General features: G+C 48.5%; 1 protein-coding gene across 3 annotated transcripts; it reads left to right on the forward strand.

Moving 5' to 3' along the window:
* Nucleotides 1-4704: 4704 nt before the first annotated feature.
* On the forward strand, nt 4705-60347 carry FBXO34 (F-box protein 34). 3 transcript variants are annotated; one of them, XM_081860908.1, is made up of 4 exons: nt 4705-4896; nt 37044-37122; nt 56019-56228; nt 57549-60347. In XM_081860908.1, exons 3-4 carry the CDS (start codon nt 56149-56151, stop codon nt 59638-59640), a joined length of 2172 nt encoding a protein of 723 aa, XP_081717034.1. In that variant the 5' UTR covers nt 4705-4896; nt 37044-37122; nt 56019-56148; the 3' UTR covers nt 59641-60347. The 3 variants fall into 3 exon arrangements, with proteins under 3 accessions (XP_081717034.1, XP_081717035.1, XP_081717036.1); XM_081860909.1 differs by lacking the exon at nt 4705-4896 and adding an exon at nt 5421-5558; XM_081860910.1 differs by lacking the exons at nt 4705-4896; nt 37044-37122 and adding an exon at nt 42564-42811.
* The last annotated feature ends 5782 nt before the right edge of the window (nt 60348-66129 follow it).

Here is a 66129-nt window from a genome sequence, read left to right on the forward strand (position 1 = left end):
ACAGCACCACCCGCATCCGTACTCATACACCTTTAGGAGCCAGGTAAAAACATTTCTTTTCAACCAGGCCTTGGGCTGATTAATATTCAGTGGTCTGTTAAATTTGTTAGGGGAAGGGTTATTTTTATTTTTAAAAACAAAAACAAAAACCTTTTTTTAAAATTACTTCTATCATGCATTTTTATCTTGTGAACCATCCTGAGATCTTTGAATGGAGGCATATCAATTTTTTAAATAATAATAACATACATTTTTATACCACCCTTCATCCAAGGATCACAGGGCAGTTTACAATATAGCAACACAGAAGCGCATAGCGTAGTAACAAATAAAGACAGTCACACACATACTGAGTTTAAAAAGCCATAGATTGTTTAATTAGCCAAAGGTTTGGGAGAGGAAGAACACTTTTCCTGGCGCCTAAAGATATGTAATGAAGGGGCCAGGCAAGTCTCCTTGAAGAGAGAATCCCGCAAGCAGGAGAATTCCACAAACTTCCCTGTGGACCTCTTGTGGATAAAGCCTTGAGGTATTGTACCCCTAAAGGGATGTGGGTGGCGCTGTGGGTTAAACCACAGAGCCTAGGACTTGCCAATCAGGTCGGCGGTTTGAATCCCCATGACGGGGTGAGCTCCCGTTGCTCGGTCCCTGCTCCTGCAAACCTAGCAGTTCGAAAGCACATCAAAGTGCAAGTAGATAAATAGGTACCGCTCCAGTGGGAAGGTAAACGGCATTTCCGTGCGCTGCTCTGGTTCGCCAGAAGCGGCTTAGTCATGCTGGCCACGTGACCCGGAAGCTGTACGCCGGCTCCCTCAGCCAGTAAAGTGAGATGAGCGCCGCAACCCCAGTCGGCCACGACTGGACCTAATGGTCAGGGGTCCCTTTACCCTTTTTATTGTACCCCTGAGCTGTTTAAGGCTTTGTAAGTCAAAACCAGCACTTTGAATTGGGCTCGAAAACTAACTGGCAGCCAGTGCAGTCAGGTCAGAATTGGTGTAATATGCTCAAACTGTCTGGCACATCCACTGCCTCGCCTGCAGATATAAAGGAGAAGGGCTGTGTATTAGCCATGACAATGGAACAATATACCATGATACCAGCTACTGGGGAAGACTGCAGCTCTCATGTCCTGCTTTCAGACCCTCTGAGTGTCCCTATTTCCCAGGGACGTCCCTGATTTAGAGAAGCTGTCCCGGTTTCTGATTTGATCCCAAAATGTCCCACTTTTCCTTAGGATGCCCCATTTTCATTGGAAAAATGTTGGAGGGTATGGAGTTATCTGCCCCCCCCCCGCAAGCCGTCTGAAGGCACTCCTGTAGAGGGAAGTTTTTTTTAATGTTTTATTGTGCTTTTACATATGCTGGAAGCTGCCCAAAGTGGCTGGGGCAACTCAGTAAGATGTGTGGGGTATAAATAATAAAATTATCATTATGGAATGGGACGTCCCTATTTTCATCAGAGAAATGTTGGAGGGCATGTGCTTTTCTGGGTGGCCACTGTTGACAACAGAGTGTGGGATGAGACATACAGTGGTGCCTCGCAAGACGAAATTAATTCGTTCCGCGAGTCTCTTCGTCTTGCAGTTTTTTTGTCTTGCGAAGCACGGCTATTAGCGGCTTAGCGGATTAGCACTATTAGCAGCTTAGCGGCTATTAGCGGCTTAGAAAAAGGGGGGGGGGAGGAAAAAAACTTGCAAGACGTTTCGTCTTGCGAAGCAAGCCCATAGGGAAATTCGTCTTGCAAAGCACCTCAAAAGACGGAAAACTCTTTCTTTCGTCTAGCGAGTTTTTCGTCTTGCGAGGCATTCGTCTTGCGGGGCACCACTGTATTTTGGGTCCCACTCAGTCTCCTTAAGGTTTCCAAATGGGACCACATGACTTGGGAGCAGCTGCAAAGGCATCTAAGCCAGGGGGAAGCAACATTTTTCAGCCGTGGGCCGGTCCACCGTCCCTCTGACCATGTGGTGGGCCGGACTATATTTTGAAGAGAGAGAAATGAACAAATTCCTCTGCCCCACAAATAACCCAGAGATGCATTTTAAATAAAAGCACACATTCTACTCATGTAAAAACACGCTGATTGCCAGACCGTCCGCGGACCGGATTTACAAGGCGATTGGGCCGGATCCAGCCCCGGGCCTTAGTTTGCCTACCCATGTGCAAAAGCATCTAAGCACCTTTCCACCCCTCGAGGAAAATGTCTCCACTGACATGCAGCTCTTACCCTATCTTGAGGAAAAAATGGGGAGCCGTGCACAGTGTCTGCGGGCAATTGTTTTCATGGTTAAAGCAAACAGCACAGTGATAAGGTGGTATACGCCCATGAAAAGGCCTGATAAGTGCAATAATTAAATAATCCACTGCCCACACACCAGAGCTGCAGAGTAATTAGGCTGATCCCCTAATTACTCTGACAGAATCAGACTTCTTCCTTGGACCGTGATAAGATAGGGCTGTAATTTTATCTCTCGTTTTCTTCATGCCTGGGAAAGGCTGTAATGCCGAGAGGCTAAGTGTCTCGGGGAAAGTTATACAATATGCAGACCATCCTTTAGCAGAAGATTGTCAAAGCTTTGCATTGTGGGGGTGGCTGGTATCAGGCTGCCTGTCAGATTAGCACCACATGTTAAAAACAAAAAGCCCACCAAACCAAATAAACTTTAAAAATCTGGCACCAGGCTCACGTTAAGGTTAGCACTTTCCTGGGGGGGGGGGAGAGAGAAAAGTTGGTATTAAACTACAGTGGTACCTCGGGTTAAGTACTTAATTCGTTCCAGAGATCCGTACTTAACCTGAAACTGTTCTTAACCTGAAGCACCACTTTAGCTAATGGGGCCTCCTGCTGCCGTCGCACCGCCAGAGCACAATTTCTGTTCTCATCCTGAAGCAAAGTTCTTAACCTGAAGCACTATTTCTGGGTTAGCAGAGTCTGTAACCTGAAGCGTATGTAACCCGAGTTACCACTGTAAGGTTACCATTTTTTTTTCCAATGAATCTAGGGGCACTTTTCAACTTCAGTAGGAATGATTTTATCAGGGGATTGATTTGTAAATCTGGGGGCTGTCCCCAGGAAATGGGAATGTCTGGAAACCTTATATTAAACTGGGTTTAAGAGTTAGTACCAAGGGACACGGGTGGTGCTGTGGGTGAAACCACAGAGCCTAGGACTTGCAGATCGGAAGGTCAGCGGTTCGAATCCCTGCGACGGGGAGCTCCCGTTGCTTGGTCCCTGCTCCTGCCAACCTAGCAGTTTGAAAGCACGTCAAAGTGCAAGTAGATAAACAGGCACCGCTCCGGTGGGAAGGTAAACTCTGTGCGCTGCTCTGGTTCGCCAGAAGCGGCTTAGTCCTGCTGGCCACCTGACCCGGAAGCTGTACGCCGGTTTCCTCGGCCAGTAAAGCGAGATGAGTGCCGCAACCCCAGTTGGCCACGACTGGACCTAATGGTCAGGGGTCCCTTTACCTTTAACCTGAAAAAACCCCAATCTGAAGCATCTGTAACCTGAGGTATGACTGTATAGAAATGTAAATAATAATAATAATAATAATAATAATAATAATAAAGCCAGCCCTGCAACCTGGCACTACTAAAGCGGCTGCCCTCTTACGTTTGAGGCTTTGACACATAGATTTTTGTGCTTTTATACTACAAAACACTCTGTGATCCTCGGAGGGAAATACAGTGGACGCTTGGGTTGCGAACGTGATCCATGCGGGATGCACGTTCGCAACCCGCAGCTGCGCGTCTGTGCAGCTGCGGGTTGCGATATGGCACTTCTCTGCATGCGCTAAGAGCAATTTAGTGCATGCGCTACTGCTGAAACCCAGAAGTAACCTGTTCCGGTATTTCCGGGTTTCGGTGGTCCATAACCCCCCCCCCAAAAAAAACACAACTTGAAGCGTCTGTAACCAGAGGTATGACTGTATAGAAATGTCTATGTATTTCAGTGTTTTGCTGGAAGCCGCCCAGAGTGGCTGGGGAAACCCAGCCAGATGGGTGGGGTATAAATAATAAATAATAATAATAATAATAAATAAATAAATAAATAAATAAATACACAAATAATAATAATAATAATAATAATAATAATAATAATAATAAAGCCAGCCCCGCAACCTGGCACTACTAAAGCGGCCACCCTCTTCCTTTTTGTATATTTTTGTGTTTTCCCACTGCAGACCGCCCTGTGATCCTCGGAGGAAGGGCGGCATAGGAAATGAACTAATAATAATAATAATAATAACAACAACAACAACCATAACTAATAATCAAAACAAAATAAAGAAATTCCTTCCAGTAGCACCTTAAAGAAGTTAGTCTTTAAGGTGCTACTGGAAGGAATTTCTTTATTTTGTTTTGACAATGGCAGACCAACACGGCTACCTATCTATAACTATAACTAATAATAATAATTAATAAGCTAATAAGCGTGGCGCTGGGCCCCAGGGCCTTGCCCGCGCCGGGGATGTATGGGTGTCCCGGGGGCTGAGCTTGGCCCTGGGCCCCAAATCCCCTCAGCCCCGCGGCTGCGGCGGAGGCCTGCCCGCCTGTCCCTCCCTGAGGCGGCGGCGGGGAGCCGGCGAGGCCCGCGGGTCGGAGCGGGCGCCTGGTCGGCCCAGCCCTGCCTGCCTGCCTGCCGCCGCCGCCGCCTCCCCCGGCGGGCGGCGCTCCACTCGGCGCCGCTGCTCCGCCCCGGGCCTTGGATTGGCGGGAGGCCGCGGCTCCTCCCAGCGCGGGCCGGGGGCCGAGCGAGGGAAGCGGGACGGAGGAGACGTCGGCGAAGGTAGCGCCGGAGGAGGAGGAGGAGGAGGAAGGAGGAGGAGAAGCGCCGCCGCCGCCGCCGCCGCCAGCAGAAGGAGCAGGAGCGTCGGAGGCCCCCGAGCCGCCCCCTCGCCAGGTGAGGCGAGGCCGCTGGCGGGAGGGCCCGCGCCGGGGGCTCGCCTAGAACCCGCCGCGGGCCTCGGGAACCACAGCGGGGGGCTTCCTTCACCCCCTCACCGAAACCACCCCCGAGGGCGCCCTTGGGAGCCCCACACCCCCAATTCGCGCTTTTCAGCGCAGTAATAGGACCTGCCCCCTATATGAAGGGTGGATTGTAGGGGAATTATCCTTCCCTTTTTTTGGGGGGGGGGGTGATATTTGAGGCGGGGTCGTTGGGGTTTCAGCCTCATTTCAGAAGAGGAATCCCTGCCCCCTGCACATATTTTGGGGGGCCTGTGGGGTGGAAGTCAAGGCGCGGACTCGAGGTGTCTCCATCCTTCTTTTTGGGTGGGGGTCTGGACCTCCTTCTCTTTAGCTTTGGGGGGGGTGGGGGCTTCTCCGTATTCAGGGCTTAAAGAGGGGGCCCTGCAGGATTTGGGCTGCCTTTGCATTTTAGGGTTGTTGTTTTTTTGTGGGGAGGCTTCTTGTCCCCATTCCCCCCACCCCCTGCTTGAGTGTAGGAGGACCCCTATATTTAGGATTTTGTCGTGCTTGGGGAATATGGAGTTGGAGTCCCTGCTGCTTCCAGGCTTTGGGATGATGGAGAGATTTTCTGCTTCCAGGAGGCAGGGATTTGGGGTGAGGGCTTCTTTCTCCCCACTCATCTTCTTTCCCTCCCACCCCCTTTCCCCCTACTCTTTGGGATTTGATTCTGTGCCTTTTGAAGGCTGCCCCTAAGCCAAACGGTTCCCTTAAATTGGAGAGAGGCGGCTTGACCCTGCTGCTCGAATTGCAAAGACTTCCTTGTTCCATCACCAGGGACCTCGGAGGAGCTTCACATCTCGGCCCCTTTTTGGTTTAGGGGATTAGGAAACTGGAGCAATTGCCAGCCCAGGTCCCAAAGGCTCCTTGTGACACGATGAATTTGCAACACAGAAGGATCGTGCAGCGTCCCACACCTGGGAGCAAGCCCTGTTGAATTCAGCAGGATTTACTTCTGAGTAGACAAGATTGTGGTTATTTTGCGGTTGCATTTGTTAATCCCTTTTCTTACAAAGGTAGCTGTTTTGCATTGAAGCCAGTTAAAAGGCAATAAAAACCTAAAACAGGCAATTTGGTGCAGTTAGCAAAAGGAAAAAAGTCAGGGCTACAAGTCATGCTTGGTATTGTGCTGTCCGTTAATTTAAATGGGACTTTATTTGTTTCTGTCTGTGTCTATATAGTTAACTGGACAAGGTTCCAAAGATTTCACTGAGCTAGCATATATGTTGCCCTTCAGTTTGCTCACTTATTTTTGTAATTTTAAACTTGTTTTAAACTGGATTTAATAATGTGTTTTAATTGTTGCTTCCCGCCCTGGGATCTTGGTGTGAAGGGCAGGCAATAAATTGTAATGGTAATAGTAAGGGAAACCCTGTATGCCTGCGTACACAATTTTTCTCTTACCTGCACAGGTAATTGGCTTGTGTGACGTGTCATGTGCTTCTTTCCAAAGGGAAGGTTTGAGAAGGGACTGTGGACTCTCAGTGCTGGAGTCCTCAGTTTTTACTCCTTGGCTGTAAAAATATAAGGTATGTTCGGGCAGCTCTGTTTGGTTTGAGCTATGAGGAATCCATGATGGGCATGACTGTTGCCTTTGAGTTGGTGGCGTGGTATTCCTGTGGTAGAATAAGTGACTTTTCACCAGTGCACACTTGTGGATATGAAGAATGAGTCCCATAGTGTTAATGCATGTGTTTTGGGGTGCTCCCAGAGAATAAAAATGAATGGTGTTTTTGCTAATGCTATGCAAATACTAGCATTCTTCTAAGCTAGTTATGCAATATGTGATCTTGTAAAATGTACTGACTACTGTATCTTAGAAGAGCTAGTTCTTTGGAAAAAACCTACATCTTCCCACTGCTACCCTTTTAACAGAGGTTCCCATGGCAGCTTCTGCCAGAGGAATTTCAGCCATTCATCCCTTTCCCTTTAAAGAACACCTGCCATTGCTATTTATGCTGCTGGGGGAAAGCAATTACCCCATAACTAGGGTTCCTGCCAGCCAGCTTAATTTAGGAGAGCATTACTTACTTGCCCATGCTCCTTTTTCCACAAGGGCTCTCACACCAATGTAGCTGCTACTCCACGGAGGGAACAGATGAAAAAGAAGGTGATGCTGATAATAGGGTTGCCATATCTTGAAGAACAAAAAAGAGGACAGCCCGAGCCGGTGAAAGAGGGGCACTGGTGTATGGGGCCGCCGCTGCGCCAGTGTGCCTCTTTTCCCAACTTGGGCTTGGGCTGGCAGCGGCTGCAGTGTGCAGAGCCGCCTGAGCCTGAGCCAACCCCCAAATAAATAAATACCCCCCCAAATCACAGACATTTCCTTTAAAATGTAAAAATCCTCCCTGGATGGGCCTGTTGGTCCCCCCAAAAGAGGACATGTCTGGTATTTCCCAGACATATGACAACCCTAGCTGATAAGGAATTTGCTAATGGTGCCTCATTCCCTTGAAATCTGTATGGGGTCCGGCTGTAGAGGAGATCTGTCAGTTTCGCCTTTTGCTGCTGCATTAGAGCCAAGCTGTGCAGGCCTCATATTTTATCTTTAAAAATCTTAAGTTGGCAAGCTTTGTTCCCTTCCTGTCTGCTGTCCTGCTACAGTTTTCAGGTAAAATGGTGCAAAGTTGAGAGACCCCTTGGGAACTCCATAGTAGGTATAGTACATGGGTGAGGTTGCACACTGTCCCTGAATGACTCCAGCTACAAAAGCTGAGGCTGCTGAACAGGCTCTTGAGCTGTGGTGTTGTTTGCGGGGTTTTTTAGTTGGGTGGTGTTGCTGCTGCTGTTGGGTTTTTGTGATTTATGTGGAAATTCTTCAGTTTGCTTGTTTATATTTTGAAGTTTTATTTGTTGCTTATGACTACTTCTGCTATGTTGCAGTTATGTATTTTTTTTTCATGTTATAAGCCGCCTGGAGCATGATTCGAATTGTGGAAAGGCGGCAGACAAATAAATATTTATGCCTGTATGTATCCAGTGTTTGAAATTAGTGAGCTACATTTTGCACCTGGCTTCTGATCACTTGCGACCAAGTGAAGATGTTGGGGCACCAGGATGGCGCATGACGTCTCCACCACCTGGAGGTGCGTGCCTGAGGATCACAGGGTCCTGCCTGTTTTCACACACTAATACCCCATCCTGTAGAATTCTGTCAGTTATATTTTATCTGCACAACAAAATTAATTTCTGGAACCAAAATGCTTTTTCTATACAGCCTGAGAAGGACTAGTCTCCATTAAGAAGATGAAGTTGGAATATAGTCCACTATATATGTGGACTGTCCCTGGATCAAGGGACTTTTCTTCTTTAAGTTATCAAATCTCTTAACCTAGCTCAGGGTTGCCATCTGAACTAGCCAGATGTTTAACTGATAATCAATCACAGTCAGTTCATCATTTGAAAAATAAGACATTAGAGCCATCTTGCTCCCAAATGGCAAACTAAACTAGACATTCTGTTTTGGCGCCTGTAACCTTGGTTTCAGGAGCCATTTGGCTCCTAGATTATATATTATAACATCAAATGTATTATAAGCCATATATCTGAAGCAAGGGAGGCCAGAGTGCTACCTTGGACCACACTTGAAAATCATATAATTATGGCAAAAGCTCCAAAGATAATGACTGGGAGAAATTGAGACTGAACCTTTCTCCCTAACATGCTAGATAACTTGCATAGCTGAGTGCTGAAATATATTCCATTCCCACCTGCGGCAGCCTGAAGTGGATCAATCCAGGAGAAGCTTTACTATTTGATTTTACTGAGAGTATAAACTGGTTCTTGCCAGTTTCTGTGTCCACAGTACCAAATTGCCCATCTAGAGTTGCCTGATGTTAGGAATGAAATCCATGCCATACAAACTGGCAGTACAGTGTCTTAGTGGAAGCTGTGTTTTTCTAGGTGGGCCCTGCAAATGCAGTCTTATTAAAATGCAGTGGACATTTTTTAAAATAAAAAGTGATGCGTATCTTTTCATCCCTGTTTTCGTGCTTGTATGATCAGTTCTGTTCCCTTCCCTTTCTTGGTCTCATTGCTGTGTGGCACTTACATAAAGAGCGTATTGTGGAACTGGATTGGACAGAGTGTCGTCAGATGCACAGTGACACTTCAGGATTCACTGACGGCGCTCTGCAATGGGCTCAACACAGCGTGCACCGAGTGAGCTGGCACCAGGCTTTAAATACTCGGCACATTAGTGTCTCTTTAAAAATTCCTTTTCTTGAAGCCTCGGCATTGCGCTCATACTAATTGCATGGTTTTGGGTAGGTTAAATATGCTTATGCCATTTTTAAACAAAGGGCATAATGACAGTAGCTAGCGATTCTTGCTTTGGTGTTTGAGGCTGAAAGAATGTCTACGATGTGCGTTTTGAGCCGCGGTTCCGAATATGTTATTAGGATGCCAGCCTGAATCTTTTATTAACAGACGGAAGAATGTGACCCCAGGTTGCTGTGGTGGTGTGTGCGCGCGCGCGAGCGAGCGAGCGTCTGTGCGTAAGGATTTATTAAAATTTTTAAGTACAGCCTTTCTCAAGTGGTTCTACCAATTAATAAGCCAACATGTTCCCATGAATAGAGTGATGGGAATTCACAGCGGATGCAAACTTGAGAGCCATGTCAAAATGTGTTGCATCTTTTTTTCTATAGGAGGCACTTGCTCTTTATTTCCACCCTGCCTTGCTTCTCCACCCTCCCACCCAAATGTTCTTCTTTTAACAAATGGACCAAATGGACTTCAGGACCCTTCCCCAGACGATGCCTCTCACCAGCTCTGCTCCCCATCCTCCAAAGTGCCTTCACCTGGCTGGAATGTGTCCTTTACCTGTGATAATTACAGCATATTTCCTGGATGGAGAATTGTGTGTAGGTGTCGGGAACCTCTGACAAAAGCCAGAAGCCTTTGACTTCTGTGTCGCTGGAATACAGTGGACTGTACAAAAATAAGGCTTGCATCTGTTTCTCTGCCTACTTTTGCCTCTGGTCCCACCCATGATTTGCATGCGGCCCCTGGAAGATTGGCCATGGCGGAATGTGGTCCTTGGGCTGAAAAGTTTCCCTGTCACAGCTTTGACCCATCACATGGTGGTTTGCGAGGTGGGCCCCTTCCTGCCTGCCTCCTAGTGAGCAGTCCTTCATTAAATACATTTTCATTCCCTCCTGTATACCCTGATAGGGGAATAATAGAGCTGCTCCCCACATGTCTGGTCAAAGAGCTTGGCTTTCCTACAAGCTGGAAAGGAAAACCGCTGTGTCTCTACAAGGAGAGCAGATGCAGACACACACACACTCCATTATGTAGGTGTTGGTTGATTGAGAACACAACTATTCAATGCATCCTCTGTCTTGAGAGCTCTGAGCTTTTGCTGTTGCTTTTGACCGAATAAATGTTCCTGGTGTTGTTGTTGTTTTCTGGATGGCTGGGGTGATGGGCACTTCAGGGATCCTATTTCAAACCTCAGCTTGGCTATAAGCATGCTTGTTGGTCTTATGAAATGTCTCAAAGATGGAAGTAATAATGGCTCAAGCCAATAAGACAGTGTTAGAAACTCAATTATACAAACTAGGTGCCAAATGGCTCCTTAAAACAGGGTGGTGGTTGTTGTTGTTTAGTCGTTTAGTCGTGTCTGCCTCTTCGTGACCCCCTGGACCAGAGCACGGCAGGCACTCCTGTCTTCCACTGCCTCCCGCAGTTTGGTCAAACTCATGCTGGTAGCTTTGAGAACACTATCCAACCATCTCGTCCTCTGTCGTCCCCTTCTTTCCCAACATCAGGGTCTTTTCCAGGGAGTCTTCTCTTCTCATGAGGTGGCCAAAGTCTTGGAGCCTCAGCTTCACGATCTGTCCTTCCGGTGAGCACTCAGGGCCTCAGCTTCAGGATCTGCCTCAGACATGCACCTCTAGATGGTGGAGACACCAGGCGCCATCCTGGTGCCCCGGCACTGATAGCCAGGTGGAAAATGCTCCTCGTGCCTGATGAATTTTGAACGCTGCAATAAGGATACTGTAAAGTTGTAATAAAAGACTGGTGCAAAGCGCCTTAAAAGCTAAAAGCACATTTGAACTTTAGGGGCAGGGGCTGCCGGTAGTTTGGTGCTTAACTGAGCTCCGTAATGAATGAATGGTCTGGAGTGCATCGTTAGCCAAACCTGCATTTCCCATCTCTCTTTTCCAGGGTTTGTTATGCTTACAGGATTATGTGTGACTGTGCAATGTTTTTTCTTTACGGAAGAGGGGAAAGCATGGTGTGGCTTACTTATACATAGAGATGAACTGTATTTATTGTGAATTAGGTTGGCTAGACATTTGAACTCATCAAATCAAGAGTAGCTGTGCCTCTAACTGCCTGAATCTGTTTGGAAACCAGCCGCGTGGCCTGGAGGGGATCTTGTAGGCAAGGACACAGAGAAGCCCAATACTGTGGCTGCCTTTCCTGTTGCTCCTGCACCACAGATCCCTACTAAATGAGACTTAAGATAAGCGGGGAGAAGGTTTGGTCAGGCCCTGAGCTCCTTAGCTGCAGAGATGGAGACTACACCACCAGGTGCCTTCAGAGCATCTGATAGCAGCTTGCAAGCTAATGATGGGGGATAATAAAAACCCCTCTTCAGATGCTAATCCGAAGTGCTGGTCCCAAGGCTGACATAAACTGGGAGTGGAACATCTGGCATAATTTGTGAGCACTGCCTTCTTAAGAGAGTAGGCAATACACTGCAGCCTTTCTCTTACGGTTTATAGCTTCCTCAAGTCTACCATTGACTCTTCTCTCCCCAGTCATAACATGTAAATGCACTTGTTCCGATCATAAACGTCGCTTCCCCTCTGGACTTTCGCTTGTGATGAGTTTGGCCTTTGAAACCATAGCTGGCAAGTTCTCTGCTGTGCATTTCCTCTTTAATAAATGGATAATCTTTTGCTTCGGGGACTGGGTGTGTTTGGATACTGAGTGCAAAGGAGGGAAGGAGTGCCCTGACAGCTAGGGAGTGAAAGAGTCTCATTCACTAGCTGTGCTGGCACTGCATCTAGCTTGTGCCTGCTGTTGCATGGCACTGCCTATCAGCGGCTTTTATTGGGTTTTCAGTAAACGCATGGCAGCAGCTGAAATAAAAACTTGTGTGATGAACAGTCATTAAACAATCAACGCCACTCCCTTACGCTCACCCTGTTTCTTCCTAGTCTTGTGTGAGTCGCTCCCTTCTAGAAAATATGTATTAAAAAAACCTGGGCTCAGATCTCTTTGCACACTTTTCATAGGATATGGGCCGTTGTTTTTGTTGGCATCCGTCTGACTTGATAGACAATGGAGTGCTCCTCCAGGGCTGAAGTCAAACCGCTGCGTTCGCAGTACTGAAGTGACCCCCGGGGTGCAAGCCTGGCCAGTGGGCATGGAGGTCCTGGGCTGCCCAGAGAAAAGACCCCCCTCTTGGACTCCCAAGGAAAGCAGAGCAATATATTTGGCTGGAAGAGTCTTCTGTCTAAAACCCTGTCACATGGAAGATGGAATAAGCTTGTTTTTTCCTGCTCCAAAGGGTAGGGCTCGAAGCAATGGCTTCAAGTTACAAGAAAGGAGATTCTGACTAAACCTCAAGAATAACTTTCTAATAAGAGCTGTACAGCAGTGGAACAGACTCCCCCAGAATGTGGTGGACTCTCCTTCCTTGGAGGTTTCCAAGCAGAGTTTGGATGGCCACCTGTCATTGATGCTTCAGTTGAAGTTCCTGCATTGCGGGGGGTTGGCCAAGATGAGGGTCAGGTTGGGGTCCCAACTCTACAATTCCATGATCTTGGTGGGCTGCTGCCATGAGTGTAGACAATGCTGATCTTTGATGGACCAATGGCCTTGATCTCCATGTAAGGTAGCTTCCTATGTTCCTGTATCTGTTGCAATAGGACTTCACACATTTATAGAACAAGATAGTGGGTCATCATGAGAACCTACTGATCTAGACACTGTCTGTTTCCATTGTCAGGAGGGCTGGAGCTTGGGAGAGACCTGCTGTTTCAGCATTGAAGCGGTTCAGACTGATAGCTGCTGATCCTTGCCATATCCACACTGGCTTCTGAATGTTGCATGTAGGATACCCCGTTAGCTGGGGGAAATCTTTTGTAGGAAAAAGATTGGCCAAGTTTCTCCAGCTGTGCCAGTCTGCAGGTGGCTAAAGAAAAATCTGGTGTCTCGTAAAAATCTGATGGTTGACCTACAACTCACACTTAGGGGCTTAGAATTTTGTGTGGTGGAAGAGTAGATAGTGTATTTGACCCTGAAGGCATAGAGGGCACACAGGGGTAGCTGCAGATCATTTCCTGAAGTGAGGAGGGTAGGAGGGTAGTAAACTGCCTTACCCCCGAGTCACACCATTGATCCATCCAGCCCCGTATTGTCTACATTGAGTTGGGGCAGCTCTCCATCCCTATCTGAAGATGCCAAGGACTGAAACTTGGAAAGTTGTGCTGTATCACTGAATTACAGTCCTTGAAAAGAAGGGGAATTTCATGCCTATTTGCCTTTTTTGTGTTTTAAAACAGCTCTACTGCCCTCCTGCCAGTTTCTGGATACAATTCAGAGTGCTGTTTTTAACTTTCAGGCACCCGTTATGGCTATGGCTCGGGGCACAGGTATCTAAAGGACTGCCCACTTCCATACAAACCAGCACAGGTATTTGGGGGGTTCCCATTGGTGGCTGTTCTCTGGGTGTCTCCAACACCGGAGGGGCAGCGGGTGGCAAGTGTGTTGCATGACACCCTGTCAGAGGGCAGCACCCAACTACAGCATATCCTCTCCACAGAGAACAGGTGCAGGGTTAAGTTTTAGGTGCTTGGGTGAGGACTTCACTAGCCTGTGCTTTTAATGAATGGTGGTTGTGATCTCGTCTGCTGAGAACTTTTCTGCATGTTGTTATTTTTGCTGCTTGATGGCTGCTTTTCTAGCACACCATTTTGATCTGACTCTTTTGAACTTGAAAAACTGTGTTGTTTCTGTTCCACAACTTTGAAATGGACTGGAAAAATCTCAAAATGTCATGTTTGTGCCTAGGATCCTGAAGCATTTCTCTAGCTGACGTAGACCTAGTGGTTGTGTGTAGTTTAGTCTTAAAACCTCATGGTGCTATTTTCTTGTTTGGTGTATGTGCACAAAGGAAGGGTAATAATAATAATAATAATAATTTATTATTTATACCCCGCCCATCTGGCTGGGCCTCCCCAGCCACTCTGGGCGGCTTCCATAGAAACCAAAAATACACTAAAATATCACACGTTAAAAACTTCACTGAACAGGGCTGCCTTAAGATGTCTTCTGAATGTCAGGTAGTTGTTTATCGCTTTGACATCTCGTGGGAGGACGTTCCACAGGGCGGGCGCCACTACCGAGAAGGCCATCTGCCTGGTTCCCTGTAGCTTTGCTTCTCGCAATGAGGGAACCGCCAGAAGGCCCTCGGCGCTGGACCTCAGCGTCCGGGCAGAACGATGGGGGTGGAGACGCTCCTTCAGGTATACTGGACCGAGGCCGTTTAGGGCTTTAAAGGTCAGTACCAACACTTTGAATTGTGCTCGGAAACATACTGGGAGCCAATGTAGGTCTTTCAAGACCGGTTTTATATGGTCTCGGCGGCCGCCCCCAGTCACCAGTCTAGCTGCCGCATTCTGAATTAGTTGTAGTTTCCGAGTCACCATCAAAGGTAGCCCCACGTAGAGCGCATTGCAGTAGTCCAAGTGGGAGATAACCAGAGCATGCACCACTCTGGCGAGACAGTCCGCAGGCAGATAGGGTCTCAGCCTACGTACCAGATGGAGCTGGTAAACAGCTGCCCTGGACACAGATTTGACCTGTGCCTCCATGGACAGCTGTGAGTCCAAAATGACTCCCAGGCTGCGCACCTGGTCCTTCAGGGGCACAGTTACCCCATTCAGGACCAGGGAATCCTCCACACCTGCCCGCCTCCTGTCCCCCCAAAACAGTACTTCTGTCTTGTCAGGATTCAACCTCAATCTGTTAGCCGCCATCCATCCTCCAACCGCCTCCAGACACTCACACAGGACCTTCACCGGTTTTGATTTAAAAGAGAAGTAGAGCTGGGTATCATCCGCATACTGATGAACACCCAGCCCAAACCTCCTGATGATCTCTCCCAGCGGCTGCATGTAAATGTTGAAAAGCATGGGGGAGAGGACAGAACCCCGAGGCACCCCACAAGTGAGAGCCCAGGGGTCTGAACACTCATCCCCCACCACCACTTTCTGAACATGGCCCAGGAGGAAGGAGCGGAACCACTGTATGACAGTGCCCCCAGCTCCCAGTCCCTCAAGACGGTCCAGAAGGATGTTATGGTCGGTGGTATCAAACGCCGCTGAGAGATCCAGCAGAACTAGGAAACAGCTCTCACCTTTGTCCCTAGCCCGCCGGAGATCATCAACCAGTGCGACCAAGGCAGTTTCAGTCCCATGATGAGGCCTGAATCCCGACTGGAAGGGATCCAAATGGTCCGCTTCTTCCAGGCGTGCCTGGAGTTGTTCAGCAACCACTCGCTCAATCACCTTGCCCAAGAATGGAAGATTTGAGACTGGGCGATTTGAGACTGGGCCGCATCTAAAGATGGTTTTTTAAGAAGCGGTTTAATAACCGCCCCTTTCAGCGGGTCTGGGAAGGCTCCCTCACGGAGGGAAGCATTCACCACCCCACGAAGCCCATCGCCCAGTCCTTCCTGGCTAGTTTTTATAAGCCAGGATGGGCAAGGATCCAGGAGACAGGTGGTTGGCTTCACTCGTCCAAGCAGCCTGTCCAAATCCTCGGAGGTAACAGATTGGAATTGATCCCATGCAACTTGACTAGACAGGTCTCTAGCACTCTCCCACCCCGGCCCTGCTCCCACGGTGGAGTCTACTTCTTCCCGAATCTGAGCGATTTTATCTGCAAAAAACTTTGCAAAATCATTGCAGGAGTACATGTGGCCCGTACTGGGCCCCGATGTTGCAGGTGGTTCCGCTAAATTGTGAACCGCCTGAAAAAGTCTCCTGCTGCTTTTTTCTGCAGATGCAATATAGGTGGTGAAGAAATTCTTCTTCGCCATTGCTATCGCCACTTGGTAGGCTCGACGTTGAGCTCTAACCTGTGTCCGGTCAGATTCGGAATGAGTTATCCGCCACCGGCGCTCTAGCCGTCTCAACGATTGTTTCATTGCCCTCAGATCCGTGGAAAACCATGGGGCTGTCCGGGCTCCATGCAATCGGAGAGGGCACTTCGGAGCCAAACAGTCAATAGCCCTGGTTAACTCCACATTCCAGCGGGCCACCAGGGAATCAGCTGAAAGGCCATCAACATGGGATAAAGCATCCCCTACCACTCTCTGGAAACCATTTGGATCCATTAAGTGGCGGGGGCGGACCATCCGAATCGGTCCCACCTCCCTGCAGAGGGGAAGGGTCACAGAGAAGTCCAGTTGCACCAGGAAGTGATCTGACCATGGCACTTCTTTCGTTTTGCTTTTACTTAGTGTCAGATCACCAACATCCATAGAGGTAAACACCAGGTCCAAGGCATGTCCGCGGCTATGGGTTGGGCCAGACTTATTCAGGGACAGCCCCATGGAGGCCATGCTTTCCACAAAGTCCCGAGCGGCCCCTTGTAAGGTCGTGTCAGCATGGATGTTAAAATCCCCTAGGACGACCAAACTAGGAGAACATTCGCCACGACTTGAAGCAGCTCAGACAGGGAATCCTTGGTGCAGCGGGGAGGTCGGTACACCAAAAGGAATCCTGTACTGCCCCTATTGCCCAACTTCCAGAACATGCACTCGGAAAACTGGGTCTTCCCAATAGGACGCCTGGTGCAAACTAATGACTTCCTAAAAATCACTGCAACCCCCCTCCCCGCCCACATAACCTGGGTTGCTGTGCGTAAGAGAAACTTGGTGGACAAGCAGCGGCAAGGACAGGCCCATCTGCTTCATCCAACCAAGTCTCTGTTACACATGCCAGGTCAAATCCTCCATCCATGATCAAGTCATGGATGGCAGTGGTCTTACGAATCATTGACCTGGCATTGCACAGCAGCACCTTCAGGTCATGTGGGTATCCCTTGCTGATTCTAGTATCCATACGGTCAGGACCAGACCCGGAGGCAGGGTAGCCTGGGAGCCTGCATAGATGTAGCTTTTTGCCATCAAAATGCTATGTGTCTTTTGACCTTCTGATATATATATATTTAAACATAAGCTAGGGAGACATGGTTGATGATTCCCCCTCCCTGTTTCTTATTGGAGCTTAGTGGCCCATGAAAATACAAATATGCTTTCAGTTTAGAGAAATGCACAATTGCAAACAATAAGTGACTTTTTCAAAATGCCCTCCAGCAGCGGCAGTTTCTCCTTGCGCACAAAGCAGTCCTGTTTACAACTTGGGAGAGTTATGTTAAGTGGTTTTTCCAGCAGATATTTTGAATCCTTTGAAGCTGCCTCCTAGCCATACAAGCCTAGAACATAGGTGCGAAAACCACAGGGGTACCATTTGCTGCTCAAAAGACCTGTTCTTTCCTTCAGGGCAGTTTATTTTGCTAGTTGTTTTCCAGAAAACCCACATTATGCCCCCCCCTCCCTTGTGAGCAGTTTGTGGGTTCAAAGGTCACAGTAACTTAAACATGTGTGCTTTTCTGTGCATTTGGCTGTCTAGAGGACCGTAGGAACTGAGCTGCGTGTTTGGGCTGAATTAACTGTGTCTGTTGCGTTTCTTGTATTGCATTATTTTCCAAAAAGAAAATAAAAATGTGTTAACGCAACCTGATTCCTATTTGGAATTTTCCCAACCTTGTGTCCAAAGCCATGGGTTGTACACAACGGAGTTGTCTATTTAGTGCAAGGACTCCCCGCCCCCTTCTCTCCCCCGCCATGTCCCCTTTTCCAGCCCAGATCTGCTCCAGAGGGTTGGTGGAAGATCCAGAACAGACTGGGGCAGAGAGATGACATGTCCTTGGCTTCTTTCGTTATAGATCCACAGACTTTCAGAGGTGATACGGCACTCAATAGCAGTTGGTAGGAGTCACAAGTGGGGAGAGGGGCTGTTGTGCTCGGCTCCTTTGCTCAGGTTTCCCATTGAGGCATCTGGTTGACCACTCTGAAAGCAGGATGGCGGACTAGATGAGCTATTCCCTTTACCCAGAAGCCAGGCGCTTTTGATGTTCTTAATGGGTGGATTTCTGCCCTTCGCTGCCGCTCCCTACATAGGAATCTACCTTGTGCCGAGTCAGACGATTGGTCCGTCTAGATCAGTCTTATCTACACCAATGTTTCTCAAACTTGGGTCCTCAGCTGTTGCGGGACTACAACTCCCATCGCCCCTGGCTAGCAGGACTAGTGGTCAAGGTCAGGGATGATGGGAGTTGTAGTCCAATAACTGCTGGGAACCTGAGGAACACTGGTCTACACTGATTAGCAGTGGTTCTCCAGGGGTTCAGAGCAGGAGACTTTCCCAGTCCTACCTGGCATTCAACCAGGGACCTGTTGCATACGAAATCAGATCCACAAGTAGCCCCAGGACTCTCCAGACTGCAGTTTGGAAACCACTGGTCTGGCGGGATACTTAGTTTTGTCTTATCTCCCCTTCTTTCCTTGCCTTTCTTTGTCTCCACAGCCAGGATTTTACCCTAGCAGTCTTCATGCTTTGGTAATGCTGATTTTTCTGGGTGTGTGTGTGTGTGTGTTTGCTTCTATCTGCTTGTAGTTCTCACTAAGTTTGTGATTTTGAGCAGTAAGGTCAAATGACACTCTGCTGCAGGAGAAGGTCTTGCTGATTAGAACCAGCTAACTTGTGGGGAAAGTGAGCATAATGTTGCTGAGGTCATGAGGGTTTTCAAAACAGCAGAATGCGGTGAGTGTAACAGCTGCAAAAAGCGACGTGTTTAGATGATGCCTGGAGTTGGGCTCTTGCCAGTTTTTAAAAGATAATTGGTTGTAATTCGTCAAGCAGTGCACTGGTTTTGCGGTGCTTGGATGCAAACCTGCGTCTGTCCTGATGGGAGCCAGAGAGGACACTCGTGATTCAGAATTCAACAGATGACAGGGTTGGCTCATTCACATGCTTCGTTCATGTGCGCCTGTGGCTTGTTTCAGCCCTTTTACCGAATAAAGGGAGACTGATGAATGACCACGTAAGCTGCTGTTGTGATTGCTCATGCATTCCAGCGGAGTCCACACACCGCTTCTCTTGGTATTAGATCAGAAGGGCTGCATTGCTATGTCAAAGCAGTGTCAACCTTTCCTGGCACCTTGTCTGCTACCATGACCAGCCAGCGGCCTCCAGAAGCTTACTAGCAGAACTTGAAAAAGATGGTCACCCTTTATATCAGCCTTCCTCAACCCTGGCACCTTCCAGATGTTTGGGGCTGTGATTCCCATCAGCTATGTTGGCTGGGGTTGATGGGTAGCGTAAATCCAAAATGGGTGGCACAGGACCTGTAAATTGTACCTCTGCATAGCCAGACCTCCAGTGAGTGACAGGCGCAACAACGCTCATTCATAAGCAGTCCCTGCTTTTGTTTGTTTATTACATTTGTATACCGCCCTATACAAACAGGGCAGTTCACAACACAAAGTTACAGCAGCACAAAATACAGTGGTGCCCCGCAAGACGAATGCCTCGCAAGACGGAAAACCCGCTAGACGAAAGGGTTTTCCGTTCTGAAGGTGCTTCGCAAAACGAATTTCCTATGGGCTTGCTTCGCAAGATGAAAATGTCTTGTGAGTTCCTGCGGGTTTTTTCCCCTCCCCCCCTTTCTAAGCCGCTAAGCCGCTTATCAGCTGATCCGCTAAGCCGCTTATCAGCTGATCCGCTAAGCCCCTAAGCCACTAATAGCGCTAATCTGCTAATCCGTCAATGGGCTTGCTTTGCAAGACGAAAAAACCGCAAGACGAAGAGACTCACGGAACGGATTCTTTTCGTCTTGCGAGGCACCACTGTACTTAATAGAAATAATTACAACAATTAACAATACTAACGTATATAAACTTCAGAAGATGCTCAGGTTGCGAACGTGATCCGTGCGGGAGGCACGTTCGCAACCTGCAGCGTCGCGTCTGTGCACGTGTGGGTCGTGATTTGGTGCTTCTACGCATGCGCAAAGCGCCATAACCCAGAAGTAACCCGTTCTGGTACTTCCGGGTTCGGCATGGTACGCAACCCGAAAACGCGTGACCTGAAGCGTCTGTAACCCGAGGTATGACTAATAAAAAATATGCTCCCCAACAAAAGCCTCTAAAACAATCCCCCAGCCCACTGATACCAATACAAAAATCCAAATTAGCACATAACATTTAACAACAACCCCACCCTCCAGATAAAACAACACCCACCCAAGTCAAAACCCCACCCCTGGTTAAAATAACCTAGCAGTTTCCTGCCGGTCTGCTCATTTGCCCTCCACCAGTGCCTGCCTTACTCTAGTAGTAAAAACGGGGGTGGGGAAGCTACACAAAAAAAGCAGAGTTTCTCTATAACCCCCCAACCTCCCCCCTTTTTGTAGCTGAAGCTCTGTTTGAGCTTTATCCTGCCCATCTTTTCCATTCCGAAGGCGGGCAGTCTGCCTCGGTTACCCTTAAGGAAGAGTTTAGGCTTAACTTGCAGCAATGATGGCGGTGAAATCAAAAGCCATGCATGCCGAACAGCCTTGTAGTTGCTCCGCTGCTTTTAGTGCATAGGGAAGTCCCTTGCCCGTTATAAGGGCCTGCGCCTTGCTCTGACATGCGATCCCTTAAGGTGCTGCCCATCTTGGCATATACTGAAAGAATGTCGGAAATGGCACATGTATTCCAATGGAGTCTTGCATTTGCAGCTCCCATTATTTCGTCTGGCCGTTGTCTCCGGTGGGTCGTCCTTGTCCTTCATTTTAGTCCATCCCATAAGTTCTTGCCTATTGCTTCTCAGAACCTTCGTTTCTGGCGATGGGCGGGGCCAGAGGCCAAAGTGGGTGGAGCAATGTATGTAGATTTTACCTTTGCTTTGCAGGCTACTTTTTGCACACACTTGCATGTGCCTGTACCCTTCCCCCAAGCAAGGAGTATTATTGGAGTTCAGCTCGAAAGAGGGTGCAAAGCAGTGCCAGGTAGGGGTTTGGTTTAGGGAAAGGGGGTGTGGCTTGGAGAGTCCCGGGGGCCAGATAGAGGAAGACAGAAGGGCAGTCTTTGGCTTATGAAAAGAGGCAACTGAAATTCAGCAAGTTCAGATCTCTCATATGTTTGAAGCTGCGTTGGGTTTAGCCACACTTTCAAGTCTCAGGAGAAAATAAGGATAAGGTTAATCAAATACAGATATTTATTTGCTTTTTTAAGTTCTTGAAGTTCTTGGTGGTGGCAAGTCCTACCTTTCCAGTCTACCTCTTTCTTTCAGAGACGTATGGAGGCCAAGAAAAATAAACTGGTACTTGCTCATTAGCTTTGACGTGAGGCACAAATAAGCTTGACAGCTTCGGAACAACTGATGCTATCAATAGTGGGGATTGTCGTCACTCTTGTGGTTTGTGGTGATCTCTTTATTATGATTTTGGAGATAATAAGGGCTTATTCATACATGGTAAGGTATGAAGGGTTTTCTCTTCGTACTGAAATTAACGCCCTTGAATTCTTTTGATAGTCAGGCACACCTTGTTTTGGACCATTCTGGCTCAAACACAGAGAGAGCACTGTGGTGTCGTGGTTGGAGTGTTAGACTAGGACCTGGGAGAGCAAGGTCAAATCCCTGCCCAGGAATTAAGCTCACTGGGTGAGTCTCTCAGCCGAACCCACCTCACAAGGTTGCTCTATGAGCATAAAATGGGGAGAGGGAGAAGCATGTATGCTCCCTTCAGCTCCTGTTTATAGGTCTGGAAACTCTGTATTTTGGAGATGATAACCTTGATATTTCTATATTCAGCAATCTAGTCCCTTCTCTGTGTTTTTGACTGCTATTCCCATCCGGTGCAGCCAGTGCTGGGGAGGGCTCCAGATTGCTGAAGGACTGGCTTACATGGTCAGGGATGGAAGAGCCACTGTTTTCCATTTTCTTTGACCAGATTCAGCCTTAGAACGATCTATGGGTAGGCTGTTCATTCTCATGAGAGCCAGTGTGGTGTAGTGGTTCCGAGCAGTAGACTCGTAATCTGGGGAACCGGGTTCGCATCTCCGCTCCTCCATATGCAGCTGCTGGGTGACCTTGGGCCAGTCACACTTCTCTGACGTCTCTCAGCCCCACTCACCTCACAGAGTGTTTGTTGTGGGTGAGGAAGGGAAAGGAGATTGTTAGCCGCTTTGAGACTCCTTCGGGTAGTGATAAAGCGGGATATCAAATCCAAACTCTTCTTCTTCTTCTTCTTCTTCTTCATGTGAAAGTGAATGCCAAGATGTTCATAACTATCGTACTCAAATGTAAGTTTCCATGTGTCCTGAGACTTGGGGTGTGTGTGCCGATGACAATGATAAGTGGGGTGACTGTTTCAACTTCCCCATTCATATGGAGGATGATAGATCTACCCTCCAAAATTCCTAGAAGTTCACCTTATCAGTGCCGCTTTGTCATGATGGCCATATTCCATGGTCAGTGTGCTCATTGAGGAACAGAAATGGGCTGTGGCCTTGCTGCCTTCCTGGTGGGCTTCCAAGAGGTGTCTCAATGGTCACTGTAAGAAGCAGGATGCTGGACTAGGCAGACCTTTTGTCTCATCCTGCCAGGTTCTTTCATGTTCTCATGTTTTTCTGATGACTCCAAAGTAATCTGAATTAATGCTTTCATTTCACCTTTAAATGCCTGCAGAATCCACATTCAATGGCAGCATTTTCTGTTACCTCTTAAATGAACCTGGATGAAACATTTGCAGAGGATATTCAATACCCCCTTCATTGTTGGTATCATTTGTAGAGGGACGTTGTTCTTTCGTCTGTGCTTCTTAACATTTAACAACCTGGGGAATTTGTGTAACCTTTCCAGCAGCATTAAATCTCTCTGACGGAGGGCTTCTCCGATTTGTCTTGTTGCTGCTGTTTCAGTGTTCCCAGCATTTCTGAACTATTTTTAGCTTGGCTTGTCATTTGGTACTAGGTGTTCTTGAGAACTATTAATTATTAAGTTCACTGGAATTCTTTTGTTGTGCCACTGCCGGTGTTGCTATACACACACAGAGATCAGTACATAGATTTTTCACTAGAAGCTTTATTGCTCTTGGTTGTCGTTGTCGTCGTTCCCCCCCGTCTTTAGCAGGCAAATTAACTTAAAACCTGTGATGTGGCCTTAAAGCAAGGCTTTCCCATAATTTTCATAAGAAGATAGGAAGTAGCCTTATACCTAGCCAGACCCTTGTTCCATCTAGCTCAGGACTGTCTACACCAGGCATGTCCAAAGTCCGTTTCGGGGGCCCGCTGGTCGATTTAATCTGGCCCCTGTGGCAGTATATGTCCTGGGGTAATTCAATCCTAAGAAAAGCTCTACACTGACTAGCTGCCAGGGTTTCAGATAGGGAACATTTTTAACCCTACCTGCTGTCAGCATCGCCCTTGAGCCAGTGCCACCAACTGGACTCACACGCTTCAGCCCCGACTGGGCTAGGCAAGCTGGGTAGCACTTCCAGAGACCACCTTCTGGACAGGAACTGGTCAAAGTGCTGTGGACTCACAGCTTAGAGTTGTGAGCACCGGATTCACTCCAACAAGAAGACAGTTGTCGCACAGCAGAGTATAGCAGAGTATAGCAGAGCATAAACGACTCGGAGAGCAGCTCTGTAGAATATATTCTTTTATTCTATCTACAACTATAATACACAGCTATGTACGGAGCTAAATGAGGTCTAAACGAAAATGCTGAACTGCACTGAGTGTCTGCAGCTGCTCTTAGCAGCAACCTTATGTATACCCACGATCTCTCTCTAACACTCAGTCTCTCTCTCTCTCTGACACTTTGATGTGAGGCTGGAGCAGAATAAGTAGAGAGTAGAAACCGCCCCTCCTCTCTGGAGAATCAGCAGAGAACATCAGCAGATTCTTGGATATGGAAGGGGTGAAATCTCCTCAGGTGCTGGGGATTGAATCAGAACCTTCTGCACACAGATCAGCTGCTGCTATTGCCCCTTCTTCACTAATACTAATATGTATAGCATTGCCTTTAAGTAGGTGTTCGTTCTCTCTCTCTCTCTCTCTCTCTCTCTCTCTCTCTCTCTCTCTCTCTAACACACACACACACACACACACACACACACGCCCAACACACCTTTTGGTCTTTATTAGCATCTTGCATAAACTAAATTGGTTCCTTTCTGGAGCGTGTACACTATTACCTTTACATACATTTAATACTCCGCCTTTTTTGTTTGTTTCTGGTGTCTTTTCTCACCTTTTCAATAAGGAGAAAGTGGTGAAGCATGACTTTTTATTACATCAAACAATACTGAACGTGCTGGCAATGGCAGCTCTCGACGCTCTAGGAACTTCTTCAGGCATGTCCAAGGAATTTCTTTCTTTTTTTAAAAAAATCCAATGTATTGCTTAACTTAAAGTCCCAGTTAAAACATGGAGACAGTAATGGCTCAGTCCTTGTAGACAAAAGTGGTGATGGATAAAATCAACCTGTGCCAGTTTTCTTTACTTTTTTTTTTTAATGATATTTTATTAAATTTCCACAATAAAATTTTTTAAACAATACACAATAAATAGAAAAAGCACAAAAAAAGAAAAGTACAAACCACAAAAATACAAACACTTAACATAGGGGGGGGGGGAAAGCAAAAAAAGAAAAGAAAAAGAACATTCTTTTCACACTCATATCCTTCATATCCTTATTTTCTTGACTTCCACCCGCCCTCCTTTCTTGTATTCCACTTCAAATTTAATTTAGCAAATTCATTTATATTAGTTTTCTCCTTTAAGAGTTCCTTCAAATATTATATTATTCAAATTTTCATCCAATATCTATCCCTTCTTTCACATTCTTATTTATCTTAGTTACTTGAACCTCTTCTTTTCATTTCAGTGTTCTCAACATTCAAAGATTTTGCAATGTTTTTGTAAGTCGTTTTTAAACTTCTTCCAATCTTCTTCCACCTGCTCTTCTCCTTGATCTCATATTCTGCCAGTCATTTCTGCCATTTCCATGTATTCCATTACTTGCATCTGCCATTCTTCCAAGGTGGGTAGGTCCTGTGTCTTCCAATGCTTTGCAACAAAATTCTTGCTGCTGCTGTAGCATACGCCAGTTTTCTTTACTTACCTGAGAGCAAGCAGTGTTTTTGCTTGCCTGAACTTTGATCTGATTTTACACTCTCTGCCAGGTTGGTTGTTCACAAACTCCACCACAAACCCAATCTGAAAAAAACCGAGGGGGTTAGTTTCTTTTGCAGAGCAAGCCTCTAACCTTTTTGGTGCTCGACATCTGATTGGTTCCTTGCTGCTTCTGTTCTTTAAGTAAGCCCAGGGGTGGAGATTCTGCGTCCCTCCAGCTGTTTGCTTGACTCCGAATCCCATCTGCCCCAGCCAGCATGACCAATGGTGAAGCAAGATGGGAGTTGCAGTGCAGCTGCGTGTGGAGGGTCTACATCCCTCCACTACTCTAGGTAAAACACTGAAGCCCGCTCTCTCTGGCTGATTATTATTAAACTTGGATGTTAGAGGCTATTATTTATTTATTATTAAATTTATAAAACGCCCTTCATCCGAAGATCTCAGGGCGGTTCACGAGATAAAAATACAGGATAAAAGCACAAAATAAATAGTTAAAACAGAAAAAGAAAACAGAAAAAAAACACTTTCCCACAAGCACATTTCAAAAGCTGTAGAGGATATTAACTGGCCACTGGGAGCAGCCTTCCTGAGATCCAAACTGCCTAGAGAGCTTGGGATAGGAGACACTGCACAGTAGCCCTGTGGATCTCTGTGGGAGAAGAGGATTTTGGGTTGGGGAATGAAATCTGGAGTACGAGGAGTGGTAGAGAAGGAATCTTGCTCTCTGACTCTTGTGTTTTATGTAAAGCAAAACACAGAAAAGGATGCCAAACCCAAATAGGCCTCCTCTCCAAAGCAGCAGCTTCCGAGCCAAGTATCTGCTGAGGTCAGATGGGCTTTTAACCGGGGGAACTATTAGAGTCTTGATTAGGACTTCCCAGGATTCCAAGGTGTCCTTTCTTTGCTTGACATATTTATTGCAGCGCTGTGGTTTTAATAAGATGCTGAATGCCAGCATCCTGAGGATTTTCGTACGCCGGGAATTTTCCTCCCTAGCACGTCCAGCTGTCCTTCTCTTGCGGAGCCGGTAGTGCGGGAAGCCGTAATGCAGACCTGCAAGCTGCTGACCGTGTTTCGGAGAGAGGCAACGAGGCCAATTTTATAATAAACGGCATGGGATTATCTGTCATTCTGTGCCTGCTGCAGAGCAATATTTAATTGCATTCTGCACGTCTAAGCAGACTTCAAAGGAAGGTTTCACTTTTTAAAAAACCATTTCACCACACCCACTGGTGCTGTAATAACTTGCACACAGCTCCCATCATCTAATGGCAGTTTTGAACTTGGCCTATTAAACTTGCTGGATTTGTTATCCCACCCCGGGGTTAGAATAAATAGGCCTCCCGTGCTTCTTAGATGCTCTCCATTTCATAATCCACTTCCTACAAAAGCATGACGCTTAATGCAGTGGTAGACCCGTTGACAAATCCCTTTTCCCTTCGGCGGCTGCTGGTGGGTAGGGAGGTAATTTTCAAATTTTACACAGAATCGCAACTTTTCCTGCTTTATTTGCCCAGTCTTATTTTCATTGTGTTAGTGGGTGTTTGAATAACGTCTGTGATGTGGAATTAGTGGAGGCAAACAAGGAAACTCAGATTACAGCAGGTAGAACATTAACAACTTGTGCTTTCCTTACCAATTAAAACTTCCTTGTTCCGAGGGAAGCTGTTCTGTGGCATTCATCCCCATAGATGCTTAATTCTCCAATAAGGAAGTGGATTTGGTGGACGCCAGCTGCTGGGAATTGGCAGGTGGGGAGAATACCATTGCTCTCAGCTCCTGCTTGTGGGCTTCCCATCACGGTGACTGCATTGAGGACAGAATGATGGAGTAGATGAGTGTTTCGCCTGATCAGTGGTTTTGGTAGTGGTACAATGAGATTCATAGCTGTTTTAAGACCAACATGGATGCTATCTTGTTCCGCCTGTCTTTGTTTATTTTTTTTAAAAAATTGAGGCATGGGACATGTTATGTTTTGCAGCCCGCATAAAGGAAAAAATATCTGTTGCGCTCAGCTGGCTGTTTTAATCACTGTTTGCACAGTAATTTGAGCCTCCGAGAGGCTGGGAGCCAAATTTGCCGGTCTCTCCCTCTTTTATTCCGGCTGGGAATGCAGGTCACTGGGCAGCGGATGGAATTTTTTTCGGCTGGGTTTTTTTATTTTTTTATTTTTGAGCCAGCACTTTTTGCTTTTCAGCGAAACAACAAAGGAACTCTCTCACCCGCTTAACAGGGTGGCTTTTCCCGTGGTCTTGCCAATAATGCCCCTTTGGGTCTCGTTCCAATTCCTAACAGACTGTGAGACTCTCCAGGCAAGGACCAAACGGTTCCTGGGATCTGTTGCTTCAGACTGCTTTTGCATGCTTGAATGTTGCCCCTGTGGGGGTGGGAGGAATTTTTAAACACATGGAAGACAAGTGTTGTTGGGGAGAAGAGCCTTCATTATACACGTTTAGGTGCCAGGCAATAAGTTCCCTTTTAACCAGGTCTTTGGTTGATTTGATTGACGTCCTGTGCCCTTTTAAAATGTGGTTTTTTTAGGGTGGGGTGGGGTTATTGGGTTGTAGTTTTTATTTTGATTATGTATTTTGTGGTTTTGTATTTTGATTTTATTCTGTGAACCGAACTGAGACCTGCAGGTATAGGGCGGCAAATAAAGTAAAATAAAATAAAACTTTCGCAACATCTGCTTTTTGAACCAAGTGGAATACAATCAAACCTCAGTTCTCGAACAGCTCTGTTTTGGAACGTTTCGACTCCTGAACGCTGAAAAACCAGAAGTAACTGCTCCAGTTTTTGAACGATTTTCAGCAGCCAAACATGCTTACACGGCTTCCGTTTTGAGTTCCCCTATTGTATTGAGGCTTCCGCTTTCAGTTTTCGGTTGTCGAACTTTTGAAAGTCGAACGGTCTTCCGGAACGGATTACGTTCGACAACCGAGGTTTGACTGTAGTTGGTTATGTGATCTCCCCCCTCACCTGCAATCTGAATTGGTACAGTCCAGGAACGTTTCACCCTACGGTGAGCAGTCCCTCTGGCTCAGTATTGTCCACACAGACTGGCAGCAGCTCTGCAGTGTTTCAGGAAGGAGTCTTTTCCCAGTCCAGCTAGGGATTGAGCTGGGGACATTTTTGATGCAAAGCAGGTGGTCGCCCACTGAGTGTGACTGTTCCAGTATATATCTACATCTTTCTCTCTATACGTATGTGTGTACCCCACCAAGCATGTCACATGGAATCCTGAGTGATCCTAACACCACGATATAAAAACAGCATTAAGCAATAAACCATTTGCCGTATTTTTCGCTCCATAAGATGCACTTTTTCCCTCCTAAAAAGTAAGGGGAAATGTGTGTGCGTCTTATGGAGCGAATGCAGGCTGCGCAGCTCTCCCTCTCTGCGCGGCTTCCCTTCAGTGAAGTGGGAGGAGAAACAGAAGGGGCTCCGTTTCTCCTCCCGCTTTGCTGGAGAGGCGCTGCGCAGAGAGGGCCACCTTAACCTCACTGGGTTGTTGTGAGGTTGTTGTGTGATAGCCCTTGTTTAGCCCCCTGAGCAACTTAACAAACAGACAGGAGAACATTATTCTTGTTTTCACTCTTCAGTCAGTCTTGGATTCCATCACTGCCCAAACCATGTGCCTCTGTCTCTCCAAACGGCCAGATGATCCCATATTTTTTTTCCTGGGGCTTTCTGTGAGAGAATGAAATCCAAGCACTAATGCCTGTTAAAATGCTTCTACTGTTCACTTGCAAAATCAAGCTTTTGAAAAGAGGCTCTACAGAAATAAAAGATTCAGAATATTTTTTTCCTTGTTTTCCTCCTCTAAAAACTAGCTGCATCTTATGATCGGGTGCGTCTTATAGAGCGAAAAATACGGTAAATACAGTGGTACCTCGGGTTGAGTACTTAATTCGTTCCAGAGGCCCGTTCTTAACCTGAAACTGTTCTTAACCTGAAGCACCACTTTAGCTAATGGGGCCTCCTGCTGCTGCTGCGCCGCCGCTGCACGATTTCTGTTCTCATCCTGAAGCAAAGTTCTCAACCTGAGGCACTATTTCTGGGTTAGCGGAGTCTGTAACCTGAAGCGTATGTAACCCGAGGTACCACTGTAGTCTTGAATCAAAAGCAGTACAGCTCTGAGTGGAACCAAATGGAAAAACCTGCCCAGCAGATCTTAAAAGCACAAATGCCAGTGTCAGCTGATAGTGTTCTGAGATGCCACTCGCTTCCCTGTGCTGGCACCAAAGTATTGCATGCATGCGCAGCCCGATGGAAGCACAGCACACTCATTTCCGTTGCAGAAATGAACTTCCCTGGGATCTACGGATGAAGGGCACTGTGCAAAACAAACAAATAAATCAGTAGCCTTATGCTGGCCTTGGGCTGCTTAGCTGGTCCTTCCTGGGGTGAAGGTCACAGAATCATAGCACTGTAGAGTTGGAAGGGACCCTGAGGATCATCTAGTCCAACCCCCTGCAATGCAGGAGTATGCAGCTGGTCCATACAGGGATCGAACCTGCAACCTTGGCGTTATCAGCACCATGGTCTAACCAACTGAGCCGAGCTGTTACATTCAGGTCCCGCTTGCAGGCTCCCCATGGGCACCCTGTGGGGCTTTGTGAGAGCAGAGTGTTGGACCAGAAGTGCCCTTATTAAGAATTATATGTGCTTTTCAACTAGAAGGATCCGAAACGATTTTTTCCTACAGGCATAAACGGCTCTGCAGAGGCCCACCGAGCCTCTGTGCCCTTCATACCAAAAACAAAACTGCCATTAGATGATGAAAAGCCGTACGCCCAAGAGAAAATATGTGAGCTCTGTACAGCGCGGCTTTCCCATGGCGGAAAGCACTAACCCCAGAAGCCTGGCGATTAATAGCACTGAGAGCGGCGTGGGCTTTTTCAGCGCAGTGGACTCAAAATCTTCAACAGGCAATGTGCAAAAAAGGGTGTTCTCCCTCTCAACCCCCTACATGCACACTTAATGAATTTTGGAAGCAAACCAGCCGCGATCTGAATAAAGAGCCACAAAGCAGCATGCTGGTTTTTTAGCTGGCCACAGTTACGTTTCACTTTCTGGTTTGCTGCCATCTGCTCTCTCGCTGTGGAGTTAGCACTTTCCTGCTGCTGGTGGAGTGTAAAAATCCAAATTAGTTTCCTCTGGGAGATCTAGCAAGTAGTTCTGAGGCTCTTTGGAAGTGGGAGGTGGGGGGGGGGAATGACATTAGCGGTATAATGCAGGCAGGTCTAGTAATTTGGAGCCGGCCGCTTCTGTCGCTGTAGAAAGTGAATAACCTCATCTTGTTAGCTCTCAACTTCATAGAGGATTTCTATTTCCAGGATAAAGTGTGGGAAGGGAGAAACTGGTGCAAAATGAGAGCAATTTTGTCAGAGTAACTGAAGCTGGAATAGAAGGCCAGTAGTTGCGGGAAGTCAGCCTGTAAAACAGCTCAGAGCTTGTTCAGTAGCTGGTAAGGGGCTAGAAACAGCTCTTCTCTTTCTAAAGGCATCTTCAGATGCCCTGTTTCTGGAGCCCTCGCCCTGATTTGCTTACAAGCCCTAAACGGCCTCGGTCCGGTATACCTGAAGAAGCATCTCCACCCCCATCGTTCAGCCCGGACACTGAGGTCCAGTGCCGAGGGCCTTCTGGCGGTTCCCTCATTGCAAAAAGCAAAGCTACAGGGAACCAGGCAGAGGGCCTTCTCGGTGGTGGCGCCCGCCCTGTGGAACGCCCTCCCATCAGATGTCAAGGAAATAATGTCTTTTTTTAAAAGACATCTGAAGGCAGCCCTGTTTAGGGAAGTTTTTAATGTTTGATGTTTTACCGTGTTTTTAATATTCTGTTGGGAGCCACCCAGAGTGGCTGGGGAAACTCAGCCAGATGGGCAGGGTATAAATAATAAATTATTATTATTATATTATATTACACAAAGCTTAGGCAGGGGTTAGATCAGGTGTCAGCAAACTTTTTCTGCAAGAGGCCAGTCCACTGTCCCTCATACCTTGTAGGGGGCTGGACTATATTTTGAAACTCCCCCCCCCAACTCCCCCATCCCTTCTCCACAGCAACGGACGAGCCCCGGTAGCTGCTTACCTGTGCCTTGCGAGTGGCAGTGGCTGGTGGCAGAAGGACGGTGAGCGGCGCGAAAGGGCTGGCCCCCGGAGAGGGGCTGCTTAAAATGGCGCTCAGCCAACTGCAGCTCAACAAAGCCCAGCCTCCTTCTTCCTCTAGGCAGGGCGGGGAGAAGCCGGGAGGGAGGAGGCGCCGTCACGGTGTGTGTCGGGGGGGGGGGGAATGGTGCAGCCCAAATGATCAGAATCGTCACACCGATCCACATGGCGATTCCCAGGCTGTCCGCGGACCAGATTCAAAATGCATTTGGGCCGGATCCAGCCGCCGGGCCTTAGTTTGCCGACCCATGGGTTAGATCAGGGGTCAGCAAACTTTTTCAGCAGGGGCCTGGTCCACTGTTCCTCAGACCTTGTTGTGGGTCAAACTATATATTTTTTTGGGGGGGGGGGATGAACGAATTCCTATGCCCCACAAATAACCCAGAGATGCATTTGAAATAAAAGCACACATTCTACTCATGTAAAAACCCGCTGATTCCCGGACCGTCCGCAGGCTGGATTGAGAAGGTGATTGGGCCGGATCTGGCCCCAGGGCCTTAGTTTGCTGACCCATGGGTTAGATCAGGGGTCAGCAACCTTTTTCAGCCGTGGGCTGCCTTCCCCTGGGTTAGATGATGCCCAGACTTTATTCAGTATTTGTTCCAATTTGTTTATGGGATGGTTAGATGACAATGACCATTAATTCTGATTTGCTTGGGCTTTGCTTACAAGTCCTCCTGTTAACAACTCAGTCATCCCACACTCTTTAGTGCCTTTCCTCACAACTTTCCTAACTGCAAAAAGTCTTCCTTTTTTTCAAAGAGTTATGCTACGGCAACAGCACGTTTAACCCATTTTAATGGTGCAAACCTAAATTTATGGTATGCGTTTGAATCCCTTCTGGAAAAGAGTGACTGTCCGCGGGCCCCATAAAACTGTCTTGAACCTCCTGTTTTCTCATTTAATGCTCAAAGGAGCAAAGTAGGTCGTAGCCAGTATAAAAGCTTTTTAATAATGCTATTACTAGTAATAACAACAACAACAACAATAATAACAAATCTCATTGTAAAAAAAAGGCACCTAGACATTCAGTTGTGGTGACTGTAACTTAGGTTTAAGGTGCTATTTGATGATTAGCTTAAATATTTGAGTTTCTAACACTGCTTGGAGGGTCTCTCTTTCGCTCACTCTCTCCCTCTTTCTCTTGTAGCCCTAAGTTTATTTAAAAGGCTTGCAGTCGAATGATGTGTGCATTTACCTTGAAGGAGTTCCCTCTGCGACACTTAGGAACAGAAGCAGCTAATCTGCAGGGACAGACTTCTGATTCAAAGAGGTGCAGCTTTGGGTGGTTGGTCTGCAGTAAGCAGTCTAGATTCAGTATGGGTGGCATTTTCCCATTTCCTATTTTTGATGCTGTCCCCTTTTGCCAACCCTGGATTTCATCATTCCTCCCTAGATGAGCTTAAAAGTGAGGGAGGGAAGCATATTCACGAGAATGTGAAACTTCAAACAAGGACCCCAGCTTTTTGAATGCCAAATGGTTTTTGTTTGGGTCGAGGAAGTGTCGTGTGGCGTTGCCTTCCTTACGGGCTCCTACATCTTGGTCTATTAATAAGCTGCAGGTCTATACTTAGCCAAGCAGCAAGGGGTGGGTGTACTGCTGCTTCTGCCTGGCAGGGCCTGGCGTTCCTGGCCTACTTCTGTTCAGCAGAGTGTGTTTGATGGTATCGTGCCTGCAGCTTCACAGCCTGCCGTTGTGGGGAGTGAATGGGAAGGCGCATCGCATGCTTTGCTGCACCCAGGGCACTTGAGGTATAGATCGGATCGCGCCGTACGTTGTTCTCCTGGTATCGTTCTGTACAAACGTCACACATCAGACGCTTCAGCTGCCCAGGCAAGTTCAGAATCCGGAATAAAGGCTTCCGCACAAAATGTGTAGACGTAACAGGATCGGGATGAGCTGTGCTCATGTAGAAGATGCAGGGCGGTTAGAATAAAGGACTTCTTTGCACCGTGCGTGGCTAAACTGTGGAGTTCTCTCCCACAAGAGGCAGTGATGGCCACCAACTTTGGATGGCTTTGAAAGACAAATTCATGGAGGATAAAGCAATTGTTGGGTAGGAGACACAATGGCCGTCTTCCTCCACACTGTTGCAGGCAGTAAATGCCTCTCGAATGCCATTCGCTGTGAGTAATCCCAAGTGAGGAGGAGAGTGATCTGTTCTTGGGTCGTGCTTGTGAGTTTCCCATTGGGGCATCTATGAAAACAGGATGCTAGATGGGCCATTGGCCTGATCTAACAGAACTCAACTGTTGTCATTACTTTTAGAAAGATGTAAGTTTCTGGTCCTCAGCATGGCAGAAGTGGGAGGAGTTTCTGGTCCTCAGCATGGCAGAAGTGGGAGGAGATCTATATTTGTCTGTCTGTCTGTCTGTCTGTCTGTCTGTCTGTCTGTCTGTCTATTAAGTGGGAGAAGATCTCTGTCTGTCTGTCTGTCTGTCTATCTATCTATCTATCTATCTATCCATCTATCTATCTATCTATCATCTATCTATCATCTCTAGCATTTTGTTGCCTTCATCAGAGGAGCTCAAAAGTGGCACATCTGCCTCACAACAGCCATGTGCTTTAGGTCTGGTTGAGAGCCAGTGATTTGCCACAGGTCATCTAGCTAAACTAAGGAGGAACATCAGTCTGGGTTCAAGACCTTTGCCGATAAAGCCCAAGGGAAAGCTGTACTGCTGATACATTCTCTTCCAGTGCTTTGAATTTTTACATTTTTTGCCGAGGGTTTTTATTGGGCTCCATTGTATTTTAAGTTTCCTTTGGTTAAGCGTCTTACGATGCATGTCGCTATTTAAATTTAAAATAAGCACAGACTTTGTTTCATTGTTGAACTGACTCCTCACCATTGGGAAGGTCAGGACTTTAAATGATGAAACGAAGAATGAATGTTAACCATTTTGCTTATGGAGCTTCTGAATTTGCATAACAGGATCTTGTCCGATAATGTTTTTATTCCAGGTTCTGAAATACCCTGATAGGAGGGACTTGGTGGTGAGAGCTTGTAGAGCCATGGGGCAGGAATGGGAATGGGGAGCATGCTGCTACTGTGGCTCCAGTCCTCACTATGGGACCGAGTCCAGAGGGTAGCATTGGGAGAGTGCTTTTTGGCCTCCTGGTGGCTATGCTATTTTATTTTATCCCCAGTGCTATTTAGTCATAGAACTGTAGAGTTAAAAAAGACCCCGAGGGTCACCCAGTCCAACCCACTGCAATGCAGGAATCTTTTGCCCAACATGGGGTTTGAACCCACGACCCAGAGATTAAGAGTCTCACACTCTACCAACTGAGATATCCCAACTTCACAAGGTAATATGTATATGAAGTTGTTGGGAGAGGTCATAAGGATTTTGGGGACAAGGTGCTTTAGCTGCACTGATGACACCTGGCTGGATTTCTCCATAACATCTCAATTGGGAGAGGCTGTGTAAGCCCTGGGCTGCTACCCTTTGTGGCCTCCTACTTTCTCTACCGGCCACCACTGGCCAGGGTCCTTGAAAAATGGAAGTGCCCTGAGCAGCCTCTGAAAGGGGCTGGTGATGTCAGAACCTGGACTCCGTCCAGGCAGAATAACTAAGGAGATAGTTATCAGCCCAGAATAACTAAGGAGATATTGTTGTCCCAATTTTCAAAAAGGGGAAAAGAGAGGACCCAAATAATTACCGCCCAGTCAGTCTGACATCAATACCAGGGAAGATTCTGAAGCAGATCATTAAGCAAACAGTCTGTGAGCACCTAGAAAGGAATGCTGTGATCACCAATAGTCAGCATGGATTTTTGAAAAATAAGTCATGTCAGACTAACCTGATCTCGTTTTTTGACAGAATTACAAGCCTGGTAGATGAAGGGAACGCAGTGGATGTAGCCTACCTTGATTTCAGCAAGGCATTTGACAAGGTGCCCCATGATATTCTTGTAAAAAAGCTGGTAAAATGCGGTCTTGACTATGCTACCACTCAGTGGATTTGTAACTGGCTGACTGACCGAACCCAAAGGGTGCTCATCAATGGTTCCTTTTGACAACCATATGTCAGGAGTGCTCTGATGGTGTTTCCTGCTTGGCAGGGGGTTGGACTCGATGGCCCTTGTGGCCTCTTCCAACTCTATGATTCTATGATTCTATGAAATCACACACTCAAGGTTTTGGGGTGAGGTTGTTGGCATGCAGAGAGCTGGGAGGTCAGCTGGCTAGCCCTGGCTGGGCCGTCTCCTTCCAGCTGTCCCGCTGCGAAGACCATCACCTCTGCTCCGACGTAAATCAGCGACCTGGGCTTCTGAGCCAGGGCACACTATCCGCAGATCGAACTGCGCACACAGAATAGGTGTGAGGCTTGTGGAAGCATACTATAACTACAGATTTATTAATCATAAATCAGGACAGAGAAACATGTTGTCTCTCTCCCTCGTTGTCTCAGAGAGAATGGGAAAAGCAAAAGCTATACACAACTGAAGTTCCCAGCAAGCTGGTCTGGAATGTAAACAGACATGTGACATGCAACAGTTCCAGACGCCTGCTCCTTAAGGTGGAATGGAAATGTCAACAGAGCTTCTGCTGCTCTGTCCCAGCTCCTGCCAACCTAGCAGTTCGAAAGCATGCCAGTGCAAGTAGATAAATAGGTACTGCTGCGGCGGGAAGGTAAATGGCATTTCTGTGTGTTCTGGTTTCCATCACGGTGTTCCATTGCACCAGAAGCGGTTTAGTCCTGCTGGCCACATGACCCGGAAAGCTGTCTGTGGACAAACGCCGGCTCCCTTGGCCTGAAGGCGAGATGAGCGCCGCAACCCCATAGTCACCTTTGCCTGGACTTAACCATCCAGGTGTCCTGTACCATTACCTTTTTACTCAAGGTTTGTTCTTGATTTGCTGCTTGGTTTTTTTGTCTGGGGGAGACAATCTGTGTAAATGGCAAAGAGCCTCCCTCGCCATTGAAACATGAGGAAGGGGAAGAAAACCTCATGTTTCCCTGAATCACTGGAAGGCTATTGTTCTAGGGCTGCCCCTGTAGGGTCGTGGAATAAGCTGGCAGGACTGGGAAGGGCTATCGCTCTGTGGAAGAGTTTGCCATGCTTTGCATGTGGACTGTCCCGGGTACCATCTCAAGCATCTCCAGTCAGAAGGCTCTGATCACAGGTGACCAGGGGGAAGGGACCTCTGCCTGAGACCCTGAAGAGGTGTTTCTAGATGAACCGATAATGTGGGTTGCATGAATAACGCTGAATTAGCCGAAACAATGGCATTTGGGGCATTTCTGTTGTGTGCAGTGATTTTGCCCATACACTGGGTGTAGTATGATGATGATGATGATGATGATGATGATGATGATGAGTCCATCTGACTGGGTTGCCCCAGCCATACACTGCATATTTTGCAGTGGTGTTTTGTGGCTGTCCTTGAGCTTTCTGTGTCAAGGGGAGCTATAAATATCCAGGAGACGAGAGGTTATGGCTGCTCTTGCCTACCGTAGCTTTTGGAAATTCATTGCCCTCTCTTTCCACTTTGAGTTGTCATTCCCAACACCCTCCAGAGGGAAGAGGCCTGTGATGTTCTGGGCGGCAGTGCTTTTAATACATCTGGTTGATTGTGTCCTCTGGTAATTTTTATGATGTGTCCTTTTTATAAAGATGGAATGTTTGCTGCCTGCTAATTGCTTGCTGCCCTCTAACCTCCCCTTCCTTTTCCTTTTCAGAAATGCCCTTCAAAGGATTGTGCCGAACACCGAGGGTGCTGTGATGTCTGAAACTGCGCAGAGGGGCTTCTCCCTGAAGGTACTGCTCTCAATTTGCCCCAGCGAGGTGCCTATGTGCAGCTCTACGTATTAGTTTTTGGCATTTTGGGGGGTGCTGTGCAGAAAATCTCTTCCTATTTATACAGTTTGGGTGCTGACTTTTTTTAAAAAAAACAACGGGTGGGGTAAGGGATCTTTCATTGTAGCAAGAGACTGCTTGGGAGCTTCCTTCTGTTTTCACTTTACAGTGGTGCCCCACAAGACGAACGCCTTGCAAGATGGAAAACTCGCTAGACGAAAGAGTTTTCCGTTTTGGAGGTGCTTCGCAAAACGAATTTCCTATGGGCTTGCTTCGCAAGACGAAAATGTCTTGCGAGTTCCTGCGGGTTTTTCCCCCTTTCCTCCCCTTTTTCTAAGCCGCTAAGCTGTTTATCCGATAAGCCGCTAAAAGCCGCTAATAGCGCTAATCCACTAAGCCGTCAATGGGCTTGCTTCGCAAGACGAAAAAACCGCTAGACGAAGAGACTCGCGGAACGGATTCTTTTCGTCTTGCGAGGCACCACTGTACATATTCCAGTCAAAAGGTATACTCGGATCTGGTACTTTTTAAATATTAATTGATTGATTGAATTTATAAACCGGCCTATACCTGGAGCTCTTAGGGCGGTTCACAGTACAAAACCAACAACCCAATAACCTCCCCCTCAACCCCCCCCCCCATTTTAAAAGGCCATAGGATGTCAATAAAATCAACCGAAGGCCTGGTTAAAAAGGAACATATTTGCCTGGCGCCTAAAGATGTATAATGAAGGTGCCAGGTGAACTTTGCTTGGGAGAGCATTCCACAGACGGGGAGCCACTTTAGAGAAGGCACCTTGTCTACATCCTTGAGCCTTACCAACTAAAACTCATCCAACACAACAGGACTAGACTGTGCTCTGGACAAAAGGCCCTGTACAACCTGGAAAAGCTCTGCTGGATGACATAATGAGCATGCAATGGAGGCAGCAACGTATGCCTTCTTTGCTGCCTTCACTGCCACTAGGTAGGCTCGATAATGAGCCCTTACCAGTGTTTGGTTGCATTCATTCAGATCTCTCCTCCACTTGCGTTCAAGCCGTCTTCCAGCTCATTTCCTTGCCCTAAGCTCTGGAATATACCATGGGGCCAAATGGGCTCCACAAAGTGGGAGACGACGCTCAGGGGCGATCGTGTTAATAGCCTGAGCTGTTCGGGTGTTCCAGAGGTCAGCCAGGGCTTTGACGGGGCGCCAGTCATATCACCCAACACCCCCCCCCCAGAGCTGTTTGGAATCCCACTGGATTCATCAGCCACCGAGGGCGGACCTTCCTAATAGGCCCCCCGCCTCTGTGGAGGGGAAAAATTGCTGACAGCCTAAATCTCAACAGGAAGTGATCTGACCATGACAAAGGACTGGTGTCAATGTCCCCCATTTTCAAATCAGCCTCTGCCCAGTTGAGAAGACAAGGTTCAGAGTGTGGCCTACCATGTGCATTGGGCCAGTGACATGTTGAGACAGCCCCATAGTTGTCATGGCGGCCATGAAGTCCTGAGCCGCCCCAGAGCCAGCTGCCTTGGCATGGATGTTGAACTCTCCCAGAACCAGCAGTCTGGGAGTCCTCAGCACCACCTCCATGACCAGCCCTGCCAGCTCAGGCAGAGTGACTGTTGGGCAGTGAGGTGGGTGGTAAACTAGCAGAATCCCTAATCTGTCCCGATTGCCCAGTGCCAGGAACACACACTCTAGATTCCCCCTCCAACTGGACAGAGAACCTGGAGATAGAGAATCTCTACTGACTCCCCCTCCCCAACCCTTGAGTCTGGCCTGATGCTGCAGTGAGTACCCAGCTGGGTGAGACCAACTCCACCCTGCTCACCCACCCAGGTTTCAGCGAGACATGCCAGATCAGCCTCTTCACCCATAATCAGATCATGGATGAGGGAGATGGTTTCCTGGGCTGACCTGGCATTCAACAGCAGCAGTCGCAGACCCGAGGGCTGGATGATATGACAAACACAATTCCCCAGGTTGGGGGAGGGACTGGCACACGGCACAATCACTAACTGCCTGTGCTGTGTGGCCCTTACGCGGCCTGCCCCTCCTCCCACGCCATACCTCCCCCTACCCAGAACCACTGAAATTGGGCCTCCCCCTGCTCTCCACCGCTCCTCTCCTTCCAGGAATATCCCACAAAATGCCCTTAAAACCCAATTAAAAACAGTTAAAACACTAAAAAGACCAATTTAAAAGGATATAAAAATCAAATTAAAAGCAATTTAAAAGAAAAAGCCCTCTTTGCTCAGCAGCAGCAGCAGCAGCAGCGCTTATAAAACCTGTCAGGCCCTGCCCTGGGCCCGGTGGAGAGAGGCAGGAGCAGGGCCCTCAGGCTCTCATTTATTTATGACTTTTTTCTTCCAAGGAGCTGTCCAAGGAGATGTATGTGGTTCTCCTCCTCTCTCTCTTTCATCCATACAACAATCCTGTGAGGTAGGTTAGACTAAGAGATGGTGACTGGCCCAAGGTCACCCAGTGAGCTTCATGGCTAAATGCGGATTCGAACCCTTCTCTCCCAGGTCATGGTCCAACACTCTGAACCATTATGCCACACTGGCTTTCATGCAGAAGGGAGCTGGACACAAGCAAATATTACAAGTTCAAAAAGGCAAATACTTTCTAGAATGGAACAGTAAGATGCATGTCCCCAGTTTTAATTCAGGAGAAAATTGGACCTTGGCTGCCTGAAATCTGGGGAAACTGTTGTTGTTTAGTCGTTTATTCATGTCTGACTCTTGGTGACCCCCTGGACCAGAGCACGCCAGGCACTCCTGTCTTCCGCTGCCTCCCGCAGTTTGGTCAAACTGTACTCAGTGCAGTTGGGGAAACTGTACTCAGTGCTTGTTGTCTGCGTTGGGATCTTAATTAGTAGAACTTGGGAGAAGCTGATCTCCAAGAGACAAAGAAATCGCTGGTGAAACTCACACCCTCTCTCCTAAGTGTTGCACATCTGCTACCACTGCTGCTTTGTTGTTGTTTAGTCGTTTATTTGTGTCCGACTCTTCGTGACCCCCTGGATCAGAGCACGCCAGGCACCCCTGTCTTCCACTGCCTCCCGCAGTTTGGTCAGACTCATGTTTGTAGCTTCGAGAACACTGTCCCACCATCTCGTCCTCTGTCGTCCCCTTCTCCTTGCGCCCTCCATCTTTCCCAGTATCAGGGTCTTTTCCAGGGAGTCTTCTCTTCTCATGAGGTGGCCAAAGTATTGGAGCCTCAGCTTCAGGATCTGTCCTTCCAGTGAGCACTCAGGGCTGATTTCCTTCAGAATGGAGAGGCTGGATCTTCTTGCAGTCCATGGGACTCTCCAGAGTCTCCTCCAGCACCATAATTCAAAAACCACTGCTGCTACGTGAGCAAAAAGAGACAGTCTTCAGGCCACCCATTCAAGCTGCTTCATTTGGAGAGGTCACATGAGAAGCTTATTGTGCAAGCTGTTGAATCTGCCTTACGTTGGCGGGATGAGTCCTGGGTAGATCTGAGAGCTGGCTGGCTGAGCTTTGTAGTTTGCAATCAGCTCAGACTTCTGTTAAACACTTCTGTAGTTGCCTGAGGTGAGCAAGACTCTCCTCCAGGTGACCAGATGGAGCTTTGTAAAACTGGAAGTGCATTGGGGTTTGTGGTGTTGGTGTCATGTTGTTGTTGGGCCTTTGATGTGCTACAAAGTTCTGTTGGCAGCTGGGTAAGTAAGTTTTGTGGATCTGTTTGCAAGGCTAGCTCAGTTTCTTAAGTTGTGTGATGGAGTGTCTTGGCTCAGCCCTACTCAGATCCGTGACTCAGAAGTCATGCCCTAAAATCCCAGGTGTGTAAGAGATGTCTACAGTTCCTCAGTCATGAGGAGAAGGAGTACTTGGTTCATACAGCATTGTAGATCTTGTTTCTAGAGTTTTTGGGGTACAGTTCCCATCATCCTTTACCACCGGTCCTGCTAGCTAGAGATAATAGAAGTTGTAGACCAAAAGCAGCTGGAGACCCAATTTTGGGAAACCCTGGTCTAGATTCCAGCTCTGTGATTCTGTGAGCTGTTCCCAAAAGCAAGTGAGAGAGAGTATCTGGAAAGTAAGGTAAAGGTAAAGGATCCCTGGCCAGTTAAGTCCAGTCAAAGGCAACTATGGGGTTGCGGTCCTCGCCTCGCTTCAGGTCCAGGGAGCTGGTGTTGGTCCACAGATAGCTTTCCAGGTCACGTGACCAGCAGGACTAAACTGCTTTTGGTGCAATGGAACACTGTGATGGAAGCCAGACCACACGGAAACGCTGCTTACCTTCCCACCGCAGCTGTACAGTGGTGCCTCGCAAGACGAAATTAATCCGTTCCGCGATTCTCTTCGTCTAGCGGTTTTTTCGTCTTGCGAAGCAAGCCCATTGACAGCTTAGCGGATTAGCGCTATTAGCGGTCTAGCGGCTTTTAGCGATCAGCTGAGAAGCGGCTTATCAGCGGAACAGCTGATAAGCGGCTTAGCGCTTAGGGAAAGGGCAAAAAAAAGCGGGGGGGAAACCGCGGGAACTCGCAATATTTTTTCGTCTTGCGAGGCAACCCCATAGAGAAATTCGTTTAGCGAAGCGCCTCCAAAACGGAAAACCCTTTCGTCTAGCGGGTTTTCCGTCTTGCGAGGCGTTCGTATTGCGGGGCACCACTGTACCTGTTTATCTACCTGCACTAGTTTGCTTTCAAACTGCTAGGTTGGCAGGAGCTGGGACAGAGCAACAGGAGCTCACCTTGTCGCGGGGAATAAACCGCTGACCTTTCTGATCGGCAAGCCCAAGAGGCTCAGTGGTTTAGACCACAGCGCCACCAGTGTCCCTAAATCTCGAAAGTAAACCTAGATTTAAATGGCAGGTAGACCTTGAGTCAACCAATATTCTGGCCCCTCATCTTGGATCCATAAAGCTTTCTATGTTCTCGTCTTCTTGTCTACATGAATGACACCAGCAATTTTTGTTTGCAGCTGTGCAGAATTACATAGTGCTCTCTCTTTCCCTGACTCTCCGTCTGACATCCCATGTCTTTCACACCCATGTTCACTCACACATACACACACAGAGTCTGGAGGGTCTACAAAAGTAGACAGGACCCTACAAGTTCCCCAGTTGGGCTTTACCTGGAGATGCTGAGTTTGAACCTGCGGCCTTCTGCGTGCAAAGCTTGGGCATGCTCTGCCAGGGAGCGACGGTCCCTTTCTGCACAGGAGGCATTTTAATTCCCCAGCCTGCCACCGTGCAACAGGTTGCTTTCTGTCTGGACAAGCCTTGCCCAAGAAAAGGCCTGCAGTTGGGTGTAAGGAGGGGTCTCTGAACCCGTCTGTGCTTCGCTCAGGCAGGAGCCGGCTCTGCTGCCTGAAGCTGCCGTGGTTCCAGAACACGGGGTTCTCCGCAGCCCCCATCATTCCCATGGTAACAGGCTGATGTCACATCTGGTGAGTGACGTGGTTTCAATGGCTGGATGACGCAGGGCTCGCGCGTGGCTCAGGTGGAGGAGCAGATGGACTTTTTGCTGGGCTGAGAGTCCCCTGGGAAGGGCGAGAGGCAAGCAGGGCCGTTTCCTGCACTGAGGACTGAAATTGGGCTTGCTAAGAGGAAAAGGTGAATGTGTGAATCGGCTGCGTTTGCTTTCCTGCCTGTTGCTGACCGACCTGGTAGAGAGGATGGCATGGTGCAGGTAAAACCTTTGAAAACAAGTCTTTATTCAGTGCTGGGCATAGGTGGAGAGGAGAGGACCTTTTCTTTGTCATCTCCCAAGTTTCTGTTTGCTTCGGGGGGGGGGGGGACTTTCCAATGTCGTCTTGTTTTAATTCTGTTCCAATTGCCTCATTTGTTCTCTGAGCCACTCTCTTCCCCGCCCTGCCTCCTCCATTCTCTCCCCCCTCTCCTTTTATACTTACTAGGAAAGGGAACTCTCCCCTGCCCTCTGTGCAACGATGGTCACATTTTCCTATATCCTATGAGCAGATTCCAAGATTGCAGAGTGGGGTCCCCACCCATTTGATTTGGCGGCAACCTTTCGCTCCCATGAAAGCAGGGGCCGATTGTTCCAATTCCCTGTGTATATGTGCTTTGGCAAGGCTTGAAGGCACTTCCAATCACGGCTGCCCATTGTTGGCTTGCAGAAGTGGCTGCGAATGAAAAGGGTGCAGCCCCAGGGCAGTAAAGATTATGGGATTGTTCTCCTCCCTGCCCTGCCTCCCTTGCCCCTACTACTACTTGTTTCCATGACATACAACTTTCCCTTCAGCACTTCCCTTCTGGGACTTCAGTCCAAAGACCACTGCTTGGTAGTGGACAGGAATCTTTGCATCTCTCTGCCCCCCCCCCCACCCAAAAATATTTTTTTGTTTGCTCTCTTTCTTTTGTGACCACGTTGGGGATTTCACAGGTGCTGCCCTTGGCCTCATTCCTACGTTTTGGAAGTTTTTTTTTTATGCCAAGACTGCTTCTTGGTTTAAAAATAACAGCAGATATCAAGGTATTGAAATAGCGCACAGCTGAGTCCCATTTTCACACGGCGCATCGTTGAAACAAGGGGACTCGCTCCTACGGGAGGTAGTGATAACAGCCATCAACTTGGATGGCTTTAAAGAGGGATTGGACAAATTGTTGTTTAGGTGTTTAGTTGTGTCCAACTCTTCGTGACCCCATGGACCACAGCACGCCAGGCAAATTAACGAAGGATAAATTGGTAGAGCATACGATTCTTAGTCTCAGGGTTGTGGGTACAAGTCCCATGTTGGGCCAAAGGTTCCTTCACTTCAGGGGGTTGGACTAGATGATCCTCGTGGGCCCTTCCAACTCTACCGTTCTATAATGTCTATGATTCTAAGGGCTACTAGATGCAATGGCTATGCACTGTCAGAGGCAGTAAATGCCTCTGAATACTGGTTGCTTGAAACGGCAGAATGGGAGATGTTCTGTTGTGCTCAGGTCCTGTTTGTGGGACAGGCCACTGTGAGAACAGGTTGCTGAAATAGACAGGCCTTTGGCCTGATCCTGCAAAGTGCTTATTCACTGGAGTCGCTGAACTCAGACCAGAATACTGGTCTGAGTTTAGAGCAGGGGTCAGCATCCTTTTTCAGCAGGGGGCTGGTCCTCTGTCCCTCACAGCATGTGGTGGGCCATACTATATTTTGGGGGGGGGAATGAACGAATTCCTAGGCCCCATAAATAACCCAGAGATGCATTTTAAATAAAAAGACACATTCTACTCATGGAAAAACACACTGATTCCCAGACCGTCTGCAGGCTGGATTGAGAAGGCGATTGGGCCGCATCCGGCCCCCGGGCCTTAGGTTGCCTACCCCGGTTTAGAGCATGTACTCTACCAGTGAGTATGTAGCCCTTAAGAGCTTGCTAAAAAGCTCCAGAGCTGGATGGGCAGCTGAACAATATCCCTGGCATTTGGGCTTCCCTTTTTCGTGATGCAAAACCTCTATTTTAGAGCAAAGTCTAACCAGTTCTAGCTGGATTGAGCAGTCTGCTTGTTTTCTGGGATTCCTTTGAGTGAAATGTACTTCATTTAAAAAGGAAAACAAAAGGAGAAGATGAGTCATGATTTGTGAGCACGGTGTTACATGATGAGTGATCTTTGCAGTCCTGTCAACAAAAACTATGTAATTACTAAGAAAAAGGGCTCCAGGTTCAGCAGTAGATCACCTGTGAGATTGCAAAGAGTTTGCAGGATGTTTACCTCGAAGTTTGTGTGTTATTCCTCCTTTCTTCCTTGTTCCTGGTCTGGTGCCATGAACCGATATTCTAGTGGTTTGATTCTCTGCGTTTTGGGACGGGACGGCATGTTATAAGGAATCTTTTAAACCCCAGACTTTAAAGGCAGTTATTTCCAGACTTAACGAGAGGCTTTCATACTCTGAAACGCAGTTTGTGCTGTACTCTTGTGTGTATGTATATGTGAGATTACTTCATTTCAGAGGGTTGGACTAGATGACTCTTGGGAGTCCCTACTCTTGTCCCTTTCTAATTCTGTGCCTCTGTGGCTAAACGCATTCTGGGGCAGAGTAAAGTCCACTTTGCTCCTTCCCCAGGTCCTGCAGATGCTGTACTGCCTAGAGCTAAGCCATGGCTTGACATAGCACTGTGTCAAAGCTGGGACCGTGGTCCGTCTCCAGCTACAGCTCGTGGTTTGTTTGGACTGGAGCAGGAGAAATCACAGCCCTGGGTTTGCACGCAGTGCTAAGCCAAACCATGGCTTAGCTGAGGATAGCCGAGCAGCAGCAGAATCAAGAAAGGGTCAAAGCAGCCAGGATTTTTCCCTTGAGTGCTAACCTGCTCACTCATTCACATTTAGCCATGTGCTTCCGTGTGAAGCTGGTCATTGTATGAAACTGATTTAGTGATTTTTACTGTGTTTTAAGAACCTTGCTTGTACACCACTTTTGAACATGGGGAAGAAGTTTTAAATCAATGTCCAGTCTGGTGTTGAACTACAACTCCCATCAGCCCCAGTGAGTGTGGTCAGTAATCGGGGATGATGGCAGTTGTAGTCTGGCAGCACATTGGCTACTGTGCTATACTAGAGCAAGTCTGTGTCTACACACACAAACACACACTGAATCTTTCCTGGGACCCATAGCTGGTTCTTGGTTTCTCTGCAGTTAAAAAGAAACAGTTCTTTAAAAAGTGGAGTGCATATTTCTTGCCTTTTAAAGACAACAATCCTGAACTGGGCATTTTTTTGTAGCTATTAGTCCCCCCCCCCCCCCGTGTGTGTGTGTGTGTGTGTGTGTGTTTTTGCAGCGCAACTCCTCTCACAGCCATGGGCTTTTTGCTGGTGGTCCAGCACATTCCTCTGTGGATTCCCCTCCCCCTCCCGCCTCCATTCTTCAGGGTGTGAGGCTCTTCCAGTGACTTTCCAGATACTTGTCAGTGTGAGCTGGGAGGGTGTGTGTTTTAGTAGTGGTGATGAAAACAGCAACCCCCAGCTGGAAAACTGTCAGCTCTCCAGTATCGGTGCTGTAAAACAATGCTGGGATCACCCAGAATGGAAAAAGCAAGCGGCTTGGATTTCTACACACACACTGACACACTCCTTGGAAGAAGTGATTTGCACAAAGTCTTGCAGAATGTTTATTAGGGGCAGTGAAGACACTTGGAGGTTTCTCTGTGCCTCTTCCTCTCTCTCTGGCCAGTCCCAGCTGGGAATCATAGAATTATAGCATTGGGAGGGACCCTGAGGAATATGCAGCTGTCCCATACAGGGGTCAGACCTGCAGCCTTGATGTTAGTAGCACCATGCTCCAACCAACTGAGCTATCCGGAATCTCCCACAGCTGTGGGGAACATGCAACCCTCCGGATGCTGTCAGACTCCCACTACCCCAGCCAGTATGGCCAGTGGCCCTGGGGATGATGGGAGTTGTAGTCCAACAACCTCTGGAGGGTTCGTGGTTCCCCATGCCTGGTGCATGACAAAAGGAAGAGGCTGCGTGTGTACAACGTATGCACACGACACTCAAATGGAAGTGGCCCCCTTGCTACAATGAGTGAGTGTGAGAGAAGGATACAACAGTGATTTATTGCTTTCTCCTTTTTAGAGGTGGGGGTTAAACTAGGGTTACCAGACGTCCCCGGTTCCTGGGGACAGTCCCTGGATTTGCAAATCTGTCCCTGGACAAATTCCGTCTCCAGAATGCCCCTAGATTTACAAATCTGTCCTGGGAAACGTGGCAGCGGCAGCCTCAGCAGCCCGGAGCCAGCCTGGTAGCGCAGTTGGCTCTGGCTGGTTTCAGGAGCTGCTTGCTGCCGTGGCGGCCGACATTTTTCCTCGCCGGAAGTCCCCATATGATGTGTTCCAGGAGGCAAAACTTCCAGGAGGCAAACTGGCAGGCGCCACAGCAGCAAGCAGCTCCTGAAGCCAGCCAGAGCCAACTGCGCTACCAGGCTGGCTCCGGGCTGCTGAGGCTGCCGCTGCCACTGCTGAAGGGGAACTGGGGATGTCTGGTGGTACAGATCTCCTGCCCCTTTCACCCTTTGTTTTGACTGATCAGGGGAGGCTTGGGAGTTGTGGGCAGGCTGCCGTTGCCCAGTTTGTTAAAAACCTCTGCGCATTTATATTTCGCAGGGTGCAAAAGAAGGGCTTTGCACCTTTATACAATATGCATGTGTGCTTGGGCCCAGGATCTTTTTTCCATGCAGGGAATCATCCTGGAGAAGAGTGACTAGTGGGGGGCCACAGGGTTCTGTCTTGGGCCCAGTCTTATTCAACATCTTTATCAACGACTTGGATGATGGACTTGAACAGCTCTTACTGTCAGGAAGTTCTTCCTAATGACTCAAGGGCATCCTGATCAAATTTGCAGATGACACCAAACTGGGAGGGGTGGCTAACACCCCAGAGGACAGGATCACACTTCAAAACGACCTTGACAGATTAGAGAACTGGGCCAAAAGAAACAAGATGAATTTTAACAGGGAAAAATGTAAAGTATTGCACTTGGGCAAAAAAAAATGAGAGGCACAAATATAAGATGGGTGACACCTGGCTTGAGAGCAGTACATGTGAAAAGGATCTAGGAGTCTTGGTTGACCACAAACTTGACATGAGGCAACAGTGTGACGCGGCAGCTAAAAAAGCCAATGCAATTCTGGGCTGCATCAATAGGAGTATAGCATCTAGATCAAGGGAAGTAATAGTGCCACTGTATTCTGCTCTGGTCAGACCTCACCTGGAGTACTGTGTCCAGTTCTGGGCACCACAGTTCAAGAAGGACACTGACAAACTGGAACGTGTCCAGAGGAGGGCAACCAAAATGGTCAAAGGCCTGGAAACGATGCCTTATGAGGAACGGCTAAGGGAGCTGGGCATGTTTAGCCTGGAGAAGAGGAGGTTAAGGGGTGATATGATAGCCAGGTTCAAATATATAAAAGGATGTCACATAGAGGAGGGAGAAAGGTTGTTTTCTGCTGCTCCAGAGAAGCGGACACGGAGCAATGGATCCAAACTACAAGAAAGAAGATTCCACCTAAACATTAGGAGGAACTTCCTGACAGTAAGAGCTGTTTGACAGTGGAATTTGCTGCCAAGGAGTGTGGTGGAGTCTCCTTCTTTGGAGGTCTTTAAGCAGAGGCTTGACAACCATATGTCAGGAGTGCTCTGATGGTGTTTCCTGCTTGGCAGGGGGTTGGACTCGATGGCCCTTGTGGTCTCTTCCAACTCTATGATTCTATGATTCTATCTTTTGCCTCACCATCCCCACTACTGACTCCCTGTTGCTACTTAGCTTCAAAAAAAGGGGGGAGGGGTCCCTGGATTCATTGAAAAAAATCTGGTAACCATAGGTTAAACATTCACAAACAGCCACTCTTGGTCTAGTTCTGAAACAACTGCAGGTAGCCGAGAGTGTAACTTGCCCAAATTCTCCCTGTCGTTACCTGAAAGTTAGGTGGACGCAGAGTCTGGGGTTGGTGATGGGCATGGGCTGCGTGCTTCCTGGTCCTATTTTCCAGCTCTTTTGTATGTTCTTCCAGACATCAGGGGGAAACCAAGATCCCCCTGAACCTGCTAAGTTTCACGGCGGGGCATAGGATCACCTGGTGACGAGGCAGAGTAACAGATGAGAGATTCTTACTTGTCCTTTGGCTTCCTTGAATTGTGAGTGCACTGTTCACAAGGATCTGTTTCAAACGCAACCTTGGAGCATCAGTTTGCACTGTCCACCTGCAAGCCATCCCATGTAATGTAATTTACGTGGCAGTGTGTGGATGTGCAAACCAGCCATAAGGTTCTCAGAATTCATACAAGTGTCCGAGGCGATAGGAAGATGGCAAGCTGCCTCACATTGAGTCTAGCCATTGGTCCATCTAGCTCAGTATTGTCCACACGGACTGGCAGCAGTTCTTGTAAGGTTTCAGGCAGGGAATCTTTTCCAGCCCTACCCGAATATGCTGGAGACTGAGCCCTGGAGTCTTTTGCATGCAGCTCTGCCTCTGAGCTGCTTTTGACCTTCCTCACAGTGTTTCCTGGGCATATGCTGCCTCCCAAATGTATGAATGGTTCCCAGTTCCTTTTTCAGCTCTTAAATCTTCCTCCCTTCTTGCTGCATTAACAGCTTGGCTTCCAGAAGCAGCAGAATCCAAATGCTGCCAGACTGGAAATGTGTGTAGATTCAGTGTTTGCAGTGACAAGTGCTTTGCCAGCTCTTTGAATCAAGGCTTGAGGTGTCCCCCATTTTGCCTTAAAAACAGGTTATTCAGGAGGACGCGAGAGAGCAAGTGGGAAATAAAACCTCAGTTATCAACATTCCTTAAGCTGCAAGTCACTTTCTGCTTTCGATGGAAAGTTAGCAATGTGGAGAGTGGCTGCTTATTTTTCTCCCAAAGCCCCTGATCTGCCTGGAGGTGGGCACTGCTGCTGTTCTTGTATAGTCCTCCCGGGCATCTCCTAAGCTTTGGCCCTAGTTAGATTTGAATCTCAAAAGAACCTAGTGACTTTTTGAAAGGCCCATCAGGTTGAGATGCTTTGATTACCAGAACAAATAGAACATTTAATTGAATATCCAGGTTGAATGTCTTTCATCTACCACATCAGGCCACCCTGAAGCCTAATTGGGTGCATACAAATGGCACGCTCTATCAGCCATGAAGCGGTGCTTTTGAAGACATAAGGTATCAGAAGACTCCTTGTTTCTGCTGTTACAGAGTACAAAGACCGGCTGCCTAGAACAGGCATGTCCAAAGTCCGTTTTGGGGGCCTAATCTGGCCCGCCGGTTGGTTTAATCCAGCCCCTCTGGTGGTTTATTACGTGGGGTAAAATCCTTAAAAAACCTCAACAACTTCAACCCTTAAAAAAGGTCAACAACTTTGGTTGGCCCTCACAGCCCTTCATGTCATCAAATCTGGCCCTCTTTGAAACACCACTGGCCTCGAAATTCTTACTTTCTGACTGAGGGACCTTTACAAACGACCTGCAGCAGTGAAATGGTTGTAAGGAGCCTCCAAACTCTGTCACAGGTGATGGTTATACATGCTGGCATGCGTGGCTTCAGGCATGTGGGATTGGAGAGCCTTGGCCAAACCTTGTGGCCAGTTGTAGCTGTGTGTGTTTGTGCAGGTGCAATGTTTCTGTATGGCAGGGGTAGCTAATGTGGTGCCCTCCAGATTTTGCTGGGCTGCAGCTCCCATCATCCTTGATCATTGGTGTCCTGAACCCCGGTGTACCTGGCAACCAGTCCTGCTGGTGTATACAGTCCCAAGTAGTCCAGAAATACGGTCCAGGTTCAATGCAGCAAGCCAAGTCCAAAGTGCAACAGTCAGGAAACGCAGTCGAGGTTCAGTTCAGTGTCACAAACCAGCAAGACAATGGGGAAGAGGAAGGGGATCCCAGCAAGGGGTGCAGTCGTGATTGGTACATTCTGGGGCAAGCTGGAGATGGAGAAGGAGAGGTTGGGGGCTTGGAAAGTACTCACAGGGCAACAGAGAAGGGCAAGGTCAGTGCACATGGACCAGGGGCCTCCATCTCTGTGAACACGCAAGCAGGAATACAAAGAAGGAGGAAAACAATCTGTAGAAAGAAAACTCCCATAAGAACCTGTAATTAAAAATACTGATGCCTTCCCCTGAGCTTTTGATATTGCAGAACTTAAGCATGCTCGTAAATCCAAAGTTTTGTGTCTCTTTTGCAAAAAAAAAAAGTATACTTTTGTGTGTGTTCTGCTCTTTCCATTGCATAGGGAGCAGTGGCAGGTACACTCTAGGACGGTGTTTCCCATACTTGGGTCTCCACTGGTCCTGCTAGCTGGAGACCCAAGATTGGATCTGGGAGGCTGAGGCAGGCAAAGGCCCACAACCCAGCTCCCTAGCTGGCCAGGTGGGGCTCATTAGCTCTGGGAGGAGGGTTGTGATTCCTCAGCTGGATTAGGCTCAGGACAGGTGAGGTTCCCACGGCCTCATCAAGCCCAGATGCTGCAGACCCAGCACCTCAGCTCTGCTCCCCTTTTAAGCCTCCTTGACTCCGAGTCTGCTCCCTACATCTCAGAACCTTCCGAGTTTGTGGAAACGGGGCTCCCTCTGGTTCCTGTGCACTGACCCCCATTCCCTCACCATCCTCTCTTGCCCCGTGAGTACCACCTACACCCCCAACTGCTCTCATGGGGGCCTGAAGGGGTCTTTTCTTTCCACCGAGTTGTATCCCCTGCTGAATTCCCATTGCCTGCTGGAATGAATGGAAGAGTTCAGGATGCAGAGCAACCTTCTGCAAAATTGGAACCAGTTTGAGGACGGTCTTGCGCTGCTTCTTACGGGAGTAACCATGATGGAACAATCAGGCTGGGGACGCAAGCCCATTTCATCAGGTACACGAAGGTGGCATTTTAGTTGGCAGGTATAGAAAGAAGAAAACTTTTAAGGTGGGAGTTGAATGAGATGCAAAAATTACAGCCGGTGATAATTGGAACTTAATATATATGTTAAATAGGCACACCTTTAAGCCTTCATAGTGGCAGATTAGCGATTGCTACTGAGATGATTGTATTAACACCTGCACATTTGCAAGAAACAGTCCAAGATAACTCAGATATTGCTATCTGTGTAAGCAATTAACACATGTGGTGTGATTAAAAAAATTGTTTGTCTCCAGTTAATCCACAAGTGATGGCATTAAACGTCCTGATGAATTTGGCAGTTTCATGTTGTCCTTCACTTGTTCCAGAGCAGCCACCTACAGAGTGTCCTGGGAGGTTGAGATGTTCTCCCACTAGCTTTTATGGATATTGCCATTCCTGATGTCCAATTTGCGTCCACTCTTCAGCAGGCAAGATCCTACACAAAGTAGTGGGTGAGGGGCAAGAGGGGGGAAATTGTACAAAAATTAGGCTGCCCTCATGGCTACAACATCAACCTAATTTTTGTCCCTCCCCCCTCTTTTTCTTTTTTCTTTTTATAAAGTCTCTCCTTTACTCTCCTGCTTTGAGTAACATTTTTTCCTGATGAAGAATCCAAAAGCTTTGCCACTCTTTTGTGACAGGTTGGTTAGTCCCATAAAGTTATTGCTGAACTGTTGATTTTCTTCTCCTTATGGACTAGTACCTTTATTTTTTACCCCCAACCCATACACACACACACACACACACACTGTATTTTTCGCTCTATAACACGCACCCGACCATAACACGCACGTAGTTTTTAGAGGAGGAAAATCCGTAGGCATGCCACCCGTAGGCATTCCCTCCATAACACGCACAGACATTCCCCCTTACTTTTTAGGAGGAAAAAAGTGAGTGTTATGGTGCAAAAAATACGGTGTATATATAGTAACACAGGGATGTGGCTAAGCAGAAAAATTAAATAAGGGTGACTTTCCAGGAAGAAGTGAAGGTGGCAGGGCTTCATTTTGGTGCTGAGTTCAGTTGCTTTTCACAGGGTGAGATACGCTAACCACCTGCTCCCATTTGATTGAAAACACACACGCATATGGGCTGTGGCTTAAAAGAGTTTATTTCCAGAAAAACACTGCAGATAAGAGGCAACACAAAGGACAAGATAGTACACTCTTTTTTAGAACTGGCCTTCCCCTACACAAAGGAGGTGTGAGTGAATTTCTGTCGGCAAGAATGCCGTTCAGCGTCTCATCTGTTCCACAAAGATAACGCACGTGAATTTGCCCCTTATCATCATCATCCCTCAAATGGAGAGTCATTTTCCATCTAGCCAGACAGGGTACAATAACACAGAGTCTATCACTGCTGGTGGTATTCTGCAAACATCCCAGCGCCTCCTGTTGGGGTTTGCTTGTGCTTATGCCTGCATGTTGGAGGAGGGCCAGGTTAGGGCTGAGAAAGGGTCAGGAGGCAGCAATATCTTGGAGCCACCTCTGCTGCTGCTGCATTTGTCCTTTCCCACTGAATCTTTGCCCGTATTCAGCTACAATCTCAAAGCCCTCTTTGAGTACTTCTCTCATGCTTTTGTAAAGTGCCTTCTGGAGAACAGTATGAAGGGGACAGCAGTGCTGGGTCTGGAAGGCATACAGTGCACAGATACTGAGCTGAGATGGGTAGTACGGGCAGTGGGAATAGGAGCAATGTGAGGAGGGCAAAGAGCAGAACAGGGCCCTGGTGAGGCCCCCTCTCAATCACTGCAAGAACCCTTCTTGGGTTCTCCATCATCATGAGGCACCGTAAAAGCATTTCCGTTTGATCACGAGGACTAGGCACACTCTGTTTTCTTGCTAGATAATAAAACTGTAAGTCTGTCATCTGACTGCAGTTCCCATGGCCACCAACAGGTGGCCATGGCAGTTCCAATGTGATGACAGACCAGCAGGAAAACAAGCAGGCAGCAAGGCTGGCAGGCACCCGAAAAGAGCTGCATAAAGGCATGCAGGAGGCACACCAGAGACTAGTTTGGCAAACCGCTCTCTCAAGGAGGACAGTGTGCGCTTGGGCAGACGGCTCTCGGAAGCGCCTTCCACCCTCCTTTAAAAGATGCTGGGGGTTCGGACAAATTGTGAGGGGTGGTGGCTTCAGGCAAGCCGTGAGGGGGAAGAAGAGGGGTGGTTAAGGTATAAAGGGAGGGGCTTTGGCCAGGTGGGGGGGAAAGGGCTTGGCAAAGAGTTGGCAGCGCCTTGTTTAAAAGGGATATCTTGTAGTAGTAAGGCTGCCTTCAGATATCTTTGGAAAGTCGTGTAGTTACTCATCTCCTTGACATCTGGTGGGAGGGCGTTCAACAGGGAGGGTGCCACCACCGAGAAGGCCCTCTGCCTGGTTCCCTGTAACCTCACTTCTCGCAGGGAGGGAACCGCCAGAAGGCCCTTGGAGCTGGACCTGAACGATGGGGGTGGAGACGCTCCTTCAGGTATACTGATTTGAGGCTGTTTAGGGCTTTAAAGGTCAGCACCAACACTTTGAATTGTGCTCGGAAATGTATTACAGTCTCCTAGTGTGGTGGCAGACCTACGCCTGTGTCTGCTTACTCAGGGATTTTAGATCTGCAGAAATTTGGACTGAGTGCAGGAAGAGAGTCTAAACAAGGCTGTCGTTCTGAAGCGCTTGACAAGATTCCGGATGCAGCGCTGCAGAGATGAAGGCTTGCAAAGCCACGAGCTGCCGCCTAATTGCCAGTACGGCCTGTTTAGCAACTCGGTGGCACGATTTCCTAGATACCAACCAGTATTTAACCAGATGACATTCCACTGCCTTGGCACTGACTAATCCATATATTTTTTTCCAGCTCAGGGCTTGTTTTCCACCCTGGGCTCTGCCTGCAGGTCACGTGTTTGTGTCTGACGTTTTCCAGGCTTCCCTCCAGGTTTTCTCCAGTGTGGCGGCAAACGCTCTTGTGTGGAAAAACAACAATCCTACACTCAAGTGAATTGGGGGAGGGGGGAGGTGTGTGGAAGAGGGAGAGGCACACATGCTGTAAGGAGCAGATTGGGGGAAAGTCCCCCAGCAGCTGTGCTTGTGCTCATTCTGCAGTCTCCTCGGCCCAAGGGGCTACCAAAGGCAGTCGCTCCTGTGGTGTGTCAGCCGGTACTCCTCTGAAATCCAATATGCTGCCTAGATTTTGAAAGTCAGCAGCATAAGGAGTTCTGCTGCTCCTACTTTCCGCTTCCCTATAATGTGTGGGCAGGAAGTCCCAGGTTGTTGCCCTCCCTCTGTCCTGAGAGACAAGGAAGCGTGCCTCTGGGGCAAAGTCAGTCTGCTGGGGAATCACAGCGCCTGCTGCGGCTGCAGAGACCAGCAACTCGTAACTGCTGCCTCCTGCGTTTTTTTTGCTGTGTTAGCAGCACCTAAGTGACATCCCTGGGTCTCAAGCCTGGATGGTGCATATGGAGGTCCTGGGCTGCCCAGATGACAAGACCCCCATCTTAGCCTGGCTGATGTGGTCCAAAGGAAAGCAGAGCAATGTGTTTGGCACCAGCTTGGCTGCAGGAGTTGCTGCAAGGAGGTGTACAAGGCACCATCCAGCAGGCTTTGTGTCAGGTTTACTCCTTAGCCTTTTAACTCACTGAGAGTTTGACACCCATCAGCTCCCCTCACCTGGTTTAGCCGCTCAGTTGAAGCTGTTTCCCGGGGTGCGGCCACTGTGGCATGCTGACAGCTTCTAGGAGCCACAGGCGAGAGCTGAGTGCAGGGGACCGACGGTGGACAAAGTGTCCCAGAAAGAGCACGATGTGTTTCCCAGAAGAGATACTACCCCCCCCAACATCCCATACACCGCCATACATTGCCAGGGAGACAAAACTCCTATCTGAAACCCTGGAGATTTGCTACCAGTCATTATAGACCAAGGGTGGCAATGGGATGATCTCCCATCATCCTTGACCACTGGCCATCCTGCCTGGGTGCAGTAACAACTGGAAGGCATCAGGCCGGGCAGGCTGGTGGGTGTCAACTCTGTATGTTGCACCCAAAGTCATCTATAAGCAGGAGTGGGGAACCTGGTGCCCTCTGGGTATTACTTGACTGCAGCTCCCATCATCCTTGACCACCGGGGAGTTGCAGTCCAACAACGGTGTGGTGCAGTGGTTAGAGTGTCAAGACTAGGATTTGCAACACCAGGGTTCAAATCCCCACTTGGCCATGAAGCTCCTTGGGTGACCTTGGGCCAGTCACTGCCTCTCAGCCCAGTCTGCCGCACAGGTTCGTTGTGGTGGTTAAACGAGGAGGGGGAGAACAACCTTGTATTTAGCCTTCAGCTCCTTGGAGTAAAAAGTGAGACATAAATGTGATAAATAATAATAAATAGACATTGCTGCATGAGGTGAGCCAGTTGCCTGACCCCTGTAAGGCACCTTCCTGTATTTTTATGTTTAAACATGCAGTTCCCTTAATAGCAGCCGCAATGCTGCTGGTGTGCATAATGCACAATGGTTTGTGTATCTTTGATGCGTTCTAACAACGCCTGTTTTCATTCCCCCCCCCCAGCGTTTTTTAGGTGCCAAAGACCCAGTTGACCGCCGTGTGGAGCGAGATAAGTTCAGGCAGGAGCCCCGCCAGAGGACCGGGATGGATTGGCTGTGACAACCTGCCGCAGGTGGAGGAGGAGGGGAGAGTTATGATGAAGAGTTCCTGCCGAGCTGGCCTCCACCGGGAACTGCTGAATTCCACATCCTCCGCGTTACACCCGGTCAAACGGTACGGTTAGATGCAGAGCCCCCATTTCTCCTGGGCAAACGCTTTCTACCTCAGCTGCCTTCCGATAGGCTCTTGGTGGCTGAAAAACCCATTTTTAAGCAAGGATCCCAAGGAAACGGGAAACACTGGATTCCTGGCAATTTATAGACTTATTTTGGGTCCTAGGTGACTCTGATGTCTTCTACGATGAAGGCAGTTTGTGTCAGAATTGCAGAGGGAAAGGCTATGGTCTTTTATAGACTGGGTGGCTAACTAGAAAACAAGAAGCAGAGAATAGGAATAAGTCAGCTATTTTCCCAGTATGTACAGTTGTACTTTGGAAGTCAAATGGAATCTGTTCTGGAAGTCCGTTAAACTTCCAAAACGTTCGAAAACCAAATCACTGCTTCTGATTGACTGCAGGAAGCTTCTGCAGCCAATCAGAAGCCATGGAAGCTCCGTCAAACGTTTGGGTTCCAAAAGAACATTTGCAGACCAGAACAATCACTTCCGGGTTTGCGGCGTTCGGGAGCCAAAGCTTCCGAGTTCTAGGGCGTTCAGGATCCAAGGTACCACTGTTCTTCATTGTAAATATTTGTGTCCCTTGCTGCCAAAGTAGGACTCTCGAAACAGCTTATGACAACAATGATTGCTTTTAAAAACCCAGCACCCTAGGAAGGAAAAGCCAGAAAGAGCAGTGGTCAGTGGAATATAACAAATGTGCGTTTGTCGAGATGCCCTCCTAAGAAGTGTGTCTGGGCCTTCATTCCTAACTCCCTCGTGCTAAGACAGAAGATGCCGGACTCCTCCAAAAATTCATGGGTGCTTGAGAAATCATGCTAAGGTCATGGCTTAGGTAATTCTGGGTCAGCATCCTCTGCTCTGAAGTCCTGACAGGATGACGGGTCTTCCGCTCAGCCTTAGAAATAAAATCCAAACAAATAATCAATTTGAAAAATGAACTGAGTCTTGAGAGGCCGAAAATGAGTTTGTTCACTGTTACTGAAGTTCCTTCTTCCTGTAGTTTTAGGGTCCAATTTATATCAGAGCCTTCCCCAAGCTAATACCTCCCTCCCCCCAGTATTTTGGACTAGAACTTCCATCGGCCCCAACCAACATTGACTTTAGCCAGGGGTGTCGTCCTCTCTGTTTCTCTCTCACACACGTGTGTTTGTGTGTGCGCACACATGTACATGTATGAACACACAACTCCCTACCTACTCTATAAAAAAGGTATCTCCTTGATCTCTCAGCACCCGGCTCCTTGTGTACAAAAGCACCCTTCAAAAATCAGCAATGGTATTGCTTTTTAATCCGTGCATTTCTCTCTCTCTTTCCTAGAATATCTGGCATGCACTTAAAGCCCTATCTCAAGTTACAGAAGAAAGAACGGCCCCTGGAAATAAGCCTGGACCCTCCCCGAAGCCCACCAATGAGCCAGCCGGCGTTGGCAGAAGAGGAGAAGCCCAGCAGCCCCGAGCCAAGCCTCTTTGCAGCCCCCTCTCTCCGGAAGCCATTGGGGACCCTCTCCCCCAACACCATCGGCAGCAGCAGGAGCCACGCGGAAGGGCCCGGCGGGAAGGAGAGGAGAGCCGCCCTCCCGGCCACCATCCACCAGGGGGACGATGGAGAGGGGCCACTGGACATCTGGGCCATCGTGAAGCCGGGGAACACTAAGGAGAAGGTCGCCTTCTTTGCGGCCCAGCAATGCGGCGACCGCAGCCGGGTGCTCTCTGTGAAGAACAAGAGCACCTGGGACATCGACGGGAGGTCCACTAAGCGCAGGAAAAAGTCGCTGGATATCAAGAAGGCCAAGGTCCACCTGGAAAGGATGAGGGAGGCCAGCGGGAGGTGCTACCAGCCTGAGCCATTTGCCTGCGGCATCGAGCACTGCTCTGTCCATAATGTGAATGACGGCCTGGAGGGGGGCTTCCCGGGGCGGCCCCTGTCGGTCGTTGAGATGGTTGCTTTCTTGGAGCAAAGAGCCAGCGTCTTGCTGGCCGACTGCTCCAAAAACTGCCCCAGTGCCTCTGCTGTGACCAAGTTCCCTGGCCAGCCCAAAGCCGCTCCCCTAGCCTCTCCCGGACCTTTCCCCACCTCGGGAGTCTGCGAAGCTCCCTCTGAAAAGGCAGCCTGTGGGGCGAGCAGCAGCAGCAGCAGCAGTGGCGGCAGCAGCAGCGATGGGGAGCAGCAGGCAGAGCCCCTTCGAGTGCTGGACATGGTGGCCAAGCTGGAGTCGGAGTGTCTCCGGCGCCAGAATGAACGCGACGCAGGGTCGCTCTCGAGGAACAACAGCTTCCGGCGGAACGTGGGGCGGATGCTGCTGGCAAGCGGGGCGCCCCCGGAGAACGACGCCGGCAAGGCGCCCCCAGAAGCTCCCAGCCAGGAAGAGCCCTGTCCGCCGCTGGAAGGCCAGCTATCTTCGATCGTAGACACCCGTGCTGGGAACGGCTTTCTCGTGCTTGAGCAGGGAGGGTCGGTCTCCTCCAGCCGTGGCTGGCTCGGTTCTGAGAAGGTGAACAAATCCACATATCCGGAAGCTGCTCAGGCGCCCCCACATTCCTTGCACAGCAGAAAAGCGACGGTTGATTGTATGCCGAAGGAGCCAGCCACTCTTCCCAGCCTGGCTCCCAACGCGCGAGTGAGAGAGTCCGTGAGCATTAGTATCTCTGTCACCAAGAGGGACGCCGGATGCCGAGCCACCCAGCCTTCCGACGCCGCCTTGGGCGAAGACCCTCTTCCGGGCAGACTCTTCTTGCTCCTGTCCAGGTGTGAGCCCCCCCAGGAGTGCCTGCGCTCGGGGGAGACCCTCCCCGAAGAGTGCCGTGTGGGCCCTCAAGGGAAGGACACCTCCCTGGGCGATGAAGCCCCGCGCCTGCCCGCCCCTGCTCCCGGGGAGCCCCAGGAGGCGCCCTCAGAAAGCGCCCCGCAGGCCCTCGCCTCCTCGCGCCTGAAGCGGCAGAGATCTCACGACTTCCTGGAGACCAGATTCAAAATCCAGCAGCTCCTGGAGCCGCAGCAGTACCTGCTCTTCCTTCCGCACCACATCATCGTGAAGATTTTTGGGCTTCTGCCCACCCGCAGCCTGGTGGCGCTCAAGTGCACCTGCGGGTACTTCAAGTTCCTCATCGGGTACTACAACATCCGGCCGGCCGACTCCCGCTGGGTCCGCGACCCCCGCTACCGGGAAGACCCCTGCAAGCAGTGCAAGAAGAAGTACACCAAGGGCGACGTCTCGCTGTGCCGCTGGCATCCCAAGCCCTATTGCCAAGCGCTGCCCTACGGACCCGGCTACTGGATGTGCTGCCACAGGTCCCAGAGGAGCGTCCCTGGCTGCAGGCTCGGCCTTCACGACAATCACTGGGTGCCTGCCTGCCACAGCTTTAACCGTGCTCTGCACAAGAAGCCCAGGGAGGCGGAAGAGGACTGTTAGCATGCCCTTTCTGGCGCAGTCTTTGTGGAGCCTCACTTCCTAGGTGGGGAGGGGAAAAGATGTTTTATGCCTTGTGATGTTTACACTGTATATAATTTTGTGGGTGGTTTTCTTGTTTGGTCCCCCTCCCCCTTTCTATTTCCCGCTTCCACAGGGCTATGAAGAAACTGCACATGACTTCTAAATCACAAGAGCCTTTTTTAACCTTTTAGAGAAAGAGAGAGAGAGAAATAGCCCTTCCGTGTACATAATATTCCCAGAATCTCCTTGTCCATCAGAGTGACTTGACAGCTGGTTGACCAACGTTGAAGATCACTACAACGCAGCTACGAGAGTGTTGCGGCTACAAGTCCCGTGTCGTCGTCGTTGTAAAAAGCAACAACTGTGTCTCATTTTCAAATCTGTATATCCTGTACAAAAATATACATATATAAATATATATAAATATAAATATATATTGAAAATGTTTCTGGAAGGAAACTCTAAATAGGTAAAAGAGGAATCTTCGAAAAGATGGTTTAACTGGACAACCTTAAAAAAATAGGCTAGAACAAATATTTGTTATATCTTAGGGTGGCAGCAAGCGAAAGAGGGGTGTTTTTCTTAGAGCGAAGAGTGTTGAGAAAAAGCTCTGGCTTCCCATGCCCACCTCACCTGGTTTTTGTTTCATTTTTTTTTTTACCTTAAAATAAAATGTGCATTCTGAATCTTGCTCTTGCTCTTGCTCACCTCTGTTTTCCTCTCAAGATTTTTCCTCATCAACGCTCTCTCTCTTAAAAAGGGGTAGTATTGCAAGCATTCTGGCTGTGTGAAAGTGCTCTGCATTGCGGTCAGAGAAGCAGGGCCAGCCCAGGACACCTTGCTGCTTGGGGAGGATAGTGTGCCCTCCCTTTTCTGCATACCCAAGCCCATGGACTGGTAGTTGGGTCTTGCCATGCAGCCACCAGCATGGAAGAATCTTCCACTACACCAGAAGGCAGCAGGTTAGTTTAGGGCATCCAGGACAAGGCCATAGAAGAGGATGTATCTGCCACCTGGGGCAGGTGCCTTGCTTTGCCTAATGAAGACAGCTTATGTAAATGAGGGATCTTGCACCTGATTTTGAATGACACTTCCCCTATCTTGAGGTTGTGTGTGACTCGGCCCACACAGTTCAGGGGGAACCCCAGGGGGGATACAGTGGTGCCTCGCAAGACGAAAAGAATCCATTCCACGAGTCTCTTCCTCTAGCGGTTTTTTTGTCTTGCGAAGCAACCCTATTAGCGGATTAGCGCTATTAGCGGCTTAGCAGCTATTAAAGGCTTAGTGGCTAAAAGGCTATTAGCGGCTTAGAAAAAAGGGGGGGAAAGTGGAAAAAAATCGCAAGACTAGCGGGTTTTTTGTCTTGCGAGGCATTCGTCTTGCGGGGCACCAGTGTACAAGGAGCTTCAGGGAGAGGAGGGAAAGAACAAGATTGGTTTCATGACCTTCCACTCATGCAGCCATTGGATACAATCCCTCTGTATTTAGCCAGGAGATGTATATTTAGGCTGGTGGGGGTGTTGAAAAACTAACTGGATTTTGAAATTTAAATGTGAATCTCGACCATTTCCAATTTAATTTTGCAAATGTCAAAAAACAGATGCGCACCTATGCTATGGAACGCACACTCAATTTTCAGACATTTCAGACGAGGTTTTCTGGAATGCTCAAAATCAACATGGGCACGTTGATGTTTTCCAAATATTTAGGCATTCGGAGTTACATAACCTTTATAGAGTTTACTCCCAAGTAATAGACGGTTGCACACTTTGATCAGAGGCAGGTTGCAGCTGCCTTGAGCGCAGTCGCTTCTTGCCACACACATGGATTTTACTGGTGGAACAACCTTTTGTTTTGAGAAGCAACTTCCCTCCAGCTCTGGAAGCTAACTTTGATTAATGAAAAAGTGTGTATTTTATTCGTAGAATCAAGTAGTAGATTAAATTATGTAGTAGACGGTATATGTTTCAAGGTTGCAGAGGACACCAAATCAAGATGAGCAGCAAACGTTTTAGAAAACGTTGGAGTGTTTCATAGGTAAAGGTAAAGGGACCCCTGACCATTAGGTCCAGTCGTGGCCGACTCTGGGGTTGCGGCATCTCGCTTTATTGGCCGAGGGAGCCGGCGTACAGCTTCCAGGTCATGTGGCCAGCATGACTAAGCCACTTCTGGCGAACCAGAGCAGCACACAGAAACGGCGTTTACCTTTCCGCCGGAGTGGTACCTATTCATCTACTTGCACTTTGACGTGCTTTCAAACTGCTAGGTTGGCAAGAGCAGGGACCGAGCAACAGGAGCTCACCTCGTCGCGGGGATTCGAACCGCCGACCTTCTGATCGGCAAGTCCTAGGCTCTGTGGTTTAACCCACAGCGCCACCCGCGTCCCATTGGAGTGTTTCATAGATAGCAGTTAATTTGAAAATCAACAAGAAGAATGGTTGTGTTTCACTTAGGAGCAAAAGTGCCAACCATCTCTATGGCCAGGTTGAGGCAGTTTAACTGGTAGCAAAGTCTTCTGAGAAAATATCTAACTTGGCATGAGTCACCACGACGGTATTATGCAAGGCCAGTGTTTTAGGTTCTCCTTGATGGGCTGGGTTTCTGAGATAGAGGAAGCACTATTGGTTTGTTCCCTGTGAGGAATACATTTTCACACTGGAAAAGAGAATGTTGATAAGGTGTGGGGGGGGGGGGAATTGAGAAGAGCTTCCAAGATGAAAAAAGGTCAAAAAGGCTTGTAGCTCTGCTTTGCATGCAGAATGTCCCAGGTGCAACGCTCAGCATCTCCAGGCAGAGCGGCTGGGAAAGGTTCCCTGCCTAAAATTCTGCAGAGCTGCTGCCAGCCTGTGTAGACAGCACTGAGGTAGATGGAACACTGGTATATGGCAGCTTCCTATGGCACGACCAGTACAGTGGTACCTCGGGTTAAGTACTTAATTTGTTCTGGAGGTCTGTTCTTGACCTGAAACTGTTCTTAACCTGAAGCACCACTTTAGCTAATGGGGCCTCCTGCTGCCGCTGCACAATTTCTGTTCTCATCCTGAAGCAAGGTTCTTAACCTGAGGTAGTACCGTATTTTTTGCTCTATAAGATGCACTTTTTCCCTCTTAAAAGTAAGGGGGAATATGTGTGCGTCTTATGGAGCGAATGCAGGCGGGCAGCTCTGCTCAGCGCTCCCTTTAAAGAGCTGCGTGGAGCGTGTGTGCGGCTCTTCGGGGCTTTTCCCCCGAGGAGGAAGAAGGGCTTAGCTGCGCGCAGCCTCTCCTGGGCAAGGCGAGCCTTCATCCCGCTGCCCGGGAGAGGCTGTGTGCAGCTATCCCATAAGCCAAGACAGCCAGCGGGATCGCTGCGCAGCGATCCTGCTGGCTGTCCTAGCTTCTGGGATTCATAATATTTTTTTTCTTGTTTTCGTCTTCCAAAAACTAGGTGTGTCTTATGGTCTGGTGCGTCTTATAGAGCGAAAAATACGGTATTTCTGGGTTAGCGGAGCCTGTAACCTGAAGCATATGTAACCCGAGGTACCACTGTATTAGGAAGAGAAGGGAGAACATTTTTTTTAGATTACTAGGACTCTGAGAATTAACAATCTGTTTTGCAAGTTGAAAAGCACCTCAGGCAGCAGAGAGCCAATCTTCCAGTAGCAATGACACATCTAACCTTAACCCTAACCCTATCCTGGCTGGGGCTGATGGGAGTCATAGCTAAAAAATCTGGGAAAACATATTCTGCATAGGCAGCCCCTGCAGGAGAGCACCTGTTTTCTTTGTACCCAGAGACCAGTACCATCATTCCATCTTTGAATTAGTGAATTTGGTAGCTTAACCACATGCCGTGTGAAGAAGTCCCTTTTTCCCCTGTCCTTAAACTTCCAGCATCTGGGGATGCCTCCCTGGAAAGAGACCCAGATGTGAAACAGCGGATTTGTTGCTGCCTGCCTCCAGGATCAAAGGCAACAGTTCTCTGGGACCTCAGCTGAAGATACCAGGGATTAACTCCAGGACCTTCTGCTTGGAGAGCTACAGCCAATCCGATTGGTGGAAGAACCACATACACCTGCCCTTGCAGGTGAGACCAGAATAAAACCATGAGATAAATAAATGGGTGGGGCTGCTTGACAACAGCGACAAGAAAAATTTCCCTCTACACTGCAGGCTTTAGGGAAAAGGTGCTATTTGCCATTGACTCCGGGGAGCAGACAGAATTCCTTTGTGTGCATGAGAGGGGCACATTCCACAAGGAGGCAGATCTTTCCCCATTTTGGTGCTCTGCATAAAGGTAAAAAGACCATTAGGTCCAGTCGTGGCCGACTCTGGGGTTGCGGAGTTCATCTTGCTTTATTCGCCGAGGGAGCTGGCGTACAGCTTCCAGGTCATGTGGCCAGCATGAGGAAGCCGCTTCTGGCGAACCAGAGCAGCGCACGGAAACGCCATTTACCTTAGAATCATAGAATCGTAGAGTTGGAAGAGACCACAAAGGCCATCGAGTCCAACCCCCTGCCAAGCAGGAAACACCATCAGAGCACTCCTGACATATGGTTGTCAAGCCTCTGCTTAAAGACCTCCAAAGAAGGAGACTCCACCACCCTCCTTGGCAGCAAATTCCACTGTCGAATAGCTCTTACTGTCAGGACGTTCTTCCTAATGTCCTAATGTTTAGGTGGAATCTTCTTTCTTGTAGTTTGGAACCATTGCTCCGTGTCCGCTTCTCTGGAGCAGCAGAAAACAACCTTTCTCCCTCCTCTATGTGACATCCTTTTATATATTTGAACATGGCTATCATATCACCCCTTAACCTCCTCTTCTCCAGGCTAAACATGCCCAGCTCCCTTAGCCGTTCCTCATAAGGCATCGTTTCCAGGCCTTTGACCATTTTGGTTGCCCTCCTTCCCGTCGGAGTGGTACCTATCTACTTGCACTTTAACGTGCTTTCGAACTGCTAGGTTGGCAGGAGCTGGGACCGAACATCGGGAGCTCACCCCATCTTGGGGATTCAAACCGCCGACCTTCTGATCGGCAAGTCCTAGGCTCTGTGGTTTAACCCACAGCGCCACCCTTGTCCCATTGAGTTGCATATGGTCTCCCAAGTTAGCCACAGAGGCATAAGGAGCTCTGAAGGGGCTTTACTTGGGTTATCAGAGCATAGATTTTCAACCTTTTTGAGTCCACGGCTCCCTTGACCCAACTACATTTATTCTGTGGCACCCCTGTGGGACTCATGAGCCCAGTTACGTCACCCCTTGCTGGCAGAGCTGGCAGCCTCTCACCCTTTTTCAGACACCCTTGTGGAGTGTCCCCTCAGCCTCTCCCCTCCGGGCAGCTGCTGCTGCCCCAATGAGAGATGCCTCCTCATACTGCCCCATAGCAGCCTGGGAAGAGAAGGCGCCCATCCTTAGTGGCCCAACAGAGACTAGCCATAGGCGGGAGGCAGCAGTGACTGCAGCAGGGCTGCTGCAACAAACAGCTGTGCAAGCCTTAAGCATTAAGAGGAGGGAGGGAAGAAAAGAGGGATGAGAATAGTAATTATTATTTATTATTTATACCCCGCCTATCTGGCTGGGTTTCCCCAGCCACGCTGGGCGGCTTCCAACACAATATTAAAATACAGTGGTCTGTTAAACATTAAAAACTTCCCTAAACAGGGCTGCCTTCGGATGTCTTCTAAAAGTCTGGTAGTTGTTTTTCTTTTTGACATCTGGTGGGAGGGTGTTCCACAGGGCGGGTGCCACTACTGAGAAGGCCCTCTGCCTGGTTCAATGTACTTTGGCTTCTCGCAATGAGGGAACCGCCAGAAGGCCCTCAAAGCTGGATCTCAGTGTCCAGGCAGAACGATGGGGGTGGAGACGCTCCTTCAGGTATACTGGACCGAGGCCGTTTAGGGCTTTAAAGTTCAGCACTAACACTTTGAATTGTGCTCGGAAACGTACTGGGAGCCAGTGGAGGTCAAGATGGTGTTATGTGGTCTCAGTGGCCACTCCCAGTCACCAGTCTAGCTGCCGCATTCTGAATTAGTTGCAGTTTCCGGGTCACCTTCAAAGGTAGCCCCACATAGAGGCCAGTGTTGCCCGCAGCACCCCTGACCATCATTCAAGGCACCTCAGAGTGCCAGGGCACACTGGCTGAAAACTACTATATTAGGGGGTCACTTTTGTGTTCATAGCAGTAGAAGGCAGCAGACACCCAGATGTACAGTGGTGCCTCGCAAGACGAAATTAATCCGTTCCGCGATTCTCTTCGTCTTCCGGTTTTTTCGTCTTGCGAAGCAAGCCCACTGACAGCTTAGCGGATTAGCGCTATTAGCGGCTTTTAGCGGATCAGCGGATAAGGGCTTAGGAAAAGGGGGGGGGAGGGAAAAAACCCCGCAGGAACTCGCAAGACATTTTCGTCTTGCGAAGCAAGCCCATAGGGAAATTCGTTTTGCGAAGCGCCTCCAAAACGGAAAACCCTTTCGTCTAGCGGGTTTTCCGTCTTG

This window comes from Podarcis erhardii, assembly GCF_964252035.2.
Source record: "Podarcis erhardii genome assembly, chromosome: 1".
Classification (NCBI taxonomy): domain Eukaryota; kingdom Metazoa; phylum Chordata; class Lepidosauria; order Squamata; family Lacertidae; genus Podarcis; species Podarcis erhardii.

What these genes read in the sequence shown, in the direction of transcription:
- FBXO34 (XM_081860908.1), top strand. Translation starts at nt 56,149, where the DNA reads ATGATGAAGAGTTCCTGCCGAGCTGGCCTCCACCGGGAACTGCTGAAT. An exon ending in GCGTTACACCCGGTCAAACG is followed by an intron (nt 56,229 to 57,548) that starts GTACGGTTAGAT and finishes TCTCTTTCCTAG; the next exon opens with AATATCTGGCATGCACTTAA.